The 72,089-nt window shown below is 35.6% G+C and overlaps 2 protein-coding genes and 1 pseudogene across 3 annotated transcripts in view; all 3 read left to right on the top strand.

Moving 5' to 3' along the window:
- LOC125680043 (uncharacterized) overlaps positions 1-12,688 on the top strand; it is an 83,227-nt gene extending 70,539 nt beyond the window's left edge. For both annotated transcript variants that reach the window (XM_056157138.1, XM_056157139.1), the window contains exons 3-7: positions 11,229-11,282; positions 11,650-11,715; positions 11,844-11,945; positions 12,081-12,117; positions 12,202-12,688. In XM_056157138.1, the coding sequence (XP_056013113.1) occupies positions 11,229-11,282; positions 11,650-11,715; positions 11,844-11,945; positions 12,081-12,117; positions 12,202-12,289 (347 nt within the window). In that variant the 3' untranslated portion in view covers positions 12,290-12,688. The remainder of the gene's footprint in view (positions 1-11,228; positions 11,283-11,649; positions 11,716-11,843; positions 11,946-12,080; positions 12,118-12,201) is intronic.
- A 10,330-nt stretch (positions 12,689-23,018) lies between these two features.
- On the top strand, positions 23,019-24,680 carry LOC125680022 (uncharacterized; annotated as a pseudogene).
- A 27,298-nt stretch (positions 24,681-51,978) lies between these two features.
- LOC125680025 (uncharacterized) lies at positions 51,979-61,216 on the top strand. The gene is made up of 8 exons (XM_056157136.1): positions 51,979-52,067; positions 52,149-52,415; positions 59,731-59,784; positions 59,884-59,946; positions 60,153-60,218; positions 60,347-60,448; positions 60,584-60,620; positions 60,705-61,216. Exons 1-8 carry the CDS (start codon positions 52,007-52,009, stop codon positions 60,790-60,792), a joined length of 738 nt encoding a protein of 245 aa, XP_056013111.1. The 5' UTR covers positions 51,979-52,006; the 3' UTR covers positions 60,793-61,216.
- Positions 61,217-72,089: the final 10,873 nt, after the last annotated feature.

Raw genomic sequence — 72,089 nt, 5'->3', positions numbered from 1 at the left:
AACATATCAATAGTAGTGGCAGAATGCCCAACTACTACAGTGGTGCCGTTTGAACCAGGATTTGAGTCAAGTTTGAATGTTGAACTTAAAGTGAAGTTCTAATTTGTTTGAAAATGGCAACATTTGGTCCTTCGGGTAAGGGCAAACATGATGAATCAAATCGCGATTTTGATAAGTATGTTGACGTCATATTAAAACAATTAAAAGACAAAATCGACAGGAAATCCCCTTTTGACACCGATTACAATTCAGTCAGCGGTGTTAGACCGAAAATTGAAAAGACGCCTTCGAATGCGTCCGAGAATAGAGACCTGTCAAACAGGTTTGTTAGTCAGTCAGATCGGCATCGTTTTGATGACAATAGCCGTTTTGTAGATCCACCACGACGCGGTATTATTTCGGATAGAACTCGGCACGAGGAGTGCAACACTCCCATACAAACTTATGAATAATTTTCAATGATAACAATGGTTTTGTAGATCCGCCACGACGCGGTATTATTTCGGATAGAACTCGGCACGAGGAGTGCAACACTCCCAGACAAACTTATGAATATTCTTCAATGATAACAATGGTTTTGTAGATCCGCTACGACGCGGAATTGATCGGCACGTGGAGTACAATACTCCAATTCATTTTTAGTTGTGAGGCATGTCAACATGCTCTTGACTTTATATGTCAAAACAGTTGATGTTTATGAATATATGTAACTTATTTTATTTTAATATAAATAGTTTTTGTAGATGGACGTCCTGGAAATAGAAGTGGACAGTCAGGAGCTGCAACAGTTCCATGAACTTGAATCTGCAGATAGAGACCATAAGGAACTGTCACAGTTCCCAGAAGAAAATGATTCAAGGAAGCAGTGGTGTGGCCTGGGAATGGAGTGCCAGGTTCCGGAATGTCAACCACTGGGGAAATTCTCTAATTTTCGGAAGTATATGGCCCATTGGCAAAAGTCCATCGGAAATACGTTCCGCTATTCAAATGTACCTTATGTGGCAAATCCCGTTAGCAGAGGAAAATAGGACCAACTGCAGAGATGAAGTAATGGACATTTTCCCTGGCAAAAACAATGAAAGTACTCTTGTGATTAAAAGTTTGATGGATAAGGAAAACAGGAAGATGCGTGCACAATAATGGACGAAACGTGCACCATTCCAGATTTTTGAATTCAGTGTCTATAATTATTTTGTGTTGTGATTTATATGGACTTTAAAATTTATCTACTGTATATTGTTATTATCTATTGTCAGAAATTCTATTATATTCAATTATATATTTTTATAAATAAAAATATAGTAATTGTCTAAGGGGGGAAGAATGTGGTAGTATCGGTCTATATTATCTCCATTTCATTATTTTCTACTTACTTGTCTACGTAAATTCCTATCTTCGTATTCGAGTTGTTTATTTCATGAAACAGGAAGAGAGTTATCTTTTATTTTCAAACGTATTTTATTACAAAACTTCTCATTGGTTACTTCTAGATTTATTATCAAATCACATTACAGGTAACTTTTACTTTCATTCTTTTGTTAAGAATAGTATTTAAACCCGAGCACAACCGTGCTCGGGGCTTCTTCTGAGCCAAACCTTGCAACAAGGTAAATATCAGGAGTTGCCGCACCCTGTATTTTTGATTAGTGTTTCTTTATTTTTCCAATTTAGTTATATTTTTCTCTCAAGCCACATTCATTCCCCGGGATTATCATTTTGGTATTTATCATATAATTGTTGAACTTTATTAAAGGTCTAAAACTTTATTTATTTATTTTATTGCTAGCCTCACTCTAGGCGGACTCAAACTTACCTGGAAATATCTAAAGGGTTGAATACTTTATATAACACCTATCATCATTAAAAAAAACACAACGCGAAGTAAAAAGAACATATCAATAGTAGTGGCAGAATGTCCAACTACTACAATTGTATCATGTAGTTATAATGTTTAATTGTTAATTTGTATATGCCCCCTGAGGGCCCTTGATTGGTGAATAAATAAATAAATATAAATATACTTGAACATAGAATATAAATGTACAAATATGAATTGATCAATGGGACAAGCTATTTTTTTTAAAACGTGACTAAATTAGTGTTCTGTGGTAATGACTAATGACGGCGTAGTTAAGCTTCCTGTGAAACATGAAACAAATATAAAAAGAGACAACATGGATGGGAGAAAAATAATTATTCATGGCTCGAATTTCCTCTATCATTCACAGGCACCTGAAGTATAGATATTACTAACCCCCCCCCCCCTTTTCATATTTTTTTCGATTCATGCAATCGTTTCATGCTTTTTGTATTTTATTATACCAGTAGAAGGCCAATCTCTAAAGCCTACAAAAAGCGTGAAACGATTACATGAATCGAAAAAGGGATGAGATAGACTGGGAATTCATACATTTCAGATAAATCAGGGGCGGATCCAGGAATGGTGGTTACGGGGGAAACGCCACTTTATGAGGCAGTGGGTCCTGGGTGGAGCCCTGGTGGGGGTCTAGGGGGATGAAGCACCCGAAAGCTCCTGGATTTTACAGATTTTATGGGGCTTGAAATATTTCTCATATTAAGTCATTTGTACTATTTACTATCATTTAATAAGGTGAAATTAATAAAATGACCCAAATTTTAAGGGGTTTTTGGAAAAAATTAAAGGAAGTGAACATGAAAAAAATATTTGTTGCATAATAAACTTAAAAGACCTCCTGAAACTGAATAGTGTGGCCTAAATCTAATTTGCTTGTTTCTATTACGAGATTTGATCAATTGAACACTCTAAGTTAAAGGTTTATGGAGGTCATCCATTATTTCCCAGTATGCATCTGTACTCTGACGTAGATGAGACACATTGCTGTTGACTGGGTCACTGTTATATAGCAGAAAAAGTTTATGGATTCATATTAGAATTGATGGATAAGGTTTTGGAGCAAAAAGAATTGAAATCAAATCTAATTACAATGCATTAAGAAAAAGAAGAAAACACTCCCACAAAATATTTCCAGCTCCTCCAACTTCTGAACTTACTCAGTACACTGTATGTTTCAAGTTTCCATATCAATTAATTTCATTAAATTTTAAATATTAAGGTGACTGTGTCATAAAAGTATTGCAATATAGGCATGATTGTAACTTATATACTTTATAACAATTTATGTACATGGACCACAGATAAATTTTGGAGATTCAATTTACAATTATATTCTTTATTGACATTAAAAAAAAATACTTATTTACTAATATTTAGAATCTGTATCAGAGTGATGTTTTTAAAAGAAATCCTACATAATTGCAGTGCTCTTTAGGAAATGCTCCCTTAATTTATGTCACAACAATTAAATGCGGGTAAAACTACTCCGATTCCCCCCCCCCCCCCCCCCAGAGGCTGACCGCGTTTGACCTAGTTGATAAACTGTCTGTAGGCCATAAATCTTTATAGAATGTCTGCAACAGAATTGTTACTGTATTCTATCACATGTGTTGGAAATGTTTACACACAAATGCCATGTTGTGTTAAGATTTTAATACATGTGAATATAGAAGGTATTTTTCATTTTCGTGGTTTTCTTACTTGTTTAATAAGTTGTTATCCAGGTCCTCTGAGACCCCTCTCTGGATACATATTAAATCCATGGATAAATGTAAGCTGTATCAATTATAACAGGACTTCGACACACAGTGTTAAAATATGTGTGTAGAGAACTGCATTTTATGTGTATATTTATGCAATCTTGCTGACACAGAATATTCAAACTCATGACAACAAAGACACTCCTTGAATGTACATAGTTACATTGTACAATTTCCACAAGCACATCAATCAAGGAAAATTCTTCTCTCATCAAAATCAACTGCTGGTGAAGAAGTATTATTCTGAGAAACAATTTCTTCCTCTGTAAAATCAGGTTCAGCCTGATATCCCATATTTAATTCACTTTCTGCTGATGACATTTTAACGTTGATGCTTACAATGTGCCAAAATACACACAATGTGTCCTACTGATGTCAGCATCAGTGCTGCCCTATAGTGGATGCTAAGAGATAACCCAGCAGGGAGGTAATATTTTTTTCAATATGGCAGCTCCCAAGGATTGAAATGATTAGTTAATCTTTATAAAATATCTCCCTACTGAAGAAAGCTACATCTTAGTGATTTTCAGAATTCATTATATACATCAAAATGACAAATCTAAACCCTTTGTCACATTTTCATGTTCACTTCCTTTAAGTTCTCCCAATAAAGTAATTCAAGAAATCAAAGGATTTTGTCATTTATTTTTTCGGGAGTGGAAGGAACTATTACTTCTTTTATCGTTTAGTACATTTTCCGAAACAAGATACCGCGATTTACCTTGAATTTGAACATTTTTTTGGGGGGGGGGGGGAGGGGGGAGGGGGGGGGGTCGGCTGCGCCCCCTCTAAATCCGCCACTGGAAATTATTGCCACCCCCAAAAAAATATGAAAGGGGGGTAGTAATAATCCATACTTCAGGTGCCTGTGCTATCATTTACACACAGGCGCATAAAAAAATGAATGGGTGAGGAAAATATTTGTACAGGCATCTGAAGTATGGACACTTCTACCAACACCCCCCCCCCCTTCTGATTTTTTTTCTGCCGCGATAAATTCTCCAAAATGTGTGGATTCTTTGTCGATCCCATCCCTATTTCGATTTATATATAATCGTTTCACGCTTTTTGTAAGCTTTAGAGATTGGCCTTCTATTGGTATAATAGAATACAATTTCATTTTGTTATACCAATAGAAGTCTAGGCTAAAGTTTAAGAAAAACGTGAAACGATTATATAAATCGAAATTGGGATCTGATAGACAAGGACTCCACATATTTTAGAGAAATTATCGCCGCAAAATAATAATAATAATTTTAAAAAAATCAGAAAGGGGGGTGGGGTGGATGTTGATAGTAGTGTCGATACTTCAGGTGCCTGTGGATATTTAGTCAAACACTAAAATGGGTGGTTTGTTCACAGTTAGTTTTCCCCTCCCCATCCCCCTTTTTGAAATTGCCGGTCGGCTACGTGTTTGGTTAAACACTCGATAATCAATACCGGTCATTACATTGTAATTTTTCCTTCATACATATAGTTCACAGTGCTTGGGTACCCCCCCCCCCCCTTGCGTCGAATAAGCCACATGAGTTATAAGTATGTTTGTTGAACATCTCTTTAATGAATATCAACCATGTCTTGCATACCTCAAAAGTCCAAAGTAAATCAAAATAAGCCCTTTTTATGAATTTATATTTTTCAATAAAAAGGCTTTGTGACATGCATCAGAGAAATTTTGAACAAAAAATAATTAATCAACTCAAGTAGGCTATTCGGGTGATGGTGGCGGGGGCTGAACCCATGCGCCTGTGTCATTGTTAACACAGACATGTACAGTTATCTTCATGTAAAATAATTTCAGGCAGAAAAAATGGTATGCAGGTAAACCTATAGATTAATCTAAAATCAAAATACATTGCTACGGGGTGTCATAAGTTGATTTTATTCATATAACCTTCGATTTCATTTAAATTAAAGTGTACTATTTGAGGTGTATTCGACCTGGTTCAACCACCCCCTCCCCTCCCTGCTTTCTATGAACCTGACTTTCTACAGGCCTATTTGCATATAATGACATGATTTATAATGTCAAAATATTGCCCATAATATGAAGCTGTGGGGTAAGATAATTTTTAAAACGTGAATAGATTATTTTTCTGTCGTAATGACACGTGTAGTTAAGCTTCCTGGACCCTAAGAAATGTAAAAAGAACATAGATCGGAGATAAATATTTATTCATGGTTCGAATTTCCTCTATTGTTTATATATAATAGATAAGTACTTGACCCAAACACCCACAGCTACGGGCCTGTCTGCATGTTAGCACACATCATAACATTTATAGTTTTAAAAGAAATGTTTCGTTGTTTGGTAAACATATTAGAAGAATAAGCTTTTTGTAATATTTCAAGTTTATATGCATGTACTCTCTACCCTTTAATCTATTGTGACCTACATTTTAATTGGTTAATTTAGATTTTGAATTTCGAAATTCGAATCTCGTATTCTAAATTTCGAATCTCGTAATTTGAATTTCGAATGAGCCTTCTGGGCTTTTGTAGTATGTTACATGAAATGGATATTTTCTTCAATAGTTTTTAGCGATTTTCATGAAAAAACACATCATTTTACCCCAAAATTCCAATTTCCCCATTGAAATACGAAAGCCGATTTTTAATATGTTTGCATGTGTTTTCTTGCATGAATAACCAAAATTTCATTTCTGTTGCAATTAGTTTGAGGTTTTGCTCAAATATGAGCTAGATTGACTAGACTAAGAAGATTTTTGAAAATTGGTCAATTTTGAACAGTTTTTGCCCCGCCCCTAGGGCTCCAGAGGTGCTGGAGTCCTGAAATTTATAATTTATGCCTCCTTGTCACAATAATGCTTCATACCAAATTTGAAAAGAATTGGACTGGTAGTTATTAAGAAAAAGTTTAAAATGTTCAATTGTTAACGCACGACGGACGAAAACCAATTGCAAATGTGTCAGCATGCACAACTGTATTTCCGTGTTCGTGCAGTCTGCAGTAAGTAAGAAGCATGGACATAGTAAAACTATTTAACAGGCTTTAACTAGTAACAAATTAGGTATTTTTTCCATCGATGTTAGCGTTTTTAAAACTGCATTCCAACTAAAATGAATATAAAACATTTGAAATTATATCTATTTTTGCCTTTTAACAGAAAAAGGTATACAACTTACACTAACACTGATAAATATAACCAATTACATTGTTGCTCACAAGGAATAAAGCACGCAAACGTGTAAAGAAATACTGGTTTTATTATTTGCTTCTTGTTTACACACAATCGACAATTTTTTCACACATAATGAGACGCCACCAGCTGTAGGCAAAGTGTCACAAATGACCTATACATGTTCCTCAGGGTGGTAGCAGTGAGGGTTCTTTATAACAATACCCGCCACTTTCATCCGAAAGAACCGCGATTTTCACTTCAATTAAAAACGTATACGGTACCAATTTTTATGCACCAGATGGGCATTTCGATAAATAATGTCTCTTCAGTGAATGTTGGGTATTCAATTAGAACACGAAATGTTTCAGGTATACTTAAAAGTTTAAACTTTAGGCTCTGATATAGGAATTAAATGCGTCAGATTTCCATCTGCCTCTAGCCTTAATTTCATCTTCGGGGATTCCTTGTAAAAACAAATGGGTAGCTCCGCCTAGTCTGAATGAATGAGACTTAAAGTAGAGGTATCTAGACCGATGAATTCAATAGATCTGTGCAATAATGATGAAAATTGATATCTAGTGAGCGGTTTGAAATTAAGGTGGCAGAAAAATGGGCCACGTGATTGGGGTCTAATGGACAAAAAGTTGTGCAAGTGCTTGAACAATGAATCTGTTTGGGAGTTCAGTGGAATGTGCAACGTAGAACCCTTATTGTATTAATCCGTTTTTGAACCAGTTATAAACAACGAAATATGTACATCGCCTATTGATATGTCATTGTACAACAGTGTAGGAGTGGCGTGACTAGTGAAGGTAATTTTGCCAACCCGCAACAATGCAAAAAATGCCAACTGAAATGCGGTGGAAATCATAGTGGCTGCGTATGAGCTTGAATAAACTATAGGCAGGATAAGTATTAACTGGTTCAGTATACGAAGAGTGATAGGGGAACGGGTGTCCTTTGCTGGGTTCAGCCTATGGAATCCTTCTAGCATTTTCCTTACTATGAATGCTTTAGTATTGTCAATACCGCTTAAGGCTTTTTGATAAGTTGATGCTGTGTTTTTTGCTATGGCGGCGTCAAGCAAACAATCTACTTGAGGTCTAAAAGAGTCGATAATGCCGAAGGTATGAGGGCTGGATTTTTGTCTCCATGTGGAGCGAGGGCCCTGAATTTTTCCCACTGAAATCGAGAAATAGAGTCTGCAATGGAATTTTTATAGTCCGATATATGAGTGGATTTAATCTGGATGTTGTACTTCAGACATAACAATATTAGTGACCTTAAGAAAGACATGACGCGCCGAGACTTACTAAACTGAGAATTTAGTATGGGGGCCAAAGCTATGTTGTCGGTGTTTATAAGCAATTTCTTTGCTTTAAAATGATCAGCCCAGACCCAAATAGCTAATAAGATGGGAACTAGCTCTAAAAAAGTAATATCCCGTCGTACCTCGTTACCCCATGAAGATGGTCAGGAAATTACTGCCCAATGATTCTGAAAAATTGCACCTCCACCGTAGTAGCCGCAACTATCGGTAAAGAGGTTAAGGGCCTGGTTAGTAGACCAATATAATTCTGGAAAGGGGGAATACCCATTCTAATGCTCGAGAGAATTGAGCCAAACGTTTGCGTCGTCTCGGATTGCTTGTGTAACTGTGATTAAAAAGTAATGTTTCCGTATGCCAATGGTGGAGTTATAGAATCTGTGGTTAAATGCCCTGCTGCCTGGAATAGCTTTAGCAAAGAAATTGAGGGAGCCGCATAAAGATTGCATTTCTTTAAGAGTAATTTTTTTTAAAGCGACTAACGCATGAAGTTTGGACTGAAGTTCTTGAATCTTATTGTCTGGTATAAAAATGATCTGTTCTACCGTATCGATTCCCTGACCTAAGAAACATAATCGTGTGGTCGGGCCTTCCGTTTTTTTTATGGTTTATTGGAACGCCTAATTCATCACAAGTTGCCTGAAAATTATTGGCAATATCTAAACATCGTGAAGTATTTTGTTTACCAACGAACAAGAAATCATCAAGGTAATGGATGAGATTTTGATTGTGTGCCTTTCGGCCTACTAGCCAATGCAGGGATGATGAAAATTTTTCGAATGTTGAACAAGCGATGGCACACCCAAACGGCATACACATATCAAAGTAATATTGGTCTCGAATACACATGCCTAATAAAGCAAAATCTGATGGATGAATTGGTAAATGTCTGAATGCGCTAGACAAGTCCATCTTGCAAAGTAACGCTCCTTTACCCGAGGGTTGTATTAAGGAAATTGCCTGGCCGAATGAAGCATAGTGAACTGAACACAAAATGGGGTCAATGTGCTCATTAACGCTAATACCTAAAGGTGCGGATATATTTGAAATTAACCTCCAACCCCCGTCTTTCTTACGCAAAACGCCTATAGGGTTACAACGGAAATTGGGGAAAGGGGTGTTGGAAAAAGGGCCAGCTATACGTCCTAATGCGATTTCTTTTTCAATAATAGTTAATAAATGATCTACATGCTCGCTTGCTGATTTCATGTTTTTCGGATGTAGGTAAACTCTAGGACCCGAGTAGTTCAAATAAAATCCGAAAGAGAAACAGTTAAGCAAAAATAGGGCATCTTCTGTATTTGGATATAGGGCTGAATATTTCGCAAGTACTGGGCGCTTAATTGGAGTTGAACCTAGGTTGATTAAATCTCGGCTGCTGTGGTTGAAAAGAATGTCTTGGTTTATAATTTCGAAAATCATTACTTTGTGGGGGATAGTTTTGAACCGTGTTTGGACAAGGGGAAATTGGGCTAATAGACTTGGATTGAGGAGAGTTGAATGACCAACAGTGTATGCGGGGATGAGACTTGTTGCAGTGCATACAAACATGCTGGAATGTGCAGTGTGGTTTAAGGCATGAACCTTTAAAGTTATAATCGAAAGACTTGAATGTAGTTTTTGAGTTATTTGATGGGTAGGAGACCTGTGATTGCATATACATGAGCCATAACTCAACATCAATGGAACCAAAGGAGATAGTGCAATGTTTTGAAATTTTTAACCTTAATTGCCTATTTTACTCTAGCCAGTTACAATTAGTGTGGCAGCCATGTGCCATGCGAATGGTATGGATATATTTCAAGATGGCCTGGATGTCAGAAGGGTGCCTAGCAAGATATATACTTGCGAATATTAAAAATCCATCCATCCAGTTGTCAATCGTGGCAATTTTATTATGTTTGACCTTGGGTTCGGCAACTAATTGATTGAAAATTTGTGCGCATCATGGCTGTTGTCTGATTCTGAATTGAGAAGTTTTGACAAATCAACATATTGCTTTGCCCAAATTTTATCTTTGATGGCTTGAGGGACGTGAATCCCAAGCTCATCAGTAATGCTTATAAGAGGATTTTCATCTGTTATAGAGGGTGTCTCAGGTGCTGCTGGAGGCTGTGTGGATACAGTGGTTTCCGCGATGAGGCTGGGAGGCTGCCTTTGTGGTTGAGCGAGAGGCGTGTCCTCTATCTGGTTTTCCTGTTGGGGTTGAGTTGTCGGACGAGGTTGAGTCTGGTTTAGAATTGCAGGGGTCAAAGTCCGTGTGGGCAGTGAACGAAGTGCTGGGTGTTGTGCCGGTCTTGCGTAAGGTGATTTAGAAGGGCGTTTGGTACGTCGCAACATTTTCGCAGTTTGGATATGTGTTTACTTTACCCAAATATATAGTGAGTCAGTCGAGGTAGGGCGATGGTGTTGAATTGGATTTCGTGATCGGGTCAATTTGGATTTTCGTCGACATGGAATTCAAAAAGGACTAGCAATTCGCGCTTGCGCACTATATATACGCCGGGTTAGAAAAGGGAAAGTGTCACGATAGGTATTTGAGGGAATATTGTCAAAACCGCGCAATTCTATCGATTGCGAGAGTTATGTTTCTTTACCTGGACAAATACATGTTCTGTTCATTTCAATAAAAGGACTTAACTCATAGCGAGTTAAGTCGGATTACTGTTCGTTATCTTCGCCTTTCATCACACTTTATGAGATATGAAAATGTTTTATCGTTGTGCAAATATAGCCATACAGTATCAAGTGTATATAACCTAAACTGATTCGATGAAATAATACAATAATTCCTCCAAAATTGAGAGTGGGGCAAACACGGACTTTCGGATACATCAGAGGTGGGGTTAGGTGACTAGGAGGAGTACACATCGCCTGGTGGTAGATCACATCGTCCGTGAGCCCTTTATTTTACAATTGATCAGGTAAACGGAATAACCCGAAGTCGATATTACTATGTAAAGAATGGTCTTGCAATTGGTATGATAAATGTCAGAAATCATTCTACCTAATGGCAATGTACAGTGTACAATATTTATCGAATATTCTATTAAAAGGTAGTTGTAAAATAAAGTTATCTATTATAGAATGGTGTTCTATAAAACGTTTTATTCTCAATACAGACTGTGACCGTCCGCCTGTCACAACTTCAAAGAATGTGAAGAATTATCAATTTGGTGAGCTACCCTTCAATTTTTTTTCCATTTCATTCCTAATTAGTGATACCTTAAATTCATTTATATATATGTCTTGCACGAAACCTTGTATTGTACGTAGATTGTTTGTCAACCTCCTCCAATATTCCTTTACGTAATGAAGCAACCACTGACATCCGTATTGGCAAGTTGAATTTAGACGTTTTATGAAAAAAATTTCGACGTCAAGAAAACCACAAATATTTGTACAAATCAAACTTCAGAATTGTTAAAATAAGTAAATATCTCAGATACGATCGATAATCTACTAATATGTCGTCAAATTTTGGTAGACAAAAATCTCTGGAATAGACAAATTAAATATGTTCCCGTCATACTTTACATTCAGATGCTGTACATAGTACTATTTCGTTACCAGACTCTAAGAGAGAAAACAATGGTCCTTTCAGTAACGGTATGTGTTTAACCAGATGGTAAATGATAACTGTCATTCCCCCTCCAAAAGTTTATTTTGGGTTGCATTTGCCGCTAATCCAACAAGGCATGTGAAATGGAAGTCATTTTGTGTATATTTTATTTCAGGCTTTTGTGAAATCTACTTCTGGGCGTCTCTTCTTGCCATTCCATTAGTCGTGTGTGTCATCACAACTATTCTATATTTCTTTGTCATGAGGAAACCTCGTGGTAGGTACCGAATTTCTTAATCCGTAATATTTCAAAAATTGCCTTTACGAGTATCCTATACGCTTGTATTAAAAACCTACTTCCTCTTCGATGTTGATTATTTTAATTCCAGCAATTGAATTTTTCTTTTACTAGGTCCAATTCCAAATAGAAACGTTTCACCACAAGCGAGGTATATTTTATTACCTCTTCCGTGAAGTACATACGTGTGTTTTTCTCTCAATTGATACACCTTTTATTTAATTCAATTTTGTAGGCTTAACGCCAAATCGACATGCTATACCAATGACAATGGTACGAATGAATACGATGAAGTGCAATATTCCCTTGCACAGGCTATCTAGTCGTTTTGTCTGATCGGATTTTCCCTGCTGGAAAAATACGAATTTCCTATGACACTTAAGCCAATGCATTTACTTTCCTTCTGAAAAAAAAACCTGCTTCACTGCAATCAATCTACATTTGAAACAGCCTTATTGTAGATGTGAAGAAGCCTGAACATAATCGAATGTCTCTTATATATAAATGTATTTCACTGTTGTTTGAATTTTTTTTCATTGTTATAGTTTTGTTTGTAATAATGTACATAATTTTTGTCGATGTGTATATTTGTTTCAGTTGATTTTCGTTAAAATATTAAACCAAAACATGTTTAATATAATTCATTACATGTATTGCAGGCTACAAAGATGTAAAACGTTACTTTTATGATTTTGCTTAGTATTAAAATATATCTCGAGATGGGAAAGTGGAATTTACATGTCGGGACCAACTCATAGTGACATAACAAAACCTCCTTCCAGGTAGTCAGTGATGTAATTTAACAGTAGACAGGCCGAGTTAGTTTAATTCCGTGTACAGGTACATCCACTGATAGGAAAATACTAAATGTCTTACAAGTACACGCACACACTTAAATAGAAAATGCAGTTGAGATTTGTTACGTGTAACGATTTACATGTAAGGGACACGTGTTGAAACTTCTTATTCACGCTTCCACTGTCGTCAGGGGAGGTGCGGTTATCATCTCCGCACTGCCAATCAGAATCGCGGAAGGATTGTCCGCCATTATCTCTGTCAAAACTTGTGATGTCGGAGGTTTTGAGGTACAGATGTTTTAGCCCGATTACTTCTGAGTTCTCATAAAATTGGTGGAAATTTGTGCGTCGGGGAAATGCAACAGTGATTCACGTTACCCAGAAAGGTTACTACATGTAGAAGTGATGTTTATCCCATTTCTAAACCCAAAATGACAAAAAGATTAATGTTTACGTTGGATAAAGGCGTACGGTAGGCCCCACAGTAAGAGCAGAATGGACCGGTAAACGTTTGTATGTTTAAAAGTAAGTTGGTCTTAGCAGACACTTATGCATTAGTTAATAGTAATAGTAGGGACTGATAATAATACATGCCCATGTCATGTGTATAGATGTAGATGTACTAAGATATACAGGTGCATGGGTTCAGGACCCACCCCACCCCTCCCTTCTCCCGAATAACCTACACGACTTGATTTAAATTATTTTTGTTGTTGAAAATCTCACTAGTGCATGTCAACAATGTCTTGCGTACCCCAAAATAGCTCTTTTTAAAAATTACCCCCACTGCATAACAATTCGTGTAGCTAGGTTATTCAGGGGAGGGGGTGTCATGAACCCAAGCACCTGTGCTAAGAGCTACACAATATTTTTTTTACTATAATAGTATCTACTAAAAAGAATCCCCTATCTAAACTGTTTTCATATCTAGGGTCAATTCATTTAAGAAATGAAACTTATAATTCTTTGTTTGATGCATGTATCAAACGAAACCTTGAACGGAAAACTTCATCAATGCGCGTAGCGCATTGGTGAAAAAGTTTTCCGTCCAATGTTTCGTTTGATACATGCATCAAACAAAGAATTATACGTTTTATTTCCTATCATTTAATTATGTTTTTAAGATAGAAAAACAAATAGTTTCTCCCATCAAAAAGCTTGAATTAACGTTTTTGAAATGGTGCGTAGGAATACATATATGTAAGAATGAAACAACAACAAAACGGCATGGCTGTGCGTTTAGGTCAGGAACCGTTACTGTGCAGATTTAAATGGATTATACGCCAAATTAAAGGTGCACTGGTTAAAAGCTGAATTAAATATAAAGGAAGATAACAAGTAGTGACTGGATTTATGCTGCATTGTGTTGGAGGAGACGTTGAACACTGGTTGTGTCGTTGGAACGGTGGAATGCAACTCGGCTCCATTTCAATATCGAGTAAAAGTTCAACAGTCTTCATCTAAAACGCACTCGTTGACTGAGCCCCATATAACGCAGTTCAATTTCATTAATATTTACCAGATCAGAAGTCGCCACTTGCTCCGTCATGTTATCGATCTCGTAAAGCAGACGATTCATACCGGGAACTCGTGTAATCTGTCTACTTCTACTAGTAAGTGGTCTACGTCAACAAGTTGACTATTCTGTCACGTCATCGCTTATGTATGTTCTTTCTTTAAATTAATTTGTATTTTATTCATATCTTTAGTTGTGCTTATTTTTGATAGCAATGAAAAACAAAACTCAAACGAATGCATGTCGTTCTATAATGCTTGTGTGGAAATCCCGTTCTGTAAATAGCGCTAGAATTAGAACGGGGAAGACGCATTCCAGAGAAAAGTAGTCCCGCGTGCTTAGTGCAGATGAACTCCGAACGAAATTTTGACAGAGAAATCAAACGAATTTTTCAACCAATCAGCATCGTTGATAAGTCATCACTTTAAACGTTATTAAATGATTTAATGTTCCAATATATGCAGTTTCTGGTCTGGTGTCTTAACTTTCCCCTGCTCAGTCATACATATCATAACATACATATAACATGACTGTAAGAGTGCCATATTCAAGGTGTTTGTTCCATGATTCTTACAATAGATCATACCAGGAAATAAAGTTCTGAAGTTTCAGTAATCAGACTGATTCAGTGGTCAAAGTTTTTAAATGGTTTTAAATTAGAATTTAGATTTCATATTAATTAGAGCAAACTGAAATAAGTAGCTAATAAATTGTTGGGTGTAATGTACGCATAGGAACTTTCATGTAATAGGTCAGGTCACCTTTAAAAATTCCATGACCCCTTTCAGCATTTATGTTTTACTTCCAAATGCTAAAAAAATTGTTGCTGTTTGTTTTATAGATTCATTGGATATACTTGTAACAGCAGCACAAATCAGAGCATTTTTAATACTAGTTAACAATAGCAGAAGATGTCTTTCATCAAAAGAGCATACTGAATCATCATCTGCAACTCAAGTTATCAATGGCAGCCCAAGATTAACTCCACCAACTGGCCATTCCTTTTGACGTTAACAGTATTCTACAGCAAGAGAAAAAAACCAGGGTTGTTTTTATATTATATAAATTTGAGACATGCCACATTTTCGTATTTTGTTAGAGGTTTTTTTTATACATCTGAGCAAATTCCCTAGTGTGTAAAAAAAAAAGGGGGGGGGCATAACAAATATGACAAAAGAATGCAGTTGTTATTAACACTGAGGAGGCTGAGGCATCATTTTGAAATCAAGGACTTGGCATCAAGATTTTGTATTTCAACACAGTGTATCAGTGATATATTCTGTGTCTGAATTGACCTTATGTTGTGTGGCATACTATAAAACCTGGCCTGGCCGCAAAATTGGCCTGGCCCCAATTTTGGCCTCTAATTATGCTCCATCCCAAATTTTAGCCTGGCCTCAAAAGTTGACCTGGCCTCAAATTTGGCCTCTAAAAATTTTTGGCCTCAACCAAAAAATTTTTTTTATTCACAATTTTGATCGAATTCATTGATTTATTATTGGTTTAAGTTTTTCAGTCATGTAGCAGATAAATGATATGTTTCTGTTGTTTTGTAAATGTGCACTTTAAAATAATCATGAACTATCACCAATTTGATTGATTTTATTGAATACCTATTGATCAGTTTATTGATCAAATCATTTTCTTTTCCCTTCATATCTGTATATACTAGTACATTCCAAAAACGTATACACAACTAATGAAACAATTGGCATATTGATTTTTTTCTTCAGAATAATGATTGATTTCATTGATTTATTATTGGTTTTGTATTTTCAAAATTGTTGAACATGAATGATATGTTTTTGTTGTTTTGTGAATGTGCACATGAAAATAATCATGAACTATCACCAATCTGTTTGATCTTATTGGATATATGTTGATCAATTTATTGATTAAACAATTTTCCCCTTCCTAATTTATGCCCTATTACACAGCAAAAAAGTATACCGAACTAATGAAATTATTGGCTTATTGATTTTTTCTGAATTATGATTTATTTCATTGCTTTATTATTGATTTTGATTTTCGAAATTGTTGAATATAAATGATATGTTTGTGTTGTTTTATAAATATGTACATTGAAAACTCTCATTTTACTAATTATCCACTTCACTTATTGATAATGAATTTAAAAAAAAACAAATTCACACTAGTTTAATGATGAATCATCACACTTCACACACTACAATGTAGCGTACTGCCTTTACTCTCACTGATAAGAACAATGAGTTTGATATCTAGGTATGAAAATACTACCATATATCATACAGATTGAAACTACAACTTTGATAAATTAAGCTTATTCATATCTGGTTAAACTATTTGAAATAAACATGTAATACTACTTCTGTAATGGGATATCAGATTATTCTACAGCATGGTTCTTGACAGGAAGTCAAGGTTGATGTTAAGCTATGATATACGATTTGAAATGTCACACAGCTTTGCACAAAACGTTTATTTTCAATAATTATCAGAATGAAAAACGTTAAGAAGTAAAGCACAAAATTAAAGCTGCACATTGTGAATTTGTAGATGCATAAACCTTTTTTCTCCATTATAAGACAATAGTATGAGAATTACATGTATCTGATATTTGCTTAGATATACTGCAGCAGTGGTTAGATAAAGGTACAATGATTTTTTTTGTTAACTAATTAATGCAGGCGTTCATATAAAATAAGACGAAGGTGGACAGATTCAATGTAATAATTGCAATTAGTTCTGTTTTACTGTTGCTTTATCACAAAAACAGAAAAAAATCACAATTTTGAAAATTCAGACAGACAGTTTTGTATACCTTATTTAGTGTAGGCACAATCATAAAATGAGTTAATACTTATCAAAATTTCTGTTGTATCAAACACACCCTATTTGCAAATGTTGGACTACTCCATTGTTTCTGTATAATGGAATTTCCAACGTCAGCAAAAGTTTTCAGCACTATCTTTTAATATGGTGATAGATATTCCCTTTATCCTGACAGGGCAGGCCTTCATAGCATGGGAACTTGTTACTTCTACAATGAGTATTGAAAATTATGAAATAAAGAAATATTTATAATACATCATATCCGTTTTAATCTACATTGTTCATTCAGGGTAAAGTAGAGATAAATGAACACTAAAATACAAATCTAAAATCCTTAGTTCATTGGCTGTTATCATTATGCTAGCAAACATTTCACTGTGTTTATTTTGATTTTTTGAAAATGTTATTTATCATGCTTTGGAATTAAACAAGCAACACTAAATGTGTGGTATCTTCACATTGAAAACATTAAGACCACATGCTCTGTTCTGAATGTGCGCTGATCTTAAAATCGAATTCATCATAATGACAACACAATTGTAATACTTTTATAATTTGTAAATTGATATCAAATTGAATTCTATTGAATACAAAAAATACCATTAAATCAATCATTTCATCAGTATACTTTTTTGGTGTACTAGTACATAAGTTAAGAAGGGAAAAGCAAATAATTTTGTCAATAAACCAATCAATGGATAATCAATAAAATCAATCAGATTGGTAGTAGTTCATGTTTATTCTAATGTACATAATCATTTTATTTCTACAACTTTGAAAAACTAAAACCAATAATAAATCAATGAAATCAATCATAATTCTGAAAAAAATTTAATATGCCCATTGTTTCATTAGTTGTGCAATCTGTTTTAAAAGGAAAAGAAAATGATTGATTAACTGATCAATAGATTTTCAATGAAATCAATCAGATTGGTGGTAGTTCATGATTATTTTAAAGTGCACATTTACAAAACAACAGTAACATATCACCTATCTGCTATGACTTTGAAAAACTAAAACCAATAATAAATCAATGAAATTAATCAAAATTTTGAATAAAAATTTTTTTTGGTTGAGGTCAACAAAATTTTTAGAGGCCAAATTTGAGGCCAGGCCAACTTTTGAGGCCAGGCCAAAATTTGGGATGGAGCATAATTAGAGGCCAAAATTGGGGCCAGGCCAATTTTGAGGCCAGGTCAGGCCCATGGGGCAGGCCAGGTTTTATAGTATGCCTTTAGTTATTCATAATAACACTTCTCCAAATGTGTTCATTATACATCTTTCAAGTGAGTCAAACCAAATGGCAATATTGATGAAAATTGTCCATTGTAGTACAAATTCATGGCAATATCTGTATCCATAAGGAAATCAAGTCCTGCAAACTGTTTGACCTGCTTTTAGCCTTAAATTAGGTCATGGTATGTCCACCAATCCAGCTAAAATGCAAACTGAACTTGTATTCCTCCAAGAGGAAGCTTGTGACTAAATGTCAGGGCAATATCTGTGTCCATAACAAATAAAGTCTGGGAATGTGTTTGACCTACTTTAGCTCTAAAGTAGGTCATGGTGCACCAATCCAACTGAAATGCAAACTCACTCTTAGCTTCTTGAGGGAGAAATTCAAATTGTGATCAAATTTTAATGCTGTACATGCATCCATTGTGGAAAAAAGTCCGGAAAATGTTACCTTGGCCCGGACAGCCCATAACATAATAAATTATAATTAAAATAGGCTGAAAATTTCCGTAATCTGATCACAGAGGGATAGCAATACCACAGAGTGGTTCCTCAGAGGTTCCAATGTGGTCCCTCACAGGCTTCACAGAGTGATTCCTCACAAACCGACCACTCACAAGCTAAGTGACCTGTGAGGTTCCTTAAAGGCTCCACAAAATGGCACTTCAAAGGCTCCACAGTGACTTACAAAGTGGTTCCTCACAGGATCCACAGTATTCCCTAATAGAATTCACAAAGTGGTTCCTCACAGGATCCACAGTATTCTCTAATAGAATTCACAAAGTGGTCCCTCACAGGATCTAGTGGTCCCTCACAGGATCCATGGAGTGGTCTCTTCGAAAGATACACACAAATTCACAGTACTGTTGATTGTTCCTTCCAAGCCGACTAAAGATGTGGAAGCGTGAATTGTGAAGTTATTTACGTTAATGCATGACTTCATTTAACCTAGTCCGAAATATCTGACGTTTTTCTGGCTTTTTTTATTATTTTGATATTTACCATACCAGGAAAACGTCAGAACCAGCGCCATTACGTAAACTGGAAATTCGCCGCCTCCAGTTCGAGGCGGCATTCTCGGGCCGATTTTAAATACTTTGGAGTCGAATTCAATGTTAAAATCATAATTAATCAATAAAACGATGCTTCTTGTACTTATTAATATCGATCAAAAGAAAATCACCTCAGAATTCGATAACAGAATCACACAATTGCAGTCAACTGAATTTTCGTTGTCATTTGAGCGGGACTTAAAACAAAGCTCGACAGTTTGTTAAAATACTTTCATGCGGCTATTTATGTGATGAAAGAAACCATAAAATCGATATTAATAAGTACAAGAAGCATCGTTTTATTGATTAATTATGAATTTAACGTTGAATTTGGCTCGCAAGTATTTAAAATCGGCCCGAGAATGCCGCCTCCAAGTGGAGGCGGCGAATTTCCAGCTTACGTAATGGCGCCGGTTCTGACGTTTTCCTGGCACGGTAAATATCAAAATCATTAAAAAAACCCAGGAAAAGTAAGATATTTCGGACTACATTTAACCAAGATGGATGAGGTACTTGGGTTAGCCTGTCGAATTGCTTTTATTTTCTCTAAGCTGTGAAAATAATCTTTAAATGAACAGTTTGGTTCATTTTTTTACTCGAAAAGGATGACCAATTCAATCTCAAAGACTGAAATAGGTAATTATAGTAGACAATGCCTTTTATGTAACGTGTTAATTGTGTTTGTTCTATTGTGTATATTTTGGATAAATAAATTATGGTAAATATATATGTATTGTATAACATGTTAAACTTGTTTATTTCACGTTTGAATCCCGACCGCGACAGACCTAAGTCGTTAAAACAAGTAGTGACAGTTCCATCGCCAAACGCTCGGCATCAGGTGTGAATGTCACGGGTCCTCGGAGATGACCTTAAAAACGGATGCCCCGTGTCACAGTGGATGTGTCACGCTGAAGAACCTTCACTGCTCAATGGCTGTAAGGGTCGAGCATAGGTCTAAATTTGAAGCCCTTCACCGGTCTTGGTGACGTCTCCATATGAGTGAAAAATTCTTGAGAGAGACGTTAAGCAAGATACAATTAATCAACCAATCTTTCACGTTTGATGGTTTTTGGGAATGGAAACTTTCTCTTTGAGCCCCCCCCCCCCCTTTTTGGGATGCCTCATATTGGTATGTTTCTTATCGTTGCTGTCTTGGGTGGAAATTTCCGATCATGCAAACTTAAGATGATGTAATGTTTTTTACTTAGCCTATTACATGGATGACCAACCACAGTGCGCCGTTAGGACGCTTTGGTCATTCCTCTTTTTTTTGCTTGGAGTGCAAAGACTGCTCAAGTATTTGTGTACACAAAGAAAATTAACTTGGTACTGGAGTTTTATTCACTGTGTTTGTGATTTTATATATATCTATATGCAAGGTGAAGATAACGAACAGTGATCAATCTCATAACTTCTACAAGCAATACAAAATAGATAGTTGGGCAAACACGGACCCCTGGACACACCAGAGGTGGGATCAGGTCCCCAGGAGGAGTAAGCATCCCCTGTTGACCGGTCACACCCGCCGTGAGCCCCATATCCTGATCAGGTAAACGGAGTTATCCGCAGTCAAAATCAGTGTGCCAAGAACGGCTTAACAATTGGTATGAAACACGTCAGACAGCATTTGACCCAATGTGAGGTTGTATTGACGAACTAGATCGTTATAACGACCATAGAATTTGCGAAATGCTGACTTCAATCGAGACTGTTGAAATTCCTGTACCATCAACTTGTTTGTCAGTAGCTTACCTCGATTTAAAAACTGACCCAGAACAAGCTCTTGCATATCGAATCAGTTGAGATATATAAACACCATATGCAGGTGATAATGGAATATTGCTACATAAATGTGGGAAGTTGACGATGGAGAAGCTGAAATCATCCCGTTTGTCATACAGTTGAGTTGTTAATTTGCCGTTAATGTCTACTTTCAATAAAATATCTAAGTATGAAGCAGAAGTGGACGAGTCTGTGGTGTCCTTTATTTCGAGCTCACAGGGATATCAAATCGACATATGAATGAAAGCTATCATTATATTTAGATCTAAAACTTCATAGTTATTTCGGATTTCAAACATTTCGGTTGAGTATCACTGAAGAGACATTATTTGTCGAAATGCGCATCTGGTGCATCAAAATTGGTACCGTATCAATTTTACATTAATAGACAAAACGTCATCGATATATCTAAAAGTCGAATTGAAGGTCACAGCGAGAGATTTTTTTCTTCTCACGTAGAAGTTTTTGAATAAATTCTGCTTGATATGAATATAAAAACAGGTCAGCTAACAAAGGAGTACAATTCGTGCCCATGGGAATTCCAACAGACTGTTGGAAGACCTGATCACCAAAGACCACGAAGATATTGTCAATGAGGAACTCCAGCATATTTTTTATTTCAACTTCAGAGTACTTGTGCGTGGAATCAGAGTGGTGTTTAACAAAGTAAGGTTTTGAATGACTGATCACTAGATATGAATATTTCCGTTTTCCGTTTTTGTTGAAGAAGCAACTGTCTATGATGTCAAAAAGTCTAGTCTTTAATTTATCGTGAGGAATGGTCGTGTATAGTGTTGAAAAGTCATAGGTTTTAATGCTATTGATTTGGGAAAAATTCTGTGATTTCAAGTTTACTAAAAGTTCTTTAGAATTTTTTAGAATCCACATTTGATTAACACCAATTCTGGCATATGTAGTCGCACAGCAAGTTTGAAGTTTCTTCTTCACAGCTGTTAACATTTTCGTGAGGAGCAAAGATAGGGGCTTGGAAGAGCACTAACTGGATCCAGCAATGTATCTTTGTTTGTAAGGGTTTTTATGTAGTTTAGGAATCCAGTATAGGCACGGTAATTCATATATATATATATATATATATATATATATATATATATATATTGAAAATCAGAATGACACATACCATAAAAAACAATCATTTACTGCTAGCGCTTTCTCCATGTCTACATGGTTCATCAGGCAGTTCAAATATGTATACAAAAATTACGTACATTTGTGTGTTACCGAACATGACGAAAATTATAGGTTGCGCTAAATTCAACTTGGTCCGCCTTCGGAACAAAGTATCGATGCACTTGAAAGGTCTCTTGCTTTTACTTAACAACTGATATTTTGTGACACTGCGCCGCGCCGCAAACGTAAACTTGAAAAATGCCATCAACAACTTGTATCGTACCAGAATGCTCCGGGAAAGGCGACCACATTTTGCCTAAAGATCCTGTAAGGCGTGGGCAATGGATCCATGCTATTCGAAGAGGGGAGACGAAGTTCAAGCAATTGATACCCCCGAGCGAGTACAGCTACATTTGCAGACGTCATTTTACAGACGATGATTATGTATCTCTGACAACATATGGTAATTAAAACACTTAACTGCAATGATCAACAAACCATAAACAAACACTTAAAATAATCTTTTATGAAATCGTAATATGATTGTGGAGACTGGAAAAGCGAGTGCTTGATTTCCAACCGAATAAATTATTTCGAATTTTCTCCGTCTGATGCAATTTATTACTATTAGTCACATCAGGGTCTGAGATGTACGTACAAGATATATAATATAATGACCATATCTATATTTGTTGAAGTTCAAATGATCAGAATTCTTCTGTAAATGAATGGTATACAGGGGCATAGAATTATGGGTAGCCCCCCCCTATTTTTAATCAACAACGATCATTAATATCTGTAATCTATATATGGGTGACTGCACCCTCCCCCACTTTTTTTTTATAGTAGTAGTAAATGGTAAGAATGTAAGGTCAAAGATATGAATTAGTTAACAATTATCAATTAATTAAATTTTATCTTTGGATAGGTACCCCTTCTTTACAAAGAAAGCTGAAGAAAAATGCCATACCAAGCCAATTTAATTGGACCAAACCAACCCCTGCAGCAAGTGAAAGAAAGGCAAGGTATGCGAAGAGATCATCAGCTAAAACTCTAGTGTTTACAGATGATAATAACAATGCGTCTTCTACCTGCTTGTGTGATGATGCAATAGCTGAGGTGATAGAGATAGAGGAAGAAGCCAAAGAACAAGTTGATAGTGACATGACTATTGAATATCAACTTCCATTTACTACTGCAACAGGCAGTACACAAACTCCAAGTAAACCAAAATTTGACATTGATGACTTTGTATCTGATGATGCTGGCATTCACTTTTACACTGGACTGGAGACTTACATGAAATTTAAACTTGTATTGAACACTCTTGGACCGGCAGCATATTGTTTGAACTATATTTATCATAATGTCTACAACATTAGTGTTGAAAACCAGTTTTTTCTGGTATTGATGAAGCTTCGTAGAGGAACAACAAATTTTGAACTGTCCAGAATGTTCAACATTTCAGAAAGTACAGTTTGTAATATTTTTCTTACATGGATCAATTTCATGAACTTACAATGGAGGGAGCTTAACCTATGGCCTTCACAAGAAATTGTTCGCTATTTTGCTCCATCTGGGTTCAAACAGACTTTTCCTTCAACGCGTGTCATAGTTGATGGAACTGAATTACCAATTAAAAAACCCAACAATCCAAAGTCACAGCAAGCTACTTTTTCAGTTTATAAAAACAAGAACACAGTGAAAGTAATTGTAGGAGCAACCCCTGGTGGTCTCGTTTCCTATGTCTCTACAGCATATGCAGGTTCCACCAGTGACAGACAGATAGTGGAGAGGAGCAGCCTAATGAGAGATTGTGACCCTAGAGATAGCATTATGGCTGACAAAGGTTTTAATGTGCAAGACTTATTTGCTCCCTTTGATGTTGCTATTAAAATTCCAACTTTATTTTAAAACATGAATAGGATGAATGGCAGAAGTGTCATGAAAGATAGAAAAATATCTAGCAAGCGTGTTCACATCGAACGGATAATAGGACTAGCGAAGACATTTAAAATATTGACCCAGCCAATGTCTGCGAGCGTCACCAAAAAGGCCAGTGAAGTTATTTTCATTATATTCATGCTGTGTAATTTCAGGAAGAATATTGTGCCAACAAATGCTTAAATTCTAGTCAATAGATGAAATAGTCATTTATTTTGTCATTTTTGACAGTGCAGTTTCCATTATAGTTTGATGAGGATTCATCAATGTTGTTGTTGAAAAATTAAATGTAAAATAAACTAACACAGTAAACATGATTTTGTTTTCAATAATGAAACACAGTGTAAAGATAAAATTAAAACTGAATTTTATGCTCAGTGATGAACATTTGATATTTATGTAACATGGCTTCATGCTGTCATATGATCCTCAATCTATATAATTTCTAAGGATAACCCCAGCATCAATTTCCCCATCACATATACTTTTGTTTGCTTGATGAATTCAAATTAGGTATAGGCACTATGAAAGATGATTTTTTTTTAAAAATACAATATATCTAAACTTTGAAATCAATGCAGACATATTTTCAGCAAAAAAAGAAATCCTAAAAAACCATATACCCCCTCCTTAAGTTCCAGAAAAAACTATGGGGTACAAGTACATCAAGCAAAATATTTTTCATTGTTTGCTAGTGCAGGTCAAGGTCACTGTCATTCTCTTGACAAGCAAAACATCAGTTGATTAATCTGTTTTATATTCATAAGCAATCATATTTTAATATCCATGTTACATGTAAGGTAGACAAGTTTTACTAATTCTCCATGTCAACTTTACAATTTAATTCACACCATCATTACAAATATAGCTAGCAACTGCAATACTTGTAAAATACTCTCTCTAGCAAAACAGGTTTAAAGAACTTGTCGAAGAATTCTTTTAAATCAGATATCATATTTGATATGAATTTGTCATCTCTTTCAATGTTTAAATACATAATATCTTTCAAAGTGTAAAAAATCAAATCACATTTCTTCCGCCCTGAACAAAATAACTGGCCTTGAATCTAATAATAATAGTTGTGTGTTTTGTCCAAAATAACACAGTTATCTCCATGTTGTAGGTTCGGCAAGTTAGATGTTGAAATTTCCTCATTATGTATACTGTATGGACATTTCACTTCGATGATGGCATCATCACTGATGATACCATCGGGTGATGCACCGAGGAAAGGATATTCTTTCGAAACAAAAATGCCACATTGTTGTATTTTACAGTCATAGTCTTTCTCATATTGCCTGATTGCAACGGTTTCATGTTTTTGGCCATGATATATCGCAGGAGTAAATATGTTTCTGGCAGTCTGTAATGATTTCGCAAGTTTAAAATCATCCGTCTTTTTTGTGGCCTTGTAAATTCTGCCAAATTCTGATGATTGGAGCCTCTTTAGTCGCTCTTCTTTCCACAGAGGATTTCGACTTTGACCACGAGTGTTAATTTCAAGGAATGATTTCTGCAATTCACTTATTTCACCAACACAGATTGAGTTCAAGAACATGTCCTCTGGGGTATACTTCAGGTAGTCGTGGTCATGAGCAACTGCAAGTGAATTTGCTGGTGGGAATAAATGGGATATTGGCATGGATGTTATTTCATCGAAATTCAAACACACATTCCTGAAATAGTCCTTGTAAGAATTGTTATTTTTGTACTGTGGAGGTCGAGGGTCAAATAGAATATCTGTGACCTGATCTGCACCAGGAATATTGAGGTCTTGGGCCTTCAAGGGGGACCCTGTAAACTTTTTCGTGTGATGAAAAGTCATCAATTTCTGTGTACATGAATCCTCAACATTAACCTCTCCAGTCTTGCTAAATACATGTATGGCATAAAGTACAGTGCTAATATGCTTACAGAGTGCATATGGATCCATTCCTGCACCGCACTGGCATTGGGCCTCTTCTATTTGTTGTTCATCCTTGGAAAGTTTTATGTCCCCCAGATATGTCACCGATCTTTTCATTTCAGCTCTACATGCACTTCGAATAAAGTCAAAATCTTGTGTAGAGCTCACACGGATGTAACACAGATATTTTTCTTTGTACAGATCTAGTACTTTTTTGTCAAGACTTTTATCAAATATGCCAAGATATCTGTCTATTTCTTCTCTTTGGATTTTGCATACTTTCTTTTCACTATGTAGGTCAATGTACTCTGTTACATCAGGAATATACATGCTGAAGTCAAACCCTATGGTTTCCTTTGATTTCCCAAAGTCATTATTTCTGTCAAAAGCCTCCAACCTATCAAAAGAAATTAATTTTTCATATAATGATTTGAAAACCACTTGTTTATTTTTAGAGAGTAGGTATTAAGTTTACTTTTATTGTATTAAACACACATTGAAGTTAATTCATAATTATTACTTCAATATGTAACCATGGTAATGGACCAACTTCAAAAATTGTAGATAGTTGAAGATCAGAAAAAACTTTTCTTTTTTAAATCATAAAAAAACAAACGAACAATATTTTCTTCCTTAAGATTGCTAACTCAAGTATTTCAAATACAATGTAATTCAATGCAAATTAGTAGATGAAAATGAAATATTCCACTTGATTTTCTCCAGATCATTTAGCATATCAAACACTGCTTGTAAAGTTATTGTCTATACTGTTACTTTACAATTAGGCAACAGTGTAGACAGTAACAGTGTAAACAATTTATTTCTAATCTCATTTCATGCAGTTAAGACACTAATGGGTGTCCCCCTAAAAGCTACAACCCCCCCCCCCGGGTCATGCACCATTTTATAAGTCGTTTGCACTTTGTGCACACCGGCCAAAAATTTAATTAGAATAATTGGTGAAGCAAAGAATATTTTTCAATGAAATATATATCACAAACCGTGAAAGTTGACTCATCTATGGTACTACGACAAAAATGACTAGTTGTGTATCACAGTTCAACACATATTACTACAAAAGGTGATGCAGATTATTATTCTGAAATTATTAGATGCTACTGTGTTTTATATGAAATGTATCTAAAACTTTCTTTGAGAACTTACCTATGGCAAAGGTTAAAGGATTACTTACATGTCACGACATGGGGAGGAGCTTTGAAGAGCCCGAGGAATTTCGAACGTGTAACATCTCGCTCATAATTTCCAGTCATAATACAATTCTTTTGTCAAAATAATTACCGGATGTTTAAGGAAAGTGACATCTTGAATGTATCTTTGTGCTTCAACTATACTAGTTTGTGTATTCGCTTGCATATTTTATTAAGCCTAACAGTAACAGTATCACGATATCGTGTCAGACATGCATACCATATCATATTTACCTTTCGATTAATTCTTTCTTTCGCCCAGAAACTCTAGCATTTTTCTTTCTTAATTCTTCTTTCAGCTGCTGCAAGGGCATGTCATCATATTTTGATATCATTGCCATGATTGCGACGTAAAACTTTCAAAATGTTTTCTGGTAGGCTGGTACGCGTAGCGTCATATAGCGAAAGGACCAAGTTAGTTGCAGCGCCGCCTATGTGTAAAAGAGCGATAACTCGCCTATGACGACCATTGTTTAGTAACGTCTTTGTTATGACGTCAATTAAACGAGTCCTTTATGACGTCATAATAACGTTAACCGGTAGCGTTTGGTAATTGTCTAACGATCTAGTTCGTCAATACAACCTCGCATTGGGTCAAATGTTGTCTGACGTGTTTCATACCGATTGTTAAGCCGTTCTTGGTACACTGATTTGACTGCGGATAACTCCGTTTACCTGATGAGGATATGGGGCTCACGGCGGGTGTGACCGGTCAACAGGGGATGCTTACTCCTCCTAGGCACCTGATCCCACCTCTGGTGTGTCCAGGGGTCCGTGTTTGCCCAACTATCTATTTTGTATTGCTTGTAGGAGTTATGAGATTGATCACTGTTCGTTATCTTCACCTTGCATCTTACACAATCGACTGAATACTTGAATTTTTCTACGATTCCGGACATATGTTACCTACATTTCGGGAAAAATGACTTGCACAAGTATAGCAGTGACAAACTATCTCGCAATATTGTGTCCGTTGCAAACTATTTGTGGGAAAGCATAGGCATTCGGGTAGTAATCGTAAGCCAGTTGTTTCGTTGTCGACCTTCAGTCGTGCCACCAGGTTTCAATGAGAAGGTGATTGAAGTCAACATTAACTTGAAACGGGAGCTTGAAGCTAGGCAGGGGACTCATTCCTGGCGTCACAGAGGATTCTGGAGCTCCCTCGATTTCCTCAGCGCTGATGGTGTGCATTTAGATCCCCCTCGTCAAGGTCATCTCCGATGCATAAGTATTGGCGTAGTATTCGCTGTGCGATACGACATCAGTGGAAATGATTTCAGGCCAGTATAATTTTCTATGTTGAATTGATATATATTTTGTTTGAGACATACACATCGACATTATTATACAAAGCCAGCCTAGGTCTCACTTTGGCTCATTGATTATATGTGTATTTTGGCCTCGTTAGATTGACGGTGTGGACACACCAGAGATGGGATCATGTGCCGAGGAGTAAGCATGTTGAAGAAAAACATAACTCTCCCAGATGGTACTATATGGTCATCCAACATACCTTGATAGACCATACTGGATGGTCCCTTTACGTGGAGCAATGCTAACATAGCAGCAGTCGATTTTCAACACTGTACGTATTCCGAAGCTACAATCAAGTATAGAGTTGAGCTTTGGGAAAATGCTGTCGTTATTTTCTTTGTTTGAAAAACCAGAAACTTGTTGCAGCATTGCTTAAAACATTGTGACTGTTGTTTATACGGAGATATCACGAGTAAGTACTTCAGCTTCCAACTAAATCAGTTTGATGGAAATGCAAAGCGTCTATGCACTGTGTACATTAGTTTACTAGAAATAAATTACACCTAAATTAATTTCTTCATTTTATTATTCAAAGTTTTAGTATTGAAGCACTTCTTTATGAGCTCCATCGTCATGTGGTATTTGGCAAATTCTATTGTTGTTATAACAATCTAGTTCGTCAATACAACCTATTATTGGGTCAAATGCTGTCTGACGTATTTCATACCGATTGTTAGGCCGTTCTTGGCACGCTGATTTTGACTACGGATAACTCCGTTTATCTGATCAGGATATAGGGCTCACGGCGGGTGTGACCGGTCGACAGGGGATGCTTAAGGCACCTGATCCCACCTCTGGTGTGTCCAGGGTTCCGTATTTGCCCAACTATCTATTTTGTATTGCTTATAGGAGTTGTGAGATTGATCACTGTTCGTTATTTTCACCTTCCATATATCCCACTCCTTAATAGGTAATCCTCTAAATCATTGATATACAAAGAGAAAAATAATGATGACCTATTTGCTTGGAAGAGGAGTAAAACAAGAAAATTATGCTCAGAGAATTAATCCTGTCGTTAATGACCACCTTTTCAAATTCATTACTTACTGAATATTGAACATGTACTGAAGGGTGATTTTTAAAAAAAAGATTTAATCAATTACCATGAAATGTTCTTGGTAGTTTTCACGTTTTGAAGGACCACTTTGCGAATTTATTTACTTATTATTTGGCGATACCTTTGGCATGGTGAGTATTAGGGCTTTCATATTTCACACGTATATTTCTTTTGCCATCTCTTTCCATTTGGTACCAAACCTTTGACCTCATGATCATTGAGTATGACCTATATTTAAAATACTTTAACCTAGTCCATAACCTTTGAATATCTAGTGATAGAGATTTCATATTTGGCCATAACTAGTAATTCCAGAAGCTTGGTGAAAGACCACTCACTACCTGTGATAATCGTTTTACTTTTGACAAGAATCAAACACAGAACCATACAGTTGCGAGACGAGTGATACCGTTACTGGGAAAACAAAACTTCAAGAAAGTGGTTTACCGTCATAATAAATACCCACACAAGAACTATATTATGCCAAATCTGGTCTGATATACATGTACAGAAAAAAAAAAGAATTAGCATAGCATGGTTTTTAATCAACTCCAGTAAGTTAAATTTGGGGGGAAAATGTTGGCCTTCATGAAAATAGCAGTATATAGGTGTGTCAAAATGGTAATTTAACATGGTGGACATAAGATTTTCCCAATTTTCTTTGGAGGGCATAGGATACCAAACAATTGTTATAGAATATTGTGAAACTATTTGTAAATAGTTCAAATATTTCTAAAAAGTCATATTTACCACAAAATTTTCCATTGAAACTACCTTTATTTTTGCATTATTCATAAATCTTTACTTGAAAATTCAATGGAAAATCGAACTTCAATCCCATCTCAGTTGGACATGGTACATATATGTAATATGGGCCTACCAATATTTTGCATTCTCTAAAATCATATCACACAAAGCAAAGTTTGTAATGTTGAATAGCTTCTGTCGATTCCGTTTTAAACAAAATAAAACAGCTTTCCCACTATGCAGGGGAATATGACATTCTCCATATGAGTGAAAATTTTTCAAGAGGGACGTTAAAGACCCAATTCTAAGTTAACACCCACAAATTGTAAGGTGCTTGTCAATCAAACATTTAACAATATATCTCAGGCGGAGTGACATCTTCAGTCACTGTGGTCTAGAGCTACCCCAGAGAGGTGTTTTGATAACAATAACAGCCAGTACCTTCATACATTCTTTAGATCTTGAGGAAGCCCAGTATACCTGAGTTTTGATAGCATTAACCTGTCCACAACTGCTATTTTCTGGTAATTCAATTGTTTTTAAAAAGATCCCTGAACAATGCAATTTCAATATAATTGTAGTTTTTTCCCCTCTATATACATGTATTATAAATTACACAATCAGAAATCAAACAATAATTTGCACAATAATTTCTAAAATTTGTAACTTATTGAAATAATTTGTCATCAATTTATGACTACCTACCTAATCAACTAGACTTTTTGAAATCGGGACAATTAACACCTTGGTAGACCCTGGCCACTCCAGGTAAATAACATCTGTTTAGATTAGGCTCCGCCTACATTTTCACCAACCGTACGGTCATGAGATGGGTCTTTAAACAAAGTACAATCAATCAATCTTGAAAAGGGTCGTAAAGGAAGAGGCCTGGGAATTGTGAAATGTAGAAGAAAGCATTACTTCTGCACTTATATTCAGACTTGGATTGCATTCGAGGACACTGTTTTTATTTTTAATGCTCTTTTATGTTCTTTAGTTCTCCTGCCAAGCGACTGAACTTGTTTTTTTTTTTTTTTTTTGAATCAGGCAAACAACACGTAACGCAATGTAGAAGTAAAAAAATGTCATTCATTGAAGTAAATGACGAGAAGTAGTAAAATATGATTAACAAGTACAAAAATGGGGGTCAGAAAAGGGGTACTTAAATAAAGAATATTACACATCTTAGGTAAACTATAATCCAATCTGATCCCCTGCACCATAATAGCAATTCAACAAAATGTACATAGGATGAAAGGGTGTCAACCAGACTAGAATAAGAATTATACAGTATGCATGTATTTTAGGTTGACCCCTCATAAACCTAATACAATTCCAAATCACACAAAACTGCCATAAACAGGTGCCTGCCATCAAAAAAGGGTGGGTAAAACAAAATGACAAACAGCCATAATCCTATCGCAGATTGCATCCACCCACCCAAATTTCTAATGCTGTTATAGATTTTGGGATGTATAATTTCCTATGACACAATACTTTCTCAGTTGTACGCAATAGCTCTATTCTGTCAATAGTATAAGAGTTTACAGCATCCTTAAGGTTTTTTTTTTTTTTTTTACCACGAAACCTCCTCTGCACTACTGTTCCGATCGAATGGCTGCTTTCTGGCTTAAAAATTACTGGTTTTTTATCTTGATGTTTTCATTTTCGTGTTAATTTTTCAACCATATACAATACCTGTATTGTTAATACTATGTGCTGAACGACATACCCGATCATCTAATTGAAAACTAATTCATTATATGCTAACCGAAAATTGTTAACTCAATCCACGAATTTGTCGATCACACGTTCTATGCAGTCATATGCATATTCTATTGATTTAGACATCCTTATGTTTATTGGTATGTCCGTGGGAACCCGGGTTAGAATAGGTTCCCAGGATCCTTTGCTTGTCGTAAAAGGCGGCTGAATTGGTCGGTCCTTCTGATAAGAACGCAAAACTCGAGGCCTCGTGTCACAGCAGGTGTGGCATGATAAAGATTCCCCTGCTGGAAGGCCGTAAGCGCCGAGTCTAGGCCTACATTTTGCAGTCCTTCGCCGGTGTTGTAGAGTGAGCCTTCCCCCATAATGAGACCCCCCCCCCCCCCGGAAGCCTGGCTCTAGAGTGAACCTTCCCCCGGAAGCCTGGCTCTAGAGTAAGCCTTCCCCCTGGGGAAAGGCTCACTCTAGAGCAGGAGAACCCCCGGGGAAGTCTCACTCTAGAGCCAGACTTCCCGTGGGAAGACCTCTATCACTAGTTGTAGAGTCAGACTTCCCCCATAGGAACACTTCCCCCTTCATTATTCCTGGTAAACTACTATCACTTTATGGAGATTGTTTAGATACCAAAACTTTTTTCAGCATGGCATTAAATGATTTTCCTCAAGTCGTTCATTAAACTCAAGAGAATAAAACGGTGAAGAAAACACATTGGAGTTAATAAGTCATTTCAACTCACCAAATGAGAGAGAGAGAGAGAGAGAGAGAGAGAGAGAGAGAGAGAGAGAGAGAGAGAGAGAGTGAGTGAGTGTGTGTGTGTGTGTATCATATGATACAATATTAATTTGATATTTCATTGTATGATATTGTATAACAATGATGTGATATTGTATCATGAAATTGCTAAAAATGAAAAATGATCAAACTCACAACTCCTAAATAAAAATCAGTGAATTGGGCGAACACAGAGTTCTGGATAAACCAGGGTGGGATCAAAATATGTTTATGCATAATGTAGTGTCATTATGTTATATTGCATTATAGTATTTGATATTGCATTTTCTTGCATGAAATGTTAAATTAGCTAGCTCTTTAGCATATCATTTAGGTCATTTTTGGAATCAAGCTCTTCCGATTTTCGTAATTTTGATATCCTCTATTTCCAGGAAAGGCTCACTCTAGAGCCAGACTTCCGGGGGGGGGGGGGGTCTTACTATGCGGGGAGTCTGGCTCTATAAAACCGGCAATGGTGACGTCTCGATATGAGTAAAACATTTTCAAGCGGGATGTTAATTAAACAATATACAATCAATCAATCAAATATGCTAAATGTTTTGAATACTTAAAAGCACTGTGACATGCAATAATACTTGAGTCAAATAAAATAATAACAAGAGATGTTTGTAAAACACATATGCCCCCCATGGTGCAAAATTGAAAAAAGTTATACACACACATCATTTAATTGATAGTAGTATCATCAATTCAAAATATTGAGAAGACAATATCTTCCTATGTCAAGAGTGGATTGACCATGTGTCCTAAACATCAATAGGGGTCATCTACTCCTTATGCTGTACCAATGTACCACGTTTGGTGTCAATCAAGGAAATAATTGTTACAAAATAGGAGACAATATATTACAATGTCCAGTTCAACTATTGACCTTTCACCTCAAAATCATAGGAGTCATCTTCTCCTGAAGATGTACCAGTGTACTAAGTTTAATGTCTGTCAAGCAAAAGGGTTATCAAGATATTGAGTGGACAGTATATTACTATGTCCAGTTTGACCTTTGACCACGTGACCTTAAAATCAATAGGGTCATAGGGGTCATCGTCTTCTAAAGATGTACTGGTAAACCAAGTTTGATGTCTGTCAAGCAAAAAGTTCTCTAGACATTGAATGGTCAGTATATTCCTATGCCCAGTTTGACCCTTGACCTTTTACCATATGACCTCAAAATCAATAGGAGTCATCTACTTTTTAGAATTAACCAGTGTGCCAAGATTGATTTCTGTCAAACAAAGGGTTCTCAAGATGTTGAGCGGACATTATATTCCTATGTCCAGAGTAGATTGACCCTTGGTCTATGACCTTTTGACCTGAAAAAAATAGGGGTCCTCTTCTACTCATAACCAACCCACATATGAAATATCATTATCATCAAGTGAATGGTTCTCAAGATATTGAGCGGACAACATGTGGTCTTCCTACCGACCGACCTACCGACCGACCGACAGGTGCAAACCAATATGCCCCTCTTCTTTCAAGAGGGGCATAAAAAAGTGCCAAGAGTCAATGCTCCTTGTCACATTTTATGTCCAAACTACTTTCCCTAGTTTTAACCTTGTACAAAAGAATGAAATGTATATAATTTTATTTCTAACTTGCTTCCATACAGGGAAAGTTAATGATGTTCACCAGATCTTTTAGATACATGTGTATATATTAACTTTAAATACCAGTTGCGAGTTAGTTTGGGCGTAGCAGGCAAGGCGTGCACATAGATAGTTGGCACCCAGTGTTTTGTATATTGACAACTTCACTTAGAAATTTCTCTTATTAACCAAATTGTCATCGCTTCACTTCTGAGGTAAGTTTATCTTTATTCAATATATTTAGTAAATACCGTAATGCATTGCAGACAGCTTTGCCATTTTCTCTTATCCTACAACTTTATAGTAGAAGTAATCTCAAGTTTGCATATTGTACATGTAATATTGTTTTACATGTCATAATGTACCAGTAGTGAGTATATTATATCAAAGTAATGAGTAAATATGGGTAGAACTTTTATGCTCATATAGAGTAGTAGTAAAATTACATATGCGTAACTTTTTGTATGTGTAGTACAGCGTACAGTGTATATACGTTGTATAGCAAAATATGCGATGTGTACAGAAGTAGTGGTAAAATGTAAAACCACAGTATTAACGCTATAGTGGACTTATCAAATGTACAGTATGAAGTTTACGAACATAGTAAACTGTTATGTAACGATACAGTATGTATTCTTCAAATGACATTTATATTATAGGTCCAAAGTAGACCAAATACATGAAATATTGCCATTCGCACGTAATACCTCTGCCCGCCAAAGTTTGGGAAGAAGAGCATATGTGGAAGCAGAAACCAACTTTAATATATATATATATATATATATATATATATATATATATATATATATATATATAAGTACTTCGTTACTAGCTTGAAAATACGAATGTATATTTAATTGCCGTTATAAAATTTAGAAATTCATTTCAAAATTAAGGATTATCTCCCTCATGCATAGCTCTTATCCTTGGACGAATTTAGCTGCACAAAAGATTTTTGGATCAGCTCTTTGGACGAATAAGGCATGTCCTAATTCGCTCCACTTTTAACATTGATTGGCAAGCCTAAAGACCAAAAACATGTAGTCTGCGTTGTAAATACGTTTGTAGATTAGTGTAGTTGTAGTGCTAGATGTATTTATATGTAGTTTTTGTTATTATGCTCTGTTGATATTGACCACATTATGTAATTCTTTTCGTTTGTCCTGAAGAAGGGACGGGTCGTCCCAAAAATTTGACAATCTCGTTGTTCGTGTTGTTGGTCATTTTAGTGCTTTGTATATATATATATATATATATTATATATATATATATATATATATATATATATATATATATATATTGTAAAGTAAACAAAAATGTAATCTGTAAAAGTGGAGAAAAATATAAATATTGTAAAGTGTTGTGCAGTGTGTCATTTCTTTTATATTTATTTGGACAAGAACTCGGTCAATCTGTGACACTCCTGCAGCACAGTTTATCTGATTGTGGGGTTGTTAGGCACCCATCTTGGCCAATAGATTTATTTCACGGGAAACCCCCTGTGTTCTTTGTGCGCATCGCGTCGCTTTTCTAACTTTCTTCCAGTACACCGTTGATTAAGCATTATCTCGTATCTATTGGAATTATTTAAATAAAAACTTACATGGCAAGATCTAGCCTTTTTGAAATACTAAACATTCCTTGCAACTAAAAAATAGTTTAGGTATCTCTTATGTAGCATTTCCCCTCTTTTTTCCTTTATTAAAGGATCCCAAGTAAGTTATTAGGGGATTCAAAGAACATATAATTGGGCATTCCATTGCCTGTCTTTTCAAGCATTTCTATGCATAATGGGGATGTAAGATTTTCAGTATTTTTGGTATAGCATTACACACACAGTATACATGTTTTAAAGACACGGACAGTAGTAGAATTGATAGTAGGTTCCATGAAGATGTAACCTGTATATAAGGCATTACCCTGTTAATTGTTTTAACTATAAGTTACTGTGTAAAACATATTCCTTAAAAATGGAGGGGGGGGGTCAACTTCATGTCAAAGAATTCAACAAGGGAAGTAGTATATTACATATCTCGTGTTGACGCCTGCAAAATCACAGGGTTTTGACACACTCTAAGCAAACACGTATATATAGAGAAGGGGAAAATATTTAAATTTGTGGTATATAACAGGTATCTACATCTGGTGAGTGTGGTACCACGGCCTAATCCATTTATACTCAGCTAATTAGCCCAAGCTGAAACTCCCAGAGATTGTTGATTGACATACGGTCTTCTTCTCAGCCAGGTGTCGCATTCATTTGTTTACTCTTAAAAGCAGGGGTGGCCATGAAAGAAGATCAAATTTAAACTAAAACAAATAAATGACAATAACATGAAAGGTGAAGATAACGGACAATGATCAATTTCATAACTCCTACACGCAATACAAAATAGAAAGTTGGACCCTGGAAACACCAGAGATGGGATCAGGTGCCTCGCATGAGTAAGCATCCCCTGTTGACCTATCATACCCGCCGTGAGCCTTATATCCTGATCCGGTAAACAGAGTTATCCGTAGTCAAAATCAGTGTGCCAAGAACGGCTTAACAATCGATATGAAACACGTCAGACAGCATTTGACCCAATGATAGGTTGTATTGACGAAATAGATCGTTATAACGACCATATAATTTGCGAAATACTGTCGTCAATCGACTTGTTTTACAGTAGTTTTCTTCGATTTAAAAACGGAGTTATGGTTATCGAATCAGTTGAGATATATAAACACCACATGCAGGTGATAATGGAATATTGCTACATGAATATGAGAAGATGACGACGGAGAAGCTGAAATCATCCCGTTTATCATGCAGTTGAGTTGTCAGTTTGCCGTTAATGTCTACTTTCAATAAAATATCTATGTATGAAGCAGAAGTGGACGACTCTGTCGTGCTTTTATTTCGAGCTCACAGGGATAAATCGAATCGACATATGAATGAAAGTTATTATTATTAATAGACAAAACGTCGTCGACATATCTAAATGTCGAATTGAAGGCCACAGGAAGAGATGTTTTCTTCTCTCGTAGAATTTGTTTTTAAAATAAATTCTGCTTCATATGAATATAAAACCAGGTCAGCTAAAAAATAAGCACATTTAGTACCCGTGGGAATTCCAACAGACTGTTGAAAGACCTGATCACCAAAGACCACGAAGATATTGTGAATGAGGAACTCCAGCATATGTTTTATTTCAACCTCAGAGTACTTGTGGGTGGAATCAGAGTGGTGCTTAACAAAGTAAGTTTTTGGATGACTGATCACTGGATATGAATATATTCTTTTTCCATTTTGACGAAGAAACAGTCTATGATGTCAAAAAGTCTAGTCTTTAATTTATCGTGAGGAATGGTCTTGTATAGTGTTGAAAAGTCATAGGTTTTAATGTTATTGATTTGGGAAAAGTTTTGCGATTTCAAGTTCACTAAAAGTTCTTTAGAATTTTTTAGAATCCACAATTGATTAACACCACTTCTGGCACATGTAGTCGCACAGTAAGTTTGAAGTTTCTCCTTCACAGCTGATAATATTTTCGTGAGGAGCAAAGATAGGGGCTTGGTAGAGTACTTACTAGATCTAGCTATGTATCTTTATTTGTAAGGGTTTTTATGTAGTTTAGGAATCCAGTATAGGTATGGTAACTCATATTCATTCGACCCATGACTGGGATATTAAATGTGTTTAAAACGGAAGCATGGTTTTGAAGAATTTCCTGTTTTGAATGGGGAGTTGGAGTATAAGTACGATTACTAAAGGTGGAATTAGTGCCAAATTCGTTGAATGAATTAGGTTTTGATGTGTTTTGTTGGATTTCCTATATTATTTTATCAAACAGCAATGTAAATCGGTCCTTAATACGTGAAATACAGAATAAAATGACTTTTTGACAGAATTCAATTTTGGGATATTGTTTTTTCATTGAATTTGCAAGTAAAGTTTTTTAATACTGCAAATATAAAGGTGGTTTCATGGGAAATATTTGTGGTAAATACGGGGTTTTAGGAATATTACAACTTCACAAATTGTTTTACAAATCTTTATAACAATTGGGTCGAGGTTTTATTGGGGGGGGGGGGTGAATAGTGAAACTGATGGTTTTGTAGAAGGTATCACATCGATCATTGTTTTATGTTTTCTAGGTTATCAAATTAATGTCATAAAATGTAAAACAGTAAGGAATACGGGAACCTGCAAAATTTCACCTTACATTGGATATTTAAAAATATAATAAAACAAACTCAAATTGTGACAATCGTAACTAGTTGCGTAAGCTTAGTTTGGCGTAACTTTCTGACTAGACTAAATATTTTACGTAAGTCCGTTTCATCAAATGGCGAAAGATTATAATTTACGCAAGTTTTCTACTAACTAGTAGAAATACTACATCAGGTCGAACCCTTACGTAAGTACTTACGTAAGCAAAATTCATGGCCGACTGTTAGCTGTATGTAAATATATATGGAATTTTTGCCGACGAGCTTTGCGTCGTGATCGATTTTTTTTCAAGACAGGATGCTTTTAGACGTTTACAACGATAAATATGTAAGGTCATAAGGGTTACTTCCCTTTGAAAACTAGTAACTGTATGAATATTTTTCACAGGTGTCTATCTGTACATGAATGATGAATGTGCAGTGTTATTCAAAAATCCCTTTGTAAAGTAGTCCACCGTAAACACATTGGTAAATACGGGGTAAAGGGAACATTCACTTTGTTGTGTTATATGTAGGCTATTTATAAATCTCTTCAAAACTTCCGCTCTGACTAACTTATGATTAGCGAACCCGATTCAATTCGATCTCTGTCGTATGGTGGGTGGATTTACGGGAGTGTAATGTATATTTCATGAACAGTTACTTTAAGATCTACTATTTTGCATTGTATATCTTAAATCTTGAAAAAGTATCCTGTCTTAAGAGATAGATCATATAAATATATTATGTATTCATTAAGACGGGATTTTTTTTTAAAGAAAGTTCTTCCAAATAAAAAAAGGTCTTCGTAACAGTTTGACACTTGACGAATTTCGGTGATAAGTGATGTTCAGGATAATCCGTGCAGATATATATTTTATGTTATCAAATAAAGAAAAACATTTACATCTACATGTATATCAGGCACGAATCGGAGTGAATGGCAGGGCGGGGGGTCAACCTGCGTCACTACTCCAATACGATATTTTTAAATTTTGTACTGTAAGTGAATGAGAGGAATTTATGAATAAAAACTATTAAGTGAGGTATGATCATGTCACTGCAAAAGATTCCAACACCACCCACTCCACTCCACCTCCGAATTAAGATTTTGCAGATAGGAAAAAATATTTTTTTCGTTATAACGCACGATAAAAAGATTATTTGAAAAGCCAACATGTAATTTATGTCCCAGCTGCACCCCCCCCCCCCCGTCACTTTCCAAAACGATGGTACGTGCCTGTATATAATCCCAAACTGTAAAATATGCACAAATTTAGGCTTATGAGTCTATATTAATTATCCAATTAAAGTATAAATATATAGTTAATATCTATATACAATGTAGATGTATCGTGTCGACCTACATGCACTTAAAATATAATAACCTTTGAAATCATAAAACAACTACTTTTTGTAGAAGAAGAGATGTAAAATATATACATAGGCCTATGTAGATAAAAAGAAATTTTGTTTATGGAGTGATATGTTTCATTTAGTATGCAGTGCCCAAATATACTACTCAAAATTTAATAAGGATCACTAGGTTATATGTGTGTAATTTACCACTAACATAACAAAAGACATAAATTTGACTCAGAAACGTGTTTACTCAGGTTATGAATGAAAATTCATGAACGACATGAACTTTTATCAATACGGAATGCTTGAAATCCGATAAAAACACCAAAAGGCATTTCATTGCAAAAAGTTAACAGCAAACCAGATAAAGAATTACACAGTTTTTGGGGATAGTTCATCATTACACTTAGTCAATGAAGTGTTAATACCGGGTATGGCCTCCCCTTGCATCAATGACGGCTTGACAACGTCGAGCCATGCTGTCAATAAGCACCCGGATGTTTCCAATGGGAAGGTTGTTCCACTCTTCCACGAGGGCGTTTCCGAGCTCTGCCAAAGTCGTGGGTTGTGCTCTGCGGCGTGAAAGGGCAACCTGCAGCATGTTCCATACATACTCAATCGGGTTTAAGTCCGGTGAGCGCACTTGCCAGTCCATACGGACAATTGTCTCCTGCTAAAGGTACTGCTCCACCACCCTGGCGCGATGAGGACGGGCGTTGTCATCCATCAGGATGAACTCAGGGCCAACAGCACCAACGTAGGGTCTGACGTAAACATCGAGGATCTCATACCGGTACCGCACCCCCGTCATTGTTCCTCTCTCCAGGACATGAAGATCTGTTCTTCCATCCCTGCTGATTCCACCCCAGACCATGATGGAACCACCACCATAACGGTCATATTCACTGATGTTGGCATCATGGAAACGTTCGCGTTGTGGTCACCACACTCGGTGCCTCCTGTCTGTAAAGTCCAAACAATACCTGGACTCATCGGTGAACAGAACTTGAACCCAATCGTTCTGTGTCCAAGTGACATGATCTTCAGCCCAGTCCAATCGCTCCCGCCGGTGCCGTACAGTCAGAGGGACTCGAACACATGCTGTCCTTCTCGAGTTGAGACCTGCATTGTGAAGCCGATTCCGTATCGTCTGAGTGGACACATTCACTCCCGAGGCGTTCAGGAGGTCGTTTCGTAGGCTGATTGCTGTCCAGAAGGAATGCCGTTGTGCCTGAAGAGCCACAAAATGGTCTTGGCGTTGGATTGTCCACCTCTGACGACCACCCCCATGTCGGTGTGCTGCTGTACCAAAAGTTTGCTGTCGGTTCCAGGCCCTGTTTACAACGCTCTGGCTGACGTTTAGTGCATTTGCAACGTCACGTTGTGAATAACCAGCGTCAAGCATTCCAATACATCTGCGACGCCTTACACGTTGAGGGGACATTGTGTTGATAAACGTAGTGTAAACAATCCAGTGAGTTTGAAAGTTTAGAAAGAATCAGACACCGATGTCTGAGTGAAAATCGTGCAATGGTAGCAAAAGCATAAACTGTGATGAGAAACGCATTTCCCTTGGCATGAAATGCACTTGCAAGTTTGTTGAAGATGTTTTTGATTTCACTTGGACACAAAATTGCCAATTATGCAGTTATTAATTATTTAAACAGAAAAATATCTATGATCCTTATCAAATTTTGAGTAGTATAGTATGGTATAGGTAATTTTTACTGCCTCTGCCAACACGGCCATCTCTATCTCCTCCCAATTGCGCTTGTGCATTTTCTTTGCGTTCTTTTCATTCATTATTTTGGTCCAGACGACAAGTGAAAGAACGAAAGTATGATGTACACATGCTCAGGACGCGGTAACTAAGGACGTAAGCTTGGTTGAAAATTTAGTCGAGTAGTAACGTACACATGTATTTACGTCGTTTCGTGAAACACGGTTTGCGCTAAACTAAGGTTATACGTAACTAGATTTACGTAGTCGGCGTAAGACTTAGCTAGTTGAAAATTTACACTTATTAATGAAACGGCGTCCTGCTCCTTAAATAGGTAAGGATCAAAAATACTTCTTAAATATCTCAATATTTATAAACAATCTTTTAAGAATTTTTCAAGCAAAGTTATTTGTTTTTAAAGGGGAATAATGTACGACCATTTGGACGTTTAATATGGGTACAATTTAATAACTGTACCTTCGCCAAGCATCCGGCATTAGCAGTCAAAGGCGCAGGTATTTCGGATATGACCTTTAACACGGTTCATAATAGGCGTTGGCACGATAAAGAACCCACACTGTGGCAGTTACTGTCGTGTATGGGTAAACAATTGTGGCTCTTTACCTAAAGCTGATGACGTCTAAACATCACTAGAATTCTCAGATGGGACGTTAGACAACAAGATCAAGCGTATACCACCAACGTCATCTTAGTTCAAGCTTTTCAGCAAGTGTTGAAAGAATACATTGTCAGATGACTGTCAGAATGGATTGAAAGTATAAGAGGAATATCAAAATCCCGCATAAGACATATTAAAACAAAAGTACGTAAATATATGATCTATCCTTCTGTGTTTAGTAAACCAGCAGTGATAAAAAAATTAAATAGGTTACATGAGGAATATGTTTTGATTCCATCTGACAAAGCTTGTAACAACACTTTCTTTATTTGTAAGGCTCATTATCACAACTGTATTTTAAAGGAACTTGGCATTAATTCCACTTTTGGTAATTGTACTTATACTCCAACTCCCCTTTCAAAAGATGAAATTCTTCAAAACCATGCTTTAGTTTTAGACACAATTAATATCTCAGCCAATGACTAGAATGAATATGAGTTACTGTACCTATACGGAATTCCTAAACTTCATAAAACCCTTACATATATACATTGCTGAATCCAGTAAGTGTTCTACCAAGTCCTTATTTTTGCTCCTCACGAACACATTAACAGCTGTGAAAGAGAAACTTCAAACGTACTGTGATATTACATATGCCAAAAGTGGTGTAAATCAATTATGGATTTTAAAACATTCTAAAGAACTTGTAGTAAAGAACCTGGCTCAAAAAGCGCCAAAAAATGGCCCATGCTTAAAACAAATAAATATTACTGTAAAATACATCTAGAGACTTCAAACTTTCTCTAGCTATCTTTCATTTTTCTGATAACGTTAAAGTTTTCTTTGTAACCGGTCTTCAAAATAGCGTGTATTACAACGATTTTGTCGTTAAACGTCGCAATTGAACAAAACGTCATTACATAACGTTGTCAACGCTTCGAAGCTTTCATGGCTATATTGGGTTGGTTATTTCTATGAAAGCAAAATATTTTGAAAATATTTGATATACATTTACGTTGAACTAGTTGATAACACTTACCAAGACTACTGATCTTGGATAATTTCAAATCGGAATATGAACGAGTTTTGGTACGAGTAAAGCTGATACCGCATCTAGTGGAATGTTATTCAAAAACTTCTACGTGAGAAGAAAAGATATCTTGCTGTGGCCCTCAATTCGACATTTAGATATATCGATGACATAGTATCTATTAATAATAATTTCCATTCATGAAAGGTGAAGATAACGAACAGTGATCAATCTCATAACTCCTAAAAGCAATACAAAATAGATAGTTGGGCAAACATGGACCCCTGGACACAACTCGATTCATTATATCCTTGTGAACTCGAAATAAAAGACACCACAGAATCGTCCACTCCTGCTTCATACTTAGATATTTTATTGAAAGTAGATATCAATGGCAAATTAACAACTACACGTTACATTTTGTATGACAAACGGAATTATGTCAGCATCTCCATCGTCAACTTCCCATATTTATATAGGAATATTTCATTATCACCTGCATATGGTGCTTATATATCTCAACTGATTCGATACGCAAGAGCTTGTTCTGCATCTGGTCAGTTTTTAAATCGAGGCAGGCTACTGCAAACAAGTTGATGGTGTAGGGGTTTCAACAGTTTCCTTTAAAGTCTGCATTTCACAAATTCTATAGGCGATATAACGATCTTCATTGCCAATACAACCTATAATTGGGCCAAATGCTGTTTATCGTGCTTGATACTGATTACTAGGTCGTTCTTGGAACACTTATTTTGACTACGGATAACTCCGTTTACCTGATCAGGATATAAGGCTCACGGTGGGTATGACCGGTCGACAGGGGATGCTTACTCCTCCTAGGCACCTGATCCGACCTCTGGTACATCCAGAGGTCCGTGTTTGTGCAACTCTCTATCTTGTATTGCTCATAGGAACTATGAAATTGATAACTCTTCGCTATCTTTACCTTTCACCTAATCTTAGTAAATGCCCCCAAAACAAAAAGAAAACATTTACGCACGACAAATGTTTGGTTTGTCATAGCAAGATACAACGAGATAGCCAAATATCAAAAACATTTCCCATTCTTTAAACTTCTTAACAGTGTTTCAGAATAAAAATGCATGCCTTGGCAATCAAGCGACTTATCTTTTAAAGTTGTCTATGAATTAAGACTTCACACACGACAGCGGTCATAGGATATTTGATTTTGATTCCTTGAAACCCAAATGAATGTAAGGTACATAATGTATGTAACTGTTTTGGAAAACGTTAAAATTGTAACATTGCTAAGAGATACCGACAACAACCGGACGCTGAGAGAGGACTATATCAGTGTGCAGTCCAGTAAGGTAAAAGCTATGAAAAGAACAGAAATAGAAAGCGAAAGACACGATTTTGTTCATGATAGGACGCATCGCAAATTTTGTAAAATGAAAGCTCATGAATTAAATATCATGTTTCAAAATAGTTTCATACTTTTAAGGAGATTTAGAAACAAATTCCATTCTCTTCATCTAACTTTCAACAATGAAATTGATCCCAGAAAAACGTTTTTTAAGGACTAAATATTTCATACATCTGTTACATTTAATGAAGAATCAAAACGAGAAATTGTAGATGTTGGACATTGGGTTGTGTGTACAGGAAGATTTTACATGTCAAAGTCTAATGACGAATTCCAATAATGCGATACCCCATATGGTTCTTTCCATCTCTTACAATTTCACGGCACATTTTAGAAAAGGAAAATCAGATTCAGTATACAACATGTACATGCACTTATGTTTTAGCTGAATATATAGTGGTCTGAAATTATACTAATGCAGGAATTTGAACAAAATTCTCCGTATGTAGAAAATGTCCGTAAATAGCAATGAAAACTTCCTTTAGTACACCTACTTTTTAACCAAGGAAGTACATTTTCAAAACAACGCACATTATTTGATACATGTAAAAACAAAATTCTACAATTAAAATGGCAACGTATGGATGGCACGAGAAGGTGTTTGTTGGGGTTTTTGAGGTTGTATTTTCTTTGTTCTATTTTGTTTTTACATTAATTTATACTTTCTAGATAGATGTATGATCAACTATCTGAAAACTGATACGGCGTGTGTGTCACTACAATTATTTGAGAAATAGGAGCAGAACCCAGTATTCATCCAATTAGTCGATATTCAATACTCAGCGAAATCTTTAAATCCCTTTGAATAGGTACATTTGTTACACGTTGACACTTTCCTTCGCTGCTGAGGTTTGATTGTCAATTGGTGTGCTAGTAATGTTGAATTGTACATTCATACTTACTTTTAATGTAATTAGATTGAAATGTTGAAGACAATAAACATTTATCCCTATAATTGGAATGGTTTATTTATTGGTAGTACATTACTTTGCTTTGCTTAAATGTACTTTTGTAAATTTGCAATTTTATACGTACCTCCGTTCAATTTCTGCAATGAAAGGTGAAAATAACGAACAGTGATCAATCTGATAACTCCAATAAGCAATACAAAATAAATAGTTGGGCAAACACGGACTCTTGGATGTACAAGAGGTGGGATCAGGTGTCTAGGAGGAGTAAGGATCCCCTATCGACCGGTCACACTCGCCGTGAGCCTTATATCCTGATCAGGTAAACGGAGTTGTCCGTAGTCAAAATCAGCATGCCAATAATGGTCTAGCAATGAATGAAACGCGTCAGACAGCATTTGCACCAATGATAGGTTGTATTGGCAAACTAGATCGTTATAACGACCATAGAATTTCCAAAATGCTGACTTTAATCGATACTGTTGAAACCCCTTTAATTGACCATACGCAGAAAAAGCTCTTGCGTATCGAATCAGTTGAGATAAATAAACACCGTATCCAGGTGATAATGGAATATTGCTACATAAATATGGAAAGCTGACGAATCATCCCGTTTGTCATACAGTTGAGTTGTCAGTTTGCCGTTAATGTCTACTTTCAATAAAATATCTATGCATGAAGCAGAAGTGGACAACTCTGTGATGTCTTTTATTTCGAGCTCACAGGGATAGATCGAATCGACATATATTTGCCCAACTATCTATTTTGTATTGGTTGTAGGAGTTATGAGATTGATCACTGTTCGTTATCTTCACCTTGCTTGAATGAAAGTTATTATTGTTAATAGACAAAACGTTGTTGATGTATCTAAATGTCGAATTGAAGACCACAGCAAGATATTTTCTCTTCTCACGTAGAAGTTTTTGAATAAATTCTGCTTCACATCAACATGAAAACAGGCCAGCTAACAAAGGAGCACAATTCGTGCCCATGGGAATTCCAACAGACTGTTGGAGGACCTGATCACTAAAGATATTGTCAATGAGGAACGCTAGCATATTTCTTATTTCTCTTTCTGAATACTTGTATGTGGAATCAGAGTCGTGTTTACCAAAGTAATTTTTTGGATGACTGATCACTAGATATGAATAGTTCCGTTTTCCATTTTTGTACAAGAAGGAACCGTCTATGATGTGTCTAGTCTTCAATCTATCGTGAAGAATGGTCGCGTGAAGTATTGAAAAGTCATACGTTTTGATGTTATTGATTTGAGAAAAGTTTCGCAATTTCAAGTTTACTAAAAGTTCTTTAAAATTATTTAAAATCCACATTTCATTAACACCACGTCTTTCATATATAGTTGCACAATAAGTTTGAAGCTTCTCCTTCACAGCTTTTGATATGTTAGTGAGGAGCAAAGATAGGGACTTGGTAGAGCACTTACTGGATCCAGTACTGTATCTTTGTTTGATCGGGGTTTAATGTAGTTTAGGAATCCAGTATAAATACATACTATATAGGTCATATTTATTCGACCCAGTGACTGGAATGTTAATTGTATCTAAACCTGAAGCATGGTTTTGGAGAATTTCATCTTTTGAAAGGGGAGTTGGAGTACAAGTACGATTACCGAAAGTGGAATTAATGCCAAGTTCCTTTTAAATACAGTTGTAATAATGAGCCTTTCACACAAAGACAATGTTCTTACTTTGTCAGCAGGAAGGAAAACATATTCTTCATGTAATATATTTAATTCTTTTGTCACTTCTGGTTTACTAAACACAGAAGGATATATGGTAGGTACTTTTGTTTTAATATGTCTTATGCGGGATTTTAATATTCCTCTTATGCTTTTAACCCATTCTGAAATGTTTCAAGTGAAAGGTGACGATAACGAATATTAAAATCTCTTAACTCCTATAAGCTATACAAAATAAATAATTGGGCAAACACGGGCCCCTGGACACCAGAGGTGGGATTAGGTGCCTAGAAGGAGTAAGCATCCCCTGTCGATTGGTCACATTCGCCATGAGCCAAATATCCTGAAAAGTTCTGTGTTTAGGACCTTTTAGAATAAGTGATTTGAGGTCCTCATTTTCAACTATATCAACATCACCAGAAATGACATGCCCAGCTGGACTATAGTTGAAAGTAGATGAAGAATAAGACCACGTGGGTGGATTACGTATAAGCAACATATCCCCCTTTTACTTTCTTTTCCTTTCTAAATGTATAGCAATCCAAGTTTAATGATTGGTCATATAAATGTTTTTCATTGAAAAGAAAAATTGCATTTTTAACGAAGAGAGTTAATTTTGAAATGTTAAAGTTTTTACTCAAAGATATGGAGTGTGAATAATTTCAAAATCATCTTGAGTTCCTACCCCTCTCCAACAATTGAGCTGGTTAGTATACATAAGCAATATAGTAAGCAATACAAAAGCTTTACTTAAAATCTAAAATGTGTACTGGGTAGTTTTAGATGACAGGTCTGCAGTTTAGGTCGGATGTACCTTCTTTGGTATTTTGATTATAGAGAGGCATCTTTAACTTTTATTCTGCTGTTTTGTCTTCTTTTTACACATGACCTTAATCAGATATAGATTATATTTCTTTCAAAATAGCCCGTTAGATAAAATCTAAACTATACGAAAAATCTTTATTTTATATTTGATTTTGTACCTTCATGTCATTCGTGCTATTAATTAAACATAAAAACTTGTAAATTGTAAGCATTGATTACAGATTCATCTGTTTATATGTACAGCGGTTTGCAATATAAAAAAAGGATTAAAACTTGTAATTTGAATAATGGTATGACAAGATTATTCAGAAATTTGCTTGAAAGGACAATGTTTACATCGAGAAATGAAATGGAGTGAAGCAACTAAAAACCCAGTATCAAATCACGGTAAAGACAAATCATGAACCAATGTTTTGAACGCATGGGACTTCATGGAAAATGAAGCATTCTGGTAAAAGGAAGAAGAATATTTGCCCTCAAGTATTTTTCCCTCACTTTGACTATCAAAATATTATATTTTCATTTTCCCCCTTTTATAATTTTATTGGCAGATGACGGAAGTGCTAAATACTTACTGCAGTTCAAAATAATCACACAACTAGTTTTATAGTTCAATATGAACTCTCACGACGCTCTCTGAAATCAAGTACACTCAACTCAATGGTCATCAAAGAAATATTGTTTATGTAAAATGTTTCAGATTCCCAGACCGATACCCAAACAACTCAATTACAGTCAACGACTTCCGTATTAAATAATTTCTCCGGGATTTTGTCAACGAAAGATGAAGATAACGAACAGTGATCAATCTCGGATATTTTACTCTATATTTCATATACATGATACGTATTTAGACAGTATATCTCAAAATAGCAATATGATATAGATGCTATATTACTTACTATGAAAATGTATTTCCATTCGAAAGTGCGATGTAATGTTACATTTAGCATGAAAATGTTCATTAGCTTGTAGCATCCTAGTCCAACTCACTTAAATCGAGAAGTACGAAATAAGACAAACCCTTATCAGTTATTTCACAAGAACCTATGTTGGTATCTTACAAAATGAAGAATAAGTACACATCAGTTATATACATAGAAAGAGGTAGTTACTGTAGTCCAATTTAGGGAAAAACAACCCAGATTTTACTATCATTTTAAGAACAGCGTTGAAGATGATAAACATTTTTTTTACTTGTTTGTCAAATAATATCATATAGTAATCTGATGAAAGGTGAAGATAACGAACAGTGATCAATCTCATAACTCTTATATATAATACAAAATAGATAGTTGGGCAAACACGGACTCCTGAACACATCAGAGGTGGAATCAGGTGTCTAGAAGGAGTAAGCATCCCCTGCCGACAGGTCACACCCGCCGTGAGCCCTATATCAGTGTGCCGAGAACGGTCAAACAATCAGTATGAAATACGTCAGACAGCATTTGACCCAATGATAAGTCGTATTATATCTTGTTTGCTGAATCCTCTCAATCTTGTGTCTACAAAACAATAGTTTATATATCAGAGACTATACCTTACAAACAAACTAATGTTACAATAATAACAATATGTAACACAGTGTACATGTACATGTATTCTATGTTACATGACTAACCACACTGATATGTGCTTTACTTCCAATAAAAAATGGAATTGAATATCTTACTTCTGAAATTTTTGGGAACAGTGGGTGCATAATGTTGTTCATAAGTCAATGACAAAACATTGTATTCACATGTAGGGCTAGTAATGTCTAAAGACAATGCTAAATATAGAATAAGGATCCTATACAACCTGTTATTCGGTCAGATGCTGTCTGACATGTTTATACCAATTGTTAGGCGGTTCTTTACACAATGATTTTGACTACGGATTACTCGGTTTACCTGATCAAGATATAATGTCCACAGTGGGTGTCATTGGTTGACAGGAGATTTTTACTCCTCCTAAGCACCTGATCCCACCTCTGGTATATCCAGAGGTCTGTGTTTACCGAACTCTTAATTTTGCATTCCTTGTGGGAGTTTTGAGATTTATTACTGTTCGTTATCTTCACCATTTCATGAATATTATGCAATCATACCAACTTGTTTTGTCTCGGATTTGAATGTCACTCTGTCATTGGATAAAACGTCTCGCGTGATCATCATCTAAATTTCGTACCAAAATTTAGACGGAACATGACGTTCGGAACATCTTTTGAATTGTATATCTTTGTACTACTTATCTACATATTAAACATATTGGTCCTCGACAAGAAACAAGAAACACTTATTAGGTTTGCTACTGACCTGTTTCAGACATTTGTCGGGTTCTTAAGGTCCACAAAAGACTCAGCTTCGCCTCGCTTTCTATGACAAATCTCTGTAGACAATCAGTAACAAACCTGATAAGTAATGAAAGGTGAAGATTACGAACAATGATCAATGTCATAACTCGCTAAAGGAATAGAAAATAAAAACTTGGGCAAACACGGACCCTGGACATATTATATGTGGGATCAGGTGCATAGGAGTACCTGTAGACCGATACATGTAACAGCCGCCGTGAGTCCTATATCTTGATCAGGTACACGGAGTAATAATTTATCTAAAAACAAACCTGCCTTACAGAAAGATAGACAAAATAAATATATTAGCGTTTGATTAGTCACTACTCCACTTTACAGCTGTAGATACTTACCCATAGATTATCGTCATAAAATGCTGATAACTGATATCGTGAGTCACCTTTGCTGTTCCGTTATTACCGGTCGCTAAGAGGTTGGCCACTACTTAATATACATTTAGAGATTCACGCTCGGTTTCTCTGGAATTTGTTACTAATTAAGTTATTTCTTATGTAAAAGGAATTTCTGATTCATCTGACTAACATTGAAATCAAATACCTGTTGAGTAACGTTAAATAGATATTAAAGGTGTATTAAGATTGTATACAGAATTCACAACACTACATCTGATAAACCCACATGGAACAACAGAATTGGAAATAAGATTCAATGCTGTCTCCATCTAAAATATGGTATGCTTTGTCGCGATTAGTATTTAAATGACAAGACGTAAAAGAGTACTCAGATAATCTCCTCACCCAATTACTCAGTAAATACTAATGAACCTTAAGAAGTTTATGTTAATAAAAGTTTTTATTGCGATTTTTAGAATTTGTAAAAAGCTATTTGAAAGTTATCTTTATAACAATGTGTATTGTGATCCGCCCTCAACAGTTGCCGCGGTGTCTTCCAGACAACGGAATAGTCTTAAAATTGACAATGACCATCCAGTCCTCTCGATCCGTTTCACTATTATGTCAAAAGTATAAGATTTGCAGAACCTGTAGTTACAATTGAACGTTTTGCATCCTATTTCACGCTTGTGTTGATATGGTTTCCTGTACTGATGTGAAGTACAAGTAGGTTATTTTTGAGAGATTGCATTTTTGGGTACACAACACAAATTTGTGTCTATATTGTTTACCTTCACAAATAAGTTCATGTAAAAAGCATGCATGATATTCAATATAATTAAGAGAACTATGTCTACAAATCGATTTATATACGTATTGCTAAAACTATCCCCACGAACTTAAACAGGTATGAGGCATAATTTGCATGCCGTTATAGGTGACAGGCACTGTCTTCCTTGTTTACAGCAACATATAAATATACCAGCCTAAACAATGCATTCATGTTATTCAGGATGTGTTGGGCTTTGATAATCCTTGTATCAGCTGGTATACAGTTAATATGTGGGTACATTTTATATAGATTAACGTATGGGCATGATATGCTTTCATTATTAAGATTTATTATGTTGTATTGCAATACAGATGCCATGCCGAAACCAAATTACGTCACCGTCTCTGTGTCTGCGTGCAGAATCGATATACAGTGGAACCTTACACGTTTTCCTGAGTTCTCCATTGCAATTAAAAACGAAAATGACAAAAACTTTTCGTTCAACCTTGTCACGAACGTCCATAGCTTTATCTACACTGGGAAGGCTGGACAGACGTACACAATGATATGGGTGCCAGTAGAAAATCGCAATCGTAATTATTCCTTCGAAGAAAAGAAAAACGCTACAATTCCCAAAGGTAGGTCCTTACACATGCGTTTATGAATAAGTAGATTGTTGGTAAGAAAAATAAAACTAAAACAAAATTGGAAATAGCGATTTCGAGCAACATCTTTCATGCTATAGAATGTTTTTGTTCAATTCTTTCTCAATTAAATGGTAAAATCTTACTATTTAAGAATTTAAGGCGAAACGAGGCAAGGAACCTTCTTTTCTCATTTATACAGACCTGGAAATAAAGTTGTACTATGCATACAATTAAATCATTGATACTATTTTTTAAAAATTGAAAATAACCAATTTCAGGAGCAAAATTATATTATCTGAAAATGTTATAAATGTTCTCATATTATCAATGTAAAACTTATACGGTACCAATTTTGATGCACCAGATGCGCATTTCGACAAATAATGTCTCTTCAGTGATGCTCAACCGAAATGTTTGAAATCCGAAATAACTATGAAGTTTTAGATCTAAATATAGCCAAAAAAGCGTGCCAAACAAGTGGAGTCAAATTCGTCCAAGGATAAGAGCTATGCATGAGGGAGATAATCCTTAATTTTGAAATGAATTTCTAAATTTTATAACAGCAATTTTCGAATTTATACAAATAATTTTGAATTAATAGTCAACATTTCATATCTTTTAGCAGTTCTTGTCAATCTTTAAATGTAATTCGGAGAAAATTTGTATGGAAATGCTACGTATGATTTGGTCTGATTGATTGGATTTGTTTGACATCCCTTTCGAGAATTTTCCCCTCATATGGAGATGTCACCATTGCCGGTGAAGGGCTCCAAAATTTAGGCCTTTACTCGGCGCTTATAGTCTAGTCAATCTAGCAAATCACCTCAAAATAATTGCAACAGAAACAAACTCGATGGAATTTAATAAACAAAAGCGTGGTTAACAACATACAAAAAATCGGACAAAATCGGATAATGGGAAATACTTCAAAAGACTTAAATGTTTTAATAAACCATCGATATTTCGTAGTGTTTACGGCACGTCGTACACGTAAAGGGGAGTAACTTAACAGTGAAAGTCATCGGAAAAGTTATACACGACGATCTAAAGCGCATGTAATAAAAACGCAATTAAACAGCTTAACAGTTGTATTAAAAAGGTGATTTTAAGACCTTTTATATACATACAATATTGCTCAGCATCTCATATTCTTTGTCGACTTCCACTCCCGGGGAACTTTCGGAACAAACCTTCAAAATATTTTGTTTGGCCCTTTAATGAATTAATTTTAATTATGAAACACAATATTTACTTTAGAAGTTATGAATAAATTATATTCAATTATAAATGAAATCTTAAAGAATTAGTGTCAATTTACAAGGGAGAATTACGTTTGTTAAAAAAGAAAGTATGGAAAGCCATTAGGGTTAAAAGTTTCAGTTATTTTGTATCTTGATCATTTGAGCAAGCGTTTTGTATTAAAAACTTTTATAAAACTAAGTAAGTAAAGTAATTTTGCTTTTCTTTTTCAAATTCAGGTTTGGGGAGTGGATAATAATAATGATAATAAAACATTGATAATATAAATAATAAAAATCAATGTAAGTAAACACTTGCGCCTAGTATCATGATTTAATGTAAAATGAACAATCTTAGAATCTAGTAATTACTCTTTCTAATTAGTCTTGGGCTCACGACCTGCGGAACCACATCACCTAACAGCATGCGACCAGCGCGCTAGACCACTCGGCCATATATTCAAGACAAAACTTGTTTTCGATGACGATGGGATTCTCGCCACGCTGGCACACGATCAGTGAGAATGGAAATGGGAGACAGTTACTTATCGTAAATTTTAGAGGATCATACAAAATGCACATTGTATTTGAAAAGTCTTTATATAAAGCACAGAAATAGCGTCGAACTCTGAAATAAACATAACTACTACCCTAAGGGACGAGATCAATGTCGGATGAAAGTTTAAATTGAATTACATGTAGTTAGGGGGAGGGGGATAAAAACTCCCGTAAGTTTCTGTCATCCGACATCGATCACATTTTAGAGGAAAAAGGAAAAACACAAGCGACTGTTGAATACCACATGATAATTTAACATATTAATGAACATTTAATAAATTTAATGTACACTTCCATTTATGAATAAACAGTAAATAAGGTATACAGAGAGTTATTCATAATCGTACGTTTGTTTTTTGTTATTCGATTAGTTTCAACATTTATCATATTAAGTTTTAAAGGGGAGCGTCTTGGTGAAATCTATGTGAACTTAATTTTTTGTGAGACATTGAACTTTCGATCTTGCCCGTAAGTGAAGATTATCGTTAAAACCAGACGTCTTTTTAGGAAACGAAGTTTGTCAATCCTTGCCATTTCTACATGCATTCACAGGATGCGACACAACGTCAACAATGTTCGGCATCGGAACGGGTCATGTACTTAAGAAAGCAGTGGAATGTCAAAATGTAGACAAATCGCCAACAAATTCTGTCTATGATTAGTTTTTAAATGGAGGCAGGCTACTGACAAAAAAGATGATGATGCAGGGGTTTCAACCGTCTCGTTTAAAGTCAGCATTTCGCAAATTCTATGGTCATTATAACAATCTACTTTGCCAATACAACCTATCTTTGGCTAAAATCTAACTTGTTTCATACCGATTGTTAGGCCGTTTTTGGCACAATGATTTTAAATAAGGGTAACTCCGTTTGCCTGATCAAGATATAGGGCTCACGGCGGGTGTAACCGGTCAACAGGGGGTACTTACTCCTCATAGGCACCTGATCCCATTTCTAGTATATCCAGGGGTCCGTGTTTGCCCACCTCTCTATTCGGTATTGCTTATAGGAGTTACGAAATTGATCACCGTTCGTTATCTTCACCTTCCTAAATGAGGATTCTATAGAGAAAAAGATATCTTCTAGTGTCGACGTCATATCGACTTTATACGATGGAATACCATAGAAACACTTATAACATATTTGCTTTGTGAAGTATTGTCTAACACAATATCATTTTTACAAGTTCAGTCATTGCCACTAACTACAGCTGCAGAAGAGGAGCACTGGAAGAAGTTTTCTAAGTCATAGAGTGGACTAAAGAAATGATTGATTTGGATCCTTCGAACTGGGGCTTATCACTGCTTTCAGCAATTCTTGTAACCATTAAAACTAAAGTACAAGTCGCGCCAGATAAACTTTTGAACGTTATTTGCTGTAAATTCAAGGCAAATTGTGACACTAGCCGTTGTACTTGTAAAAACATGGAATGAACTGTACTGTAATTACTCATTTGCAAATGATCACTTATATAATAATCAGGCACGTTACAACAATGGTTCTATACCCTTTTGTCATTACATGCAAAGTTGATTATTTTTTACGCACAGAGGTCGATTTTTAGACAGATTGGTTACCCTCCCTCCTGTTTTAAAAAAAAAAAGCATTGTCGTGAACTGTAAACAATGGAAGTGTAAAATTGGACTGAGAGAACAACCTTAGCCCCCTCCCCCCCCACACACACCATCAAGGATTTTCATAACTTTGGATTAAATTTTACTTTTCAATTTTCAGGCAATATTGTGAAATTATCCTCACCCCCCCATTTTTTTACGATACTGCGTGCCTGATTCATTTTGCTTTTAATTCTAGATGTCCATTGTTTTTAAACAGATTACTTCTGAAATTCTCGGTATTAATTGCACAATAATTTGGATAGAACGAAACATCAAATACGACTAACTCTAGAATTTGACGAAGTGCACGTATTAAAGATTTCTTTATAAAATCGAAGAAACAGAACCTTGTTTTGTCATAGATATAGTACAAACTGTTAAAACTCAGCTTAATAAAGAATTTGGTAACGTAAGCAAATATGGCTATACACTGTTTTAAAGTACTACATGTATTTATGTGAAACATAGGACTGGAATGGTAAGCGCGCCTCCAACTTCCGATGTAAGGGGAGTAACTGTAAAAATGTAGGTAATCTTTTACAGACCATTTTCGAAGGGGCACTTGTTTTGTGTTAACAGTTTATTTTAATGTATAAATCTTCATGTGGTAACTCATATATGCCTAATGGACAGGAAAAAGTATTTTCTTCCAAAATCCAGTTTTTATCGATTTTTGTTGGAAAATGAAGATTTCAGCCCAAAATTCGGAAAGGGAAAATAAATTTGGTGCAGAAAGGTTTAGTTGTGCATTTGGACGTTTTATTCTTAAATTTATAAGATGAATGTCATATCTTCTATAAAACAGTCATTTCCTATCATTTCCAGTTTTTCACTATTTTTGTTTTAGAAAAAGGTAGGTTTTCCTTCCTAAAATGGTATTTTTCATATATATTGCAAATAATATATATATATATCTTACTTCTTGAACAATTTTTAAAATAAACCCTAACTTCAATTTTTTATTGGTAGCCTTAAATGTATGAAAAAATGTGGGTTTTCTTCTTAAAGTTTCAATCTTTAACAATTATATTCAAAATAGCAAGATTGTACCCAAAACTTACAGTCAAGGAAAGAATATAGATGTATTCTGCTGTTAAAAGCTTTAATCGAACATTTCAAGGTTGAAATTTGAAATATGAAACTTATTTTTACTGTATGTTACATGAAATGGATATTTTCTTCAATAGTTTTTAGCGATTTTCATGAAAAAAAAAACATCATTTTACCCCAAAATTCCAATTGAAATACAAAAGCCGATTTTTAATATGTTGTTTGCATGTGTTTTCTTGCATGAATAACCAAAATTTCATTTCTGTTGCAATTAGTTTGAGGTTTTGCTCATATATGGCTAGATTGATTATACTATTACGTTATTATGTTCAGTAACAGTATAAAACAAAATGTGTTCTTAAAACTTCACTGCCCTCAAAAGTGCATACACTGATGAAAGGCTTTAAATAATAGTGTATTAAATCAAAACATCAAAATATATGACTAACTTGGACTCATCCTAAGGTCATAGTCCTGGGTTGTGAAATTCACCATTTTTTGTAAATCCTTTTCTGCTATTCCTAAGTATGCATTTAGATTTTATACAGTATCAACAAAATTACACATAAATACTATATACTAAGTTTGGCCCCACCCTGGGGTCAAAACCCTTACTCTGGGGGAAAATCAAATTAATAACTTTGGTAAAAGACTACCTGCTCTATCCATTTAGTTTCAATTTAGTGTCAAAAGCACTAACGAAAATGTTATTTAAGTGTTTTACACTTAAACACTATATAACAAGTTTGGTCCCGCCCTGGGGTCAGAATCTCTACCCCAGGGATCATGAAATTTACAACATTGGTAGAGGCCTTCCTGCTCTACATCACTATGCATTTAGTTTTTCTTACATGTGTGTGATTCTTGAGAAGATTTTTGAAAATTTGTCATTTTTGGACAGTTTTTGCCCCACCCCTAAGGCCCCAGGGGTGCTGGAGTCCTGAAATTTACAATTTATGTTTCCCTTGTTCCAAACATGTTTCATACCAAATTTGAAACGAATTGGAATGATAGTTATCGAGAAGTTAAAAATGTCTATTGTTCACACATTTAATAACTGACCATTTTGGCCCCAACCTGATACCAAAACCCCTACCCCTGAAATAATCAAATTTACCATTTTGGCAAAGGACTTACTGTTCGTTCTAAATATCTATTTACTTTCAATGTAGTATTAATAGCATTAAAGAAAATGTAATTTAAGTGTTTTACACATAAACACTATATAACAAGTCTGGCCCCACCCTGGGGTCAGAACCCCTAACCCGGGGTCAGAACCCCTACCCTGGGGATCATGAAATTTACAATTGTGGTAGAAGCCTTCCTGTTCTACATCACTATGCATTTAGTTTTTCTTACATATGTGTGGTTCTTGAGAAGAAGATTTTTAAAAATTTGTCAATTTTCGACAGTTTTTGCCCCGCCCCTAGGACTCTAGGGGTGTTGGAGTCCTGAAATTTATAACTGATGTCCCTCTTGTCACAATAATGCTTCATACTAAATTTGAAAAGAATTGGACTGGTAGTTATTAAGAAAAAGTTAAAAATGTTCAATTGTTAACGCACGACGGACGAAAACCAATTGCAATAGGTCACATGAATAAACTCAGGTGACCTAAAAATGTGTCAGCATGCACAACTATATTTCCGTGTTCGTGCAGTCTGCAGTAAGTAAAAAGCATGGACATAGTAAACCTATTTAACAGGCTTTAACTAGTAAACAAATTAGGTATTTTTTTCCATCGATGTTAGCGTTTTTAAAACTGCATTCCAACTAAAATGAATATAAAACATTTGAAATTATATCTATTTTTGCCTTTCAACAGAAAAAGATATAGACACACAATCGAGAATTTTTCACACATATTGAGACGCCAACAGCTGTAGGCAAAGTGTTACAAATGACCTATACATGTTCCTCAGGGTGATAGCAGTGAAGGTTCTTTATTATGACAATACCCGCCACTTTCATCCGAAAGAACCGCGATTCTCACTTCAATGAATATTGGTTTACAAATCTGGATTACATAGAAACGCTATGATCAATAGAAAAGTTTTGGTGATTTCAGAGAGACAGTTTTATTCATAACTCTGCCAATAATAAGTTAACTATTTCATTGTGAAGTGAATATCTTTTATTTCTAGATATACAGTACTTATGTAAAATGAAAGATTGTGTAGACTTTTTTCTTTGTGAGACCGTTCTTGGCACACTCATTTTGACTACGGATAACACCGTTTACCTGATCAAGATATAGGACTCAAGGTGAGTGTGACCAGTCGACAGGGCTGTTTACTTCTCCTAGGCACCTGATCCCACCTCTGGTTTCTCCACGGGTCCGTCTTTCCCCAACTATATCTTTTTTATTGGTTATAGGATTTATGAGATTGATTACTGTTCGCTATCTTCGCCTTTCATCACACTTTATGAGATATGAAAATGTTTTATCGTTGTGCAAATATAGCCATACAGTATCAGGTGTATATCACCTAAACTGGTTGGATGAAATAATACAATAAATCCTCCAAAATTGAAAGTGGGGCAAACACGGACTTTCGGATACATCAGAGGTGGGGTTAGGTGACTAGGAGGAGTACACATCGCCTGGTGGTAGGTCACATCGTCCGTGAGCCCTTTATTTTATAATTGATCAGGTAAACGGAATAACCCGAAGTCAATATTAGTATGTAAATAATGGTCTTGCAATTGGTATGATAAACGTCAGAAATCATTCTACCTAATGACAATGTACAATATTTATCGAATATTCTATTAAAAGGTAGTTGTAAAATAAAGTTATCTATTATGGAATGGTGTTCTATAAAACGTTTTATTCTCAATACAGACTGTGACCGTCCGCCTGTCACAACTTCAGAGAATGTGGAGAATTATCAATTTGGTGAGCTACCCTTCAATTTTTTTTCATTTCATTCCTAATTAGTGATACCTTAAATTCATTTATGTATACGTCTTGCACGAAACCTTGTATTGTACGTAGATTGTTTGTCAACCTCCTCCAATATTCCTTTACGTAATGAAGCAACCACTGACATCCGTATTGGTAAGTTGAATTTAGACGTTTTATGAAAAAAATTTCGACGTCAAGAAAACCACAAATATTTGTACAAATCAAACTTCAGAATTCTTAAAATAAGTAAATATCTCAGATACGATCGATAATCTACTGATATGTTTGGTCAACTTTTAGTAGACAAAACTTTCTGGAATAGACAAATTAAATATGTTTCCGTCATACTTTACATTCAGATGCTGTACATAGTACTATTTCGTTACCAGACTCTAAGAGAGAAAACAATGGTCGTTTCAGTAACGGTACGTGTTTAACCAGATGGTAAATGATAACTGTCATTTCCCCTCCAAAAGTTTATTTTGGGTTGCATTTGCCACTAATCCAACAAGGCATGTTAAATGGAAGTCATTTTGTGTATATTTTTTTTCAGGCTTTTGTGAAATCTACTTCTGGGCGTCTCTTCTTGCCATTCCATTAGTCGTGGGTGTCATCACAACTATTCTATATTTCTTTGTCATGAGGAAACCTCGTGGTAGGTACCGAATGTCTTAATCCGTAATATTTCAAAAATTACCTTTACGAGTATCTTAAACGCTTGTATTAAAAACCTACTTTCTCTTCGATGTTGATTATTTTAATTCAAGCAATTGAATTTTTCTTTTACTAGGTGCAATTCCAAATAGAAACGTTTCACCACAAGCGAGGTATATTTTATTATCTTTTCCGTGAAGTACATACGTGTGTTTTTCTCTCAATTGATACACTTTCTATTTAATTCAATTTTGTAGGCTTAACGCCAAATCGACATGCTATGCCAATGGCAATGGTATGAATGAATACGATGAAGTTCAATATTCCCTCTCACAGGATATCTAGTCGTTTTGCCTGATCGGATTTCCCCTACTGGAAAAATACGAATTTCCTATGACACTTAAGCCAATGCATTTATTTTTCTTCTGAAAAACAAAACTGCTTCACTGCAATCAATCTACATTTGAAACAGCCTTATTGTAGATGTGAAGAAGCCTGAACATAATCGAATGTCTCTCATATATAAATGTATTTCACTGTTTTTTTTAATTTTATTTTTTTGTTCATTGTTATAGTTTTGTTTGTAATATTGTACATAATTTTTGTCGATGTGTATAATTTGTTTCAGTTGATTTTCCTTAAAATATTAAATCAAAGCATGTTTAATATATTTCATAACATGTATTGCAGGTTACAAAGATGTAAAACGTTACTTTTATGATTTTGCTTAGCATTAAAATATTTCTCGAGATGGGAAAGCGGAATTTAGCATCGTTTTATTGATTAATTATGAATTTAACGTTGAATTTGGCTCGTAAGTATTTAAAATCGGCCCGAGAATGCCGCCTTTAACTGGAGGCGGCGATTTTCCAGTTTACGTAATGGTGCCGGTTCTGACGTTTTCCTGGCACGATAAATATCAAAATCATTAAAAAAAAAAGCCAGGAAAACGTCAGATTTTTCGGACTACATTTAACCAAGATGGATGAGGTAATTGGGTTAGCCTGTGAAATTGCTTTTACTTTCTCTAAGCTGTGAAAATAATCTTTAAATGAACAGTTTGGTTCATTTTTTTTTTTACTGGAAAAGAATGACAAATTCAATCTCAAAGACTGAAATAGGTAATTATAGTAGATAATGACTTTTATGTAACGTGTTAATTGTGTTTGTTCTATTGTGTATATTTTGGATAAGTAAAATATGGTAAATATATATGTTTTGTATAACATGTTAAATTTGTTTATTTCACGTTTGAATCCCGGCCGCGATAGACCTAAGTCGTTAAAACAGATAGTGACAGTTCCATCACCAAACGCTCGGCATCAGGTGTGAATGTCACGGGTCCTCGGAGATGACCTTAAAAACGGATGCCCCGTGTCACAGTGGGTGTGGCACGCTAAAGAACCTTCACTGCTCAATGGCCGTAAGCGTCGAGCATAGGCCTAAATTTGAAGCCCTTCACCGGTCTTGGTGACGTCTCCATATGAGTGAAAAATTCTTGAGAGAGAGGTTAAGCAAGATACAATCAATCAATCTTTCACGTTTGATGGTTTTTAAGTATGGAAACTTTCTGTTTGAGCCCCCCCCCCCCCCCCCCCCCCCTTGGGATGCCTCATATTGGTATGTTTCTTATCATCGCTGTCTTGGGTGGAAATTTCCGATCAGGCAAACTTAAGATGATATAATGTTTTGTACTTAGCATATTACATGGATGACCAATCACAGTGCGCCGTTAGGACGCTTTGGTCATTCCTCTTTGTTTGCTTGGAGTGCAAGACTGCTCAAGTATTTGTGTGCACAAAGAAAATTAACTTGGTACTGGAATTTTATTCACTGTGTTTGTGATTATATATATATATATATATATATATATATATATATATATATATATAGTTTATTCACCAATCAAGGGCCTTTGGGGGCATGTACATGTTAAGAGGCAATTAATTATAACAATGAAAATAAATAACAATCATTTAGAAGTACTACTGGCAATACTGACAGAGTTCACACTTCTGCACTACACATATCTATAATTATATATGAAATACTGATTACAGACAAGATTTAAATTAACAACATGATAAATAAAATAACCCTACTGCTTCACACATCAGTTTCTGGGGTAGCAGATAATGATTGTGTTGTGTGAATACATATAAAATTCCAATTGTAACAGTACTTACTTCCTTATTTAATCCTCTTCGTGCATGTCTGCACATAAGGCTGAAATCAGCTCCCGCCACACTTGTCTGTCCCTTGCCTTCTTTTCTGCTTCTTTCCAGGTTAGTCCCATCTCTTTCAACTCTCCATCTATCATTCTTCGCCAGGTTTCTTTTGGTCTAGGTTAGTAAGAACAGTATGCAAGTATAAAACAGTTTAACACATGTACATGTAGGATCCAGCTGTTCTGAATGTTTTATGCTAATGCCGGGAGATGATAGAATAATTATGTAAATGAAAACAATTGTATGAAGTGTTAAAGAAGGTGTGAATTGTTTACTTGATTGCAGGGGCACCAAGGGACAGTGCCTGTTAACAGTCTGGTAGTAAATCTATTGTACCAGATTGTTAATCTTGTACTCCCAGTAACAAGACAGCGTACAAGTGTAAAGTAAAGGAAATGTGTAGAATGCAAAGACATGTACTTGCAGTATCACATTACACTGTTCAAAATCATCTTACTGAATACAGCATGCAAGTATATTACATATTTACACGTAGGATCCAGTTGTTCTGAATGTTTTATGTCTAAAGCAGAAAGGTTAGAATATTTATATAAAAGAGAATAGCGTTATATGAGAGAATAAAAACACGATATGTTGACCTGATTACAGGGAGCACCAAGGGACAGTGCCTGTTAACAATCTGGTAGTAAATTGTTGTACCAGACTGTTGGTCTTGTACTCCCAGTAGCCAAGGCAGCCTACAGGTGTACAATATGATGAAGAAAGAAAATGTGCATAATGAAATGTAACATTTGTAGTATTATATCCCACTGTTTAAAATCATCTTACTAATTTGGATGAGGATATTTTCATCTTCATTGGTCATTAGCCAGATAAGCTTTTGATCACTGTCTATCTTTACGAAATTCTTACATGATTTGTCTATTATTTGGAATAAAATAACCCTTTCTTCTGATAAATGACTACATGAGAATAAAAAATGTTTTTCGTCATCCACTGAATTGTTGTTGCATCTTAGACAAAATCTCTCGTGTCGAGGGATTTTTGGTAACGTTCCCTTTCAATGTTTAGTCTATGAGCTGATATACGGAAACGTGTTAGACTTCTTCTTTGCTCAAAATTTTTAATTGATCTCAAATAATTCTCAAAACCAAAGTATTGTTTAAAAGTAGAAAAGCAACTTAGTTTTTTATCTGAATTTAATGTAAGGTGCGAATGCCATTCTTTGATGTAATGTTTGAATAAACAATCTTTAAGAGCCTTTTTAAACTGGTATGCACTTTTAAAGGGCAAATCTTTAATCCCATTAATATTGGTTATGAAACAGTTTATAGAACCAAACCATGATGAATTGTTTTGTTCAAAAAGTAATTTTGATTCTCGATATGATCAAACAATTGTGTAAATGACTGACCAAGATTTTCAAGTCTGTACCAGTAACTTAACATACTTTTTAATATGTCAAAGTGAAGGGGGAATCTTCCCAATTCCGACAGTACGGCAAAGTGTGTTGCAGATTTATGTACACCAAGTATTGATTTGCAAAATTTGAGATGTAGTTTATCACAAAGTTGGTTTGAGTAAATTTTGTCTATGTTACCACCGGAGTTAGTAGATTTTTTGGAAAAAGGATTGAAATAACCCCAGATTTCCAAAGAATATAAGAATATTGGTTTGATGGTATGGACAAATATATTAGAAATGGTTTTAATATCAGGGTTTAGTGAAATGAAGTCTTTTTTTTTTAGTTTAGATAATGCTTTCAGAGCTTTATGATATAGTTCTTTCTTAGCAAGGGAGAATGAACCAAATGTACAAAATGAAACCCCAAGGTATTTGTAGTTGGATACACATTCTAGTTCAATACCAGCCAAATAGAATTTAGTTTTCAAGAGTCTGCCTGCCTTGTTATATATTTTACGACACTGGGGGATCGTTCTGAAGTGGTTCCTCTCGTATGAAACGTGAGTTAGGCTAGGCCTATATGATTTGTTTTTAGACTGTTGCTTGTTTAAATTGAAATTCGTGTCTTCGTCGATGACGAAGCTTAATAGACTGAATGTATGTTTGATTGGAAATTCCTTCATTCGACGGGTTGGACAGTATATGGAGGATTTTACTGCACTGAAAAACTTTGTTTGGACGGTGATCGATTCAATGTTTCTATTCGGGCGAGGGACGGCATGAAACTCGTGCATCCTACACAATCGACTGAATACTTGAATTTTTCTGCGATTCCGGACATATGCTTCCTACATTTCGGAAAAATTACTTGCACCAGTATAGCAGTGACGAACTATCTCACAATATTGTGTCCGTTGCAAACTATTTGCGGGAAAGTATAGGCATTCGGGTAGTAATCGTAACCCAGTTGTTTCGTCGTCGACCTCAGTCGTGCCACCAGGTTTCAATGAGAAGGTGATTGAAGTCAACATTAACTTGAAACGGGAGCTTGAAGCTAGGCAGGGGACTCATTCCTGGCGTCACTGAGGATTCTGGAGCTCCTTTGATTTCCTCAGCGCTGATGGTGTGCATTTAGAACCCCCTCGTCAAGGTAATCTCCGATGCATAAGTATTGGCGTAGTATTCGCTGGGCGATACGACATCAGTGGAAATGATTTCAGGCCAATATAATTCCATTTTTCTTTGTTGAATTGATAGATATTTTGTATGAGATATACACATTGACATTATTATGCAAGGTGAAGATAACGAACAGTGATCAATCTCATAACTCTTATAAGCAATTCAAAAATAGAGAGTTGGGCAAACACGGACCCCTGGACATACCAGAGGTGGGATCAGGTGCCTAGGAGGAGTAAACATCCCCTGTTGACCGGTCACACCCGCCGTGAGCCCTATATCCTGATCAGGTAAACGGAGTTATCCGCAGTCAAAATCAGTGTGCCAAGAACGGCTTAACAATCGGTATGAAACACGTCAGACAGCATTTGACCCAATGCGAGGTTGTATTGACGAACTAGATCATTATAACGACCATAGAATTTGCGAAATGCTGACTTCAATCGAGACTGTTGAAATCCCTGTACCATCAACTTGTTTGTCAGTAGCTTACCTCGATTTAAAAACTGACTATACGCAGAACAAGCTCTTGCATAACGCATCAGTTGAGATATATAAACACCACACGCAGGTGATAATGGAATATTGCTACACAAATATGGGAAGTTGACGATGGAGAAGCTGAAATCATCCCGTTTGTCACACAGTTGTCAGTTTACCGTTAATGTCTGCTCTCAATAAATTATCTAAGTATGAAGCAGAAGAATTATACAAAGCAAGCCTAGGTCTTATTTTGGCTCATTGATTATATGTGTATTTTGGCCTCGTTAGGTTGACAGTGTGGACACACCAGAGGTGGGATCAGGTGCCTAGGAGGAGTAAGCATGTTGAAGAAAAACATAACTCTCCCAGATGGTACCATATGGACATCCAACATATCTTGATGGACCATACCGTATGGTCCCTTTACGTGGAGCAATGCTAACATAGCAGCAGTCGATTTTCAACACTGTACGTATTCCGAAGCTACAATCAAGTATAAAGTTGAGCTTTGGGAAAATGCTGTCGTTATTTTCTTTTGTTGAAAAACCAGAAACTTTTTCTTCGACTAAATGCTAATTAGTACCTTGTTGCAGCATTGCTTAAAACATTGTGACTGTTGTTTATACAGAAACATCATGAGTAAGTACTTCAGCTTCCAACTAAATCAGTTTGATGGAAATGCAAAGAGTCTATACACCGTGTACATTAGTTTACAAGAAATAAATTACACTGAAATTAATTTCTTTATTTTATTATTCAAAGTTTTAGTATTCAAGCACTTCTTTATGAGCTCCATCGCCATGTGGTATTTGGCAAATTCTATTGTTGTTATAACAATCGAGTTCGTCAATACAACCTATCATTGGGTCAAATGCTGTCTGACGTGTTTCATACCGATTGTTAGACCGTTCTTGGCACACTGATTTTGACTACGGATAACTCCGTTTATCTGATCAGGATATAGGGCTCACGGCGGGTGTGACCGGTCGACAAGGGATGCTTACGCCTTCTAGGCACCTGATCCCACCTCTGGTGTGTCCAGGGGTCCGTGTTTGCCCAACTATCTATTTTGTATTGCTTATAGGAGTTGTGAGATTGATCACTGTTCGTTATTTTCACCTTCCATATATCCCACTCCTTAATAGTTAATCCTCTAAATCATTGATATACAAAGAGAAAAATAATGATGAGCAACTTGCTTGGAAGAGGAGTAAAACAAGAAAATTATGCTCAGAGAATTAATCCTGTCGTTAATGACCACCTTTTCAAATTCATTACTTACTGAATATTGAACATGTACTGAAGGATGATTTTTCAAAAAAGGTATAATCAATTACCATGAACTATTCTTGGTAGTTTTTACGTTTTGAAGGACCCCTTTGCGAATTTATTTTCTTATTATTTGGCGATACCTTTGGCATGGTGAGTGATAGGGCTTTCATATTTCACACGTATATTTCTTTTGCCATCGCTTTCCATTTGGTTCCAAGCCTTTGACCTCATGATCATTGAGTATGACCTATATTTAAAATACTTTAACTTAGTCCATAACCTTTGAATATCTAGTGATAGAGATTTCATATTTGGCCATAACTAGTAATTCCAGAAGCTTGGTGAAAGACCACTCACTACCTGTGATAATCGTTTTACTTTTGACAAGAATCAAACACAGAACCACACAGTTGCGAGACGAGTGATACCGTTACTGGGAAAACAAAACTTCAACCAAGTGGTTTACCGTCATAATAAATATCTACACAAGAACTATATTATGTCAAATCTGGTCCGATATACATGTACAGAAAAAAAATAAGAATTAGCATAGCATGGTTTCTAATCAACTCCAGTAAGTTAAATTTGGGGAAAAAATGTTGGCCTTCATGAAAATAGCAGTAGGTATGTCAAAATGGTAATTTAAAATGGTGGACATAAGATTTTCCCAATTTTCTTTTGAGGGCATAGCATACCAAACAATTGTTATAGAATATTGTGAAACTATTTGTAAATAGTTCAAATATTTCTAAAAAGTCATATTTACCACAAAATTTTCCATTGAAACTACCTTTATTTTTGCATTATTCATAAATCTTTACTTGAAAATTAAATAGGAAAATCGAACTTCAATCCCATCTCAGTTGGACATGGTACATATATGTAATATGGGCCTACCAATATTTTGCATTCTCTAAAATCATATCACACAAAGCAAAGTTTGTAATGTTGAATAGCTTCTGTCGATTCCGTTTTAGACAAAATAAAACAGCTTTCCTACTATGCAGGGGAATATGACATTCTCCATATGAGTGAAAAATTCTCAAGAGGGACGTTAAAGACCCAATTCTAAGTTAACACCCACAAATTGTAAGGTGCTTGTCAATCAAACATTTAACAATATATCTCAGGCGGAGTGACATCTGCAGTCACTGTGGTCTAGAGCTACCCCAGAGAGATGTTTTGATAACAATAACAGCCAGTATCTTGATACATTCTTTAGATCTTGAGGAAGCCCAGTATACCTGAGTTTTGATAGCATTGACCTGTCCACAACTGCTATTTTCTGGTAATTCAATTGTTTTTAGAAAGATCCCTGAACAATGCAATTTCAATATAATTGTAGTTTTTTCCCCTCTATATACATGTATTATAAATTACACAATCAGAAATCAAACAATAATTTGCACAATAATTTCTAAAATTTGTAACTTATTGAAATAATTTGTCATCAATTTATGACTACCTACCTAATTAACGAGACTTTTTGAAATCGGGACAATTAACACCTTGGTGGACCCTGGCCACTCCAGGTAAATAACATCTGTTTAGATTAGGCTCCGCCTACATTTTCACCAACCGTACGGTCATGAGATGGGTCTTTAAACAAAGTACAATCAATCAATCTTGAAAAGGGTCGTAAAGGAAGAGGCCTGGGAATTGTGAAATGTAGAAGAAAGCATTACATCTGCACTTATATTCAGACTTGGATTGCATTCGAGGACACTGTTTTTATTTCTAATGCTCTTTTATGTTCTTTAGTTCTCCTGCCAAGCGACTGAACTTATTTTTTTTTTGTTAGAATCAGGCAAACAACACGTAACGCAATGTAGAAGTGAAAAAATGTCATTCATTGAAGTAAATGACGAGAAGTAGTAAAATATGATTAACAAGTACAAAAATGGGGGTCAGAAAAGGGGTACTTAAATAAAGAGTATTGCAACAAAATGTACATAGGAAAAAAGGGTGTCAACCAGACTAGAATAAGAATTATACAGTATACATGTATCTTAGGTTGACCCCTCATAAACCTAATACAATTCCAAATCAAACAAAACTGCCATAAACAGGTGCCTGCCATCAAAAAAGGGTGGGTAAAACAAAATGACAAACAGCCATAATCCTATCGCAGATTGCATCCACCCACCCAAATTTCTAATGCTGTTATAGATTTTGGGATGTATAATTTCCTATGACACAATATTCTCTCAGTTGTACGCAACAGCTCTATTCTGTCAATAGCATAAGAGTTTACAGCATCCTTAAGGTTTTTTTTTTTTTTTTTTTTTACCACGAACCCTCCTCTGCACTATTGTTCCAATCGAATGGCTGCTTTCTGGCTTAAAAATTACAGGTCTTTTATCTTGATGTTTTCATTTTCGTGTTAATTTTTCAACCATATACAATACCTGTATTGTTAATACTATGTGCTGAACGACATACCCGATCATCTAATTGAAAACTAATTCATTACATGCTAACCGAAATTTGTTAACTCAATCCACGAATTTGTCGATCACACATTCTATGCAGTCATATGCATATTCTATTGATTTAGACATCCTTATGTTTATTGGTATGTCCGTGGGAACCCGGGTTAGAATAGGTTCCCAGGATGCTTTGCTTGTCGTAAAAGGCGGCTGAATTGGTCGGTCCTTCGGATGAGAACGCAAAACTCGAGGCCTCGTGTCATAGCAGGTGTGGAATGATAAAGATTCCCCTGCTGAAAGGCCGTAAGCGCCGAGTCTAGGCCTACATTTTGCAGTCCTTCGCCGGTGTTGTAGAGTTAGCCTTCCCCCATAATGAGACTCCCCCCCCCCCCCGGAGTGAACCTTCCCCCGGAAGCCTGGCTCTAGAGTAAGCCTTTCCCCGGGGAAGTCTCACTCTAGAGCTAGACTTCCCGTGGGAAGACCTACTCTATCACTAGTTGTAGAGTCAGACTTCCCCCATAGGAACACTTCCTCCTTCATTATTCCTGGTAAACTACTATCACTTTATGGAGATTGTTTAGATACCAAAACTTTTTTCAGCAGGGCATTAAATGATTTTGCTCAAGTCGTTCATTAAACTCAAGAGAAGAAAACGGTGAAGAAAACACATTGGAATTAATAAGTCATTTCAACTCACCAACTGAGAGAGAGAGAGAGAGAGAGAGAGAGAGAGAGAGAGAGAGAGAGAGAGTGTGTGTGTGTGTGTGTGTGTGTGTATCATATGATACAATATTCATTTGATATTTCATTGTATGATATTGTATAACAATGATGTGATATTGTATCATGAAATTGCTAAAAATGAAAAATGATAAAACTCACAACTCCTAAATAAAAATCAGTGAATTGGGCGAACACGGAGTTCTGGATAAACCAGGGTGGGATCAAAATATGTTTATGCATAATGTAGTGTCATTATGTTATATTGCATTATAGTATTTGATATTGCATTTTCTTGCATGAAATGGTAAATTAGCTAGCTCTTTAGCATATCATTTAGGTCATTTTTGGAATCAAGCTCTTCCGATTTTCGTAATTTTGATATCCTCTATTTCCAGGAAAGGCTCACTCTAGAGCCAGACTTCCAGGGGGGGGGGTCTTAGTATGCGGGAAGTCTGGCTCTATAAAACCGGCAATGGTGACGTCTCGATATGAGTAAAATATTTTCAAGCGGGATGTTAATTAAACAATATACAATCAATCAATCAAATATGCTAAATGTTTTGAATACTTAAAAGCACTGTGACATGCAATAATACTTGAGTCAAATAAAATAATAACAAGAGATGTTTGTAAAACACATATGCCCCCCATGGTGCAAAATTGAAAAGAGTTATACACACGCATCATTTAATTGATAGTAGTATCATCAATTCAAAATATTGAGAAGACAATATCTTCCTATGTCAAGAGTGGATTGACCATGTGTCCTAAACATCAATAGCGGTCATCTACTCCTTATGCTGTACCAATGTACCACGTTTGGTGTCAATCAAGCAAATAATTCTTAAAATATAGGAGACAATATATTACTATGTCCAGTTCAACTATTGACCTTTGACCTCAAAATCATAGGAGTACATGCTTGCCAATCAATGTTAAAAGTGGAGTGAATTAGGACATGCCTTATTCGTCCAAAGAGCTGATCCAAAAATCAACAAGCCTAAAGACCAAAAACATGTAGTCTGCGTTGTAAATACGTTTGTAGATTATTGTAGTTGTAGTGCTAGATGTATTTATATGCAGTTTTTGTTATTATTCTCTGTTGATATTGACCACATTATGTAATTCTTTTCGTTTGTCCTGAAAATTTGACAATCTCGTTCGTGTCGTTGATCATTTTAGTGCTTTGTATATATATATATATACATGTATATATATATATATATATATATATATATATATATATATATATATATATATATATTGTAAAGTAAACAAAAATGTAATCTGTAAAAGTGGAGGAAAATATATATATATTGTAAAGTGTTGTGCAGTGTGTCATTTCTTTCATATTTATTTGGACAAGAACTCGGTCAATCTGTGACACTCCTGCAGCACAGTTTATCTGATTGTGGGGTTGTTAGGCACCCATCTTGGCCAATAGATTTATTTCACGGGAAACCCCCTGTGTTCTTTGTGCTCATAGCGTCGCTTTTCTAACTTTCTTCCAGTACACCGTTGATTAAGCATTATCTCGTATCTATTGGAATTATTTAAATAAAAACTTACATGGCAAGATCTAGCCTTTTTGAAATACTAAAAATTCCTTGCAACTAAAAAAATATTTTAGGTATCTCTTATGTAATATTTTCCCTCTTTTTTCCTTTATTAAAGGATCCCAAGTAAGTTATTAGGGGATTCAAAGAACATATAATTGGGCATTCCATTGCCTGTCTTTTCAAGCATTTCTATGCATAATGGGGATGCAAGATTTTCAGTATTTTTGGTATAGCTATACACATACAGTATACATGTTTTAAAGGCACGGGCAGTAGTAGAATTGATAGTAGGTTCCATGAAGATGTAACCTGTATATAAGGCATTACCCTGTTAATTGTTTTAACTATAAGTTACTGTGTAAAAAATATTCCTTAAAAATGGAGGGGGGGGGGGGGGTCAACTT

Source organism: Ostrea edulis, chromosome 2, assembly GCF_947568905.1.
Source record: "Ostrea edulis chromosome 2, xbOstEdul1.1, whole genome shotgun sequence".
In the NCBI taxonomy this organism is placed as follows: Eukaryota; Metazoa; Mollusca; class Bivalvia; order Ostreida; family Ostreidae; genus Ostrea; species Ostrea edulis.
The sequence above is the reverse complement of the archived record's forward strand: the minus strand, read 5'-3'. Positions and strand labels throughout refer to the sequence as shown.

What these genes read in the sequence shown, in the direction of transcription:
- LOC125680025 (XM_056157136.1), top strand. Translation starts at nt 52,007, where the DNA reads ATGTTATTCAGGATGTGTTGGGCTTTGATAATCCTTGTATCAGCTGGT. An exon ending in AAACGCTACAATTCCCAAAG is followed by an intron (nt 52,416 to 59,730) that starts GTAGGTCCTTAC and finishes TTCTCAATACAG; the next exon opens with ACTGTGACCGTCCGCCTGTC. An exon ending in TGTGGAGAATTATCAATTTG is followed by an intron (nt 59,785 to 59,883) that starts GTGAGCTACCCT and finishes TATTGTACGTAG; the next exon opens with ATTGTTTGTCAACCTCCTCC.